General features: G+C 34.4%; 8 protein-coding genes across 10 annotated transcripts in view; 5 read left to right on the top strand and 3 right to left on the bottom strand.

The window, feature by feature from the left end:
- LOC119641467 (neurofibromin) overlaps nucleotides 1-16,864 on the top strand; it is a 17,850-nt gene extending 986 nt beyond the window's left edge. Inside the window, exons 3-26 of one of the 3 annotated variants that reach the window (XM_038040171.1) lie at nucleotides 1-339; nucleotides 401-506; nucleotides 2,826-3,292; nucleotides 3,356-3,677; nucleotides 3,743-4,295; nucleotides 4,361-4,508; nucleotides 4,573-5,082; nucleotides 5,144-5,457; nucleotides 5,729-5,966; nucleotides 6,023-6,157; nucleotides 6,215-6,883; nucleotides 6,946-7,172; nucleotides 7,232-7,646; nucleotides 7,710-7,901; nucleotides 7,974-8,235; nucleotides 8,301-9,527; nucleotides 9,598-10,194; nucleotides 10,258-10,524; nucleotides 10,586-10,843; nucleotides 10,904-11,005; nucleotides 13,116-13,211; nucleotides 13,584-13,786; nucleotides 13,846-14,198; nucleotides 16,129-16,864. The exon at nucleotides 1-339 is cut by the window's left edge and continues 200 nt beyond it. In XM_038040171.1, the coding sequence (XP_037896099.1) occupies nucleotides 1-339; nucleotides 401-506; nucleotides 2,826-3,292; nucleotides 3,356-3,677; nucleotides 3,743-4,295; nucleotides 4,361-4,508; nucleotides 4,573-5,082; nucleotides 5,144-5,457; nucleotides 5,729-5,966; nucleotides 6,023-6,157; nucleotides 6,215-6,883; nucleotides 6,946-7,172; nucleotides 7,232-7,646; nucleotides 7,710-7,901; nucleotides 7,974-8,235; nucleotides 8,301-9,527; nucleotides 9,598-10,194; nucleotides 10,258-10,524; nucleotides 10,586-10,843; nucleotides 10,904-11,005; nucleotides 13,116-13,211; nucleotides 13,584-13,786; nucleotides 13,846-14,198; nucleotides 16,129-16,247 (8,119 nt within the window). In that variant the 3' untranslated portion in view covers nucleotides 16,248-16,864. The remainder of the gene's footprint in view (nucleotides 340-400; nucleotides 507-2,825; nucleotides 3,293-3,355; nucleotides 3,678-3,742; nucleotides 4,296-4,360; nucleotides 4,509-4,572; nucleotides 5,083-5,143; nucleotides 5,458-5,728; nucleotides 5,967-6,022; nucleotides 6,158-6,214; nucleotides 6,884-6,945; nucleotides 7,173-7,231; nucleotides 7,647-7,709; nucleotides 7,902-7,973; nucleotides 8,236-8,300; nucleotides 9,528-9,597; nucleotides 10,195-10,257; nucleotides 10,525-10,585; nucleotides 10,844-10,903; nucleotides 11,006-13,115; nucleotides 13,212-13,583; nucleotides 13,787-13,845; nucleotides 14,199-16,128) is intronic. The other 2 variants (XM_038040172.1, XM_038040174.1) reach the window with 2 other exon arrangements.
- A 4,399-nt stretch (nucleotides 16,865-21,263) lies between these two features.
- On the top strand, nucleotides 21,264-21,933 carry LOC119641445 (enhancer of split mdelta protein). The gene has a single exon (XM_038040135.1). It carries the CDS (start codon nucleotides 21,424-21,426, stop codon nucleotides 21,931-21,933), a length of 510 nt encoding a protein of 169 aa, XP_037896063.1. The 5' UTR covers nucleotides 21,264-21,423.
- Nucleotides 21,934-26,442: 4,509 nt separating this feature from the next.
- LOC119641511 (enhancer of split mgamma protein) lies at nucleotides 26,443-27,150 on the top strand. The gene has a single exon (XM_038040232.1). It carries the CDS (start codon nucleotides 26,491-26,493, stop codon nucleotides 27,148-27,150), a length of 660 nt encoding a protein of 219 aa, XP_037896160.1. The 5' UTR covers nucleotides 26,443-26,490.
- Nucleotides 27,151-31,425: 4,275 nt separating this feature from the next.
- LOC119641494 (enhancer of split mbeta protein) lies at nucleotides 31,426-32,762 on the bottom strand. Its single transcript, XM_038040209.1, has one exon. The coding sequence runs from the start codon at nucleotides 32,392-32,394 to the stop codon at nucleotides 31,759-31,761; it is 636 nt and encodes a 211-aa protein (XP_037896137.1). The 5' UTR covers nucleotides 32,395-32,762; the 3' UTR covers nucleotides 31,426-31,758.
- A 14,109-nt stretch (nucleotides 32,763-46,871) lies between these two features.
- Nucleotides 46,872-47,598, top strand: LOC119641510 (enhancer of split malpha protein). The gene has a single exon (XM_038040231.1). It carries the CDS (start codon nucleotides 46,969-46,971, stop codon nucleotides 47,446-47,448), a length of 480 nt encoding a protein of 159 aa, XP_037896159.1. The 5' UTR covers nucleotides 46,872-46,968; the 3' UTR covers nucleotides 47,449-47,598.
- Nucleotides 47,599-53,145: 5,547 nt separating this feature from the next.
- On the bottom strand, nucleotides 53,146-54,311 carry LOC119641524 (enhancer of split M2 protein). Its single transcript, XM_038040261.1, has 2 exons — nucleotides 54,176-54,311; nucleotides 53,146-54,094 (listed from the first exon to the last, which is right to left on the bottom strand). The coding sequence occupies exon 2, from the start codon at nucleotides 53,870-53,872 to the stop codon at nucleotides 53,276-53,278; it is 597 nt and encodes a 198-aa protein (XP_037896189.1). The 5' UTR covers nucleotides 53,873-54,094; nucleotides 54,176-54,311; the 3' UTR covers nucleotides 53,146-53,275.
- An 8,795-nt stretch (nucleotides 54,312-63,106) lies between these two features.
- LOC119641444 (enhancer of split m4 protein) lies at nucleotides 63,107-63,562 on the bottom strand. Its single transcript, XM_038040134.1, has one exon. It carries the CDS (start codon nucleotides 63,560-63,562, stop codon nucleotides 63,107-63,109), a length of 456 nt encoding a protein of 151 aa, XP_037896062.1.
- A 7,092-nt stretch (nucleotides 63,563-70,654) lies between these two features.
- On the top strand, nucleotides 70,655-71,489 carry LOC119641523 (enhancer of split m7 protein-like). The gene has a single exon (XM_038040260.1). It carries the CDS (start codon nucleotides 70,739-70,741, stop codon nucleotides 71,336-71,338), a length of 600 nt encoding a protein of 199 aa, XP_037896188.1. The 5' UTR covers nucleotides 70,655-70,738; the 3' UTR covers nucleotides 71,339-71,489.
- Nucleotides 71,490-72,089: the final 600 nt, after the last annotated feature.

The following is a 72,089-nucleotide window of genomic DNA, read 5'->3' as shown; positions in this document are numbered from 1 at the left end:
TAAATCTTTAGCTTCTAAGGTTCTATTTGCTTTATCACAAAATCATTTCCCCGCAGTATTTAATCGGATATCAGCTCGTATACAAGAGCTTGCCGCTTGTTCTGATGAAAACCCCGATTGCACTGACATCGAGCTGATACAACACATTGATATGGATATGGCGAAGTTGACAAAGTTACTACAAGAAACTATCACAAAATTTCGATCGAAGAGAGCTCCACCTTTAATTCTATTAAATTCTATTGAAAAAGCTATTTGGAACTGGATCGAGTATCATCCGCAAGAATTCCAAGATTTACAACGTGGCTTAAGTCGTGATATATCGACTGGTCTATCGACGTTAGTGAACTATTCAAATCAGATTTGATCTCAATCTTTATCAAAATTGAATCAATTCTAGGTGTTGGGAACCGTTATTAGATTTTATAGAGACTTACAAAGCTGAAAACAAGAAAAGTAAGACAACTGTGTGGCCGTTACAGATGCTGCTGTTAATTTTAAATCCGGTAAGTTTTAATTTTTTTCGAAAAGATGCAATGCGATAAAGCAATGTCGAAACCGTCATGAAGAATATATATATATATATCTTATGTTCTCTGTAAAGCTCTCTTTCGGACGTTGCAAATATTATGACGACATAAATTAAAAATACAGTTGTTGTCCATTTTTAAACTATAATTAAACCCTGGATATGTCGTAGCCCTTGACGAGTACCCTCTTTAAATATCAGTACACACTCTTTTCATTCTCTAGTTGTGATGGATGTGCGGAGCTGCGGAACTGTTAGCTCTGAGTGTGGGGGAAATTTTTCACTTCGCTTATGGACCACATGCATAAGATTAAAGAAAGCGAAAATTGTAATCAATACTTTGATTTTAATCGGATGAGCGCGCTCATACTTTTTTTTTTCAATTTTTTCATTGCAACTATTAAATTGGTGCTAATATTGACATTTAAGAAATTATATACAACAAGTGAAAACACTAAAGTGGGACGAAGCTTAAAGCCCTTGCACCACTTCATTTATTACAGTTATTGATATAACGGCTTTTCAGAGTAAGGCTTTGTATGAGGAGTGGACGAAAAAGTGGTCACTTATGAACCATATTCAAGACCACGTTCGTCGTTGGACCAAATCGCGCCCGTACACCTAATTTCATCAAAATATCTTAAAGATTGCAATCTGTAGGCTGAACACAAGAAATCAGGACAGACAGACGGACAGATAAGATTAAATCCGTGCAAAAAGTGATGCTAAATTGATCGAATCGAATAATAAATAAAAGGTCTAACTCAAGTCCTTCTTGTCGTTGCTTACATCCGCACAATCTTAATGTATCCTCCTACCACAAGTGATGTACTGTATAAAAATATGGAGTAAATTCTCAACGTACCCATTTTTATGCTTAAAGCTGGGGAATTTCAGATCAGAAGCACAGCGAAAGTTTACCCCACATTCATTTCGAAGCTGAGGTGGTGCCGTCTTTTGTTTTACACCATATATTTTCGAGATGACTTGCTTCAGACGTTTGCCCGCTCAAAAATAGAATGTTCCCACTCCACCGCTTGCAGTCTTCTGACAGCCACGAAATTCTTAAGATAAAAATTATCAGATCGTCGGTTTTCAGGATAATAGACTCCAGCGGATGTGAAGTGTCCAAGAGCTACACACGTCGGTATCAAAAATCATCACATTCGCGACAATGTCAGCTCTATTTTAGCCTGCAATTCTCTACAAATCAAATGCAAAGTAGATCTAAGTCACTTGACGTCAATAGCCAATAGAAAAAATTTTTTCGCAGTTAAGTCTTCCAGCGGCATGTCGGAGAAAACTCCTATCATAGCTTCACAATTTGTGCCATTGATAGCTGAGTAAACCAAGGAATATTAGGTTTTGCGGAAATAAAGTACCACTCGGAACAACTCGGCAAATTGAAAATTTTTACATAGGTTCGAGCCATCAGACAGTGAGTTAATCTTGCCAAATAAGAAGGCATCAAAACATTCGTGGTTGCTTCTTACAGCAGATCGGCCGAGATCGTAATCAAAAAAAAAGAAAAGATCCTTGCAATATATACGTTAATATGTTAACTAATTTTGACTGGAAAGGCAAATATCGTGAAATACCAAGATCAAATGAAGATCTTCTCTTCTACAAGATCCACCGTTTCATATCCTTAAACGTGTTTCTGATGTTAACTTCAGCACATTGGAGATTAAGGTGTAAGATGCAGACTCATTTGCAGTCATACATATAAAAAAGTTGATTTAACGATAATCGCAGGGGAGTCATCTGATGACATGATGAAGAGTAGAAAGAGTCAGCTGCGTACCTCATTTTAGGTGCAAAAAATTCAACAACACCAGATATAAATTTCGGATTTTCAATATCAATAACAGCCTGCACGAAACCTCTCCTGCCTGCAACAAAACCCATCGCAACCAGCTAACTGTCTTTATTGAAATTGCTGCCTCTCTTCTAATTTTATATAATTATAAATAAGCATTACGTCTAGTTGTTTTACAAAATCTTATCAATCCCAAAATCTTATCATTCCCGAAATCAATTATTCCTATACAGCTATAGCTTGACATCATCCTTCTCAACTAAACTCCATGGTATTAAAAGCTCATTAAATATATTAGTCTAATTGTTAACAGGCCTATATGTGTACATATATACTGGTTACGTACTCGGACAGTAGAGCCTTTAAGAAGGATTCACAAAATAGCGCTTCACTTTTTAACCTTATAGATAGATAATAGCAACATTATATGTCTATTTGTACAAAACTTTCGATTTATTCGTTAACTTATTAATCCAGGCAAGTTTGGAAGTTACTGTTAACGAATTGCAGCAGGGTGAAAAAGAAAAAGAAAAGCTATCCACTAAAATTCAATCACGGGATAAGGATTTCTCCGCGAAACAATTTGTGGAAAGTGTAAAACGTGGCTTGGGACCTCATTCTCCTTCCAAGCAAGTGACAGAATCGGCAGCTATAACATGTGTTAAACTATGTAAAGCATCGACGTATGTTAACATTAGTGATTCGAATAATGCCATCTTTAAATTGGTTCAATACGTTATCAACGATTTGAAAAGCCTACTTTTTAACCCAGTAAAGCCTTTCTCTCGCGGTCAAGGCTATAATTTTGCTGATGTAGAGCTTATGATTGATTGTTGGGTTTCGTGCTTTCGTATTAATCCTCACAATATAGAGGCTTTAAAAGTTTGCTTAAATCTTAATTCACCACAAGCCTATCATTTCGTGATTGTATGCTCTTTGCTAAGGTATGATATAAAAGTCATGAACAATTTTATTTTATTAATATTTTTGTTAGTTTTTTTCTTTAGGTTGGCGCATATTTACGTTGATTTCCGTTTACAAAATAAAAATCCTTTCCGGATAGTGAATCAGCCTCATTTACCATGGTGGCCGCAAACTGAGGTGGTACACTATCGATCCTCAGAGCTGCGGGCTCTTTTCACTGATACGCTTAACAAGGCCACTCAAGGTTATATAGCGCATACGCCTTTACGTATGATAACATCGCTTACCCTTAAGACAAAAGATACCCAAAAAGGACTTACGCGTTCCGAAGAAGTGCTGGCTCATAAAATGTTGCTCTTACTATTGGTTCGCCTAATACATGCTGATCCTACTTTGCTTTTAAATGTAATTATTCCTTGAGAAAAAACGTATTTATTGTTTTGCTTGCATTTTATTTTCCATTATTTCAGACTCAGGGGAAAGTGGCTCATGAGGTACAGAGTTCTACCTTAGAACTAATTAATGGACTTGTTAGCTTAGTTCATCAACCATCCATGCCAGATGTAGCACAAGAAGCTATGGAAGCTCTATTGGCTTTACATGCAGCTGAAAAAATTGAAATCTGGAATCCGGAAGCTCCGATCAATACATTTTGGGATGTCAGCTCGCAAGTCTTGTTCTCGATTTCTCAGAAACTTATACAGCATCAAATCGCCAATTATACTGATGTACTTAAATGGTTGCGAGAGATTCTTATTTGCCGCAACACATTTCTACAACGTCACAAAGATTATGCTCATGTTGGCAGTCAAATAGCTATCTGCAAGCAAGCCCATATTAAATTAGAGGTCGTGTTTTTTATGTACCTTTGGTCCGTAGATTTAGATGCTGTCTTAACCTCGCTTTCGTGTTTCGGCCTGTTATGCGAAGAAGCTGAAATATGTTGCGGATCTGATGAGCTAACGGTAGCTATGCTTGTGCCTAATTACATGATATATCAAGAATTATCACAACTTTCAGCAGGTATCGAATTCTCGACAGTATATTCATGTATCAATCTTTGTAGATGCATTTTATCAAATTTCCAGCTGCTTCGGATTTTCGTGTTTGTTTTTACGATAGTAGTCATGGAAATGCTTTAAATCGTTTGAATCTTCAAAAGCGTATCATGCAATTACTACGAAAAATAGAACATTGTGTTCATGGCGTGCAGCCGGCTTGGGAAGAGACTTTTAGGTAAGTCCGAGAGGTTTCGATCTCTTTTATAACGCCTTACATGTCATTATTGTTTTTGACTTAGAAACTGGGAGATTATGAGTAAAATGCTACAAACTTATCCCAAATGTAAGACAGATGATGGTCAAGCGGAAATTTTTCATCGTGGTGTAGGAAAACGGAGAGCTAGCCATCAAAGCTCTGAACATGATCTGGAGGAGCAAATTAGCGAATGGGCTAACATGACATGGTTTTTGTTGACTTTAGGTGGAGTATGCTTATTAAAGCGTCGCCAACAAACTGCAACCGCCCAAATACCGCAGCATCCAAATCTATCTACGTTGGGATCTACGCAAGCGAATATAAACAATTATGCGATACAGCAAAAAATAAATTCGCTAACGTGTCAAATAATTCCACAGGCTCATATTCAAGTAGCCTGTCAAGGCTCAATAGGTTCACTAGGCCAAACATCTTTGTATTCATTTTCCAGCTCTTCGAGCTCTGGCCGTGGATCGTTACACCCAAATTCGGCATCGAGTACAACATTGGCACAAGGACCACAGCAGGAAGTACAATATTGTCCAGTTACCCAGTAAGCACAGCATAATATTTTCTTGAACAGTGTTCTAATTATGGAATTTTAATGCATACAGATTCATTGGCCAGCTGCTTCGTTTGCTGGTGTGTAATAATGAAAAAATCGGTTTGAATATTCAGAAGAATGTTAAGGAATTGGTGGGTGAAGAAATGTCCACATACCTATATCCCATACTATTTGAACAAATTAGAGCCATTGTGGAAAAGTTTTTCAATCAACAAGGCCAAGTCAATGTCACGGATATTAATACGCAATTCATTGAGCACACAATTTACATAATGAAATCAATATTGGATCCAAAACCGACTAAAGATGCTAGCATTGAACAACCGTCAACCTCCGAAAACCTGGGAGTTACCAGCATAGAAGGCATTTAAAACTAATTAATTATTATTTCTGTTTTACTTAGAATGTATTTAATTTTTTTTTATTAATTTTTTACGTACGCATATGAATCTATTGCTTTCTAACATTTATCACTACTAGACCAGTTTTTTATTTGCAAATATTTTAAACGCGGTTCAGTTAACGTAAAAAATATCTCTGCTCACAGTTGCATGGAATTATTGCTTCAATCTTAATTCCTGGCTAGTAATTTCTAAGAATTAAATATCTTTTTTCCAACTTCCTTTTCATGAAGGTATGATGTTAGGCATAGTTCGTTATGTTAGACATTTGGATATGACCGTTTATGCGATACGCATTAAAACAAAACTATGTCAACTTGTTGAAGTGATGATGAAACGCCGAGATGATTTGGCTTTTCGCCAGGAAATGAAATTTCGTAATAAATTAGTTGAATATTTAACCGATTGGGTAATGGGCACTTCTCACCAAATAGCACCACCTAGTTCGGCTGATGCTTCCTTGATAACTAAGTACTAGCTATTGAATTAAAATTTGTATCGGTTTTTAAAGAAATTTAATTCTTTAGCACGTCCTTGATATTTCGAGATTTGGATCAGGCATGTATGGAGGCAGTTGCTGCCTTACTACGTGGATTACCTTTGCAACCTGAGGAATCGGATCGTGGTGACTTAATGGATGCCAAAAGTGCTCTGTTTCTAAAGTAAACTCTACAGCTCTTTTTTTCAAAATTTTTATAAATAATTATTTAAATCTGTAGATATTTTATCTTATTCATGAATCTGTTAAACGACTGTATCGACAGTTCAGAAGCTGAAAAAGAGCTTAGCAACGCGCCTTTATTACCACCTCGTCCACGGATGGCAGCTGGGAAATTAACAGCTTTACGAAATGCAACGATACAAGCTATGTCCAACCTCTTGGGAGCTAACATTGACTCAGGCTTTTTGCACTCTATCGATTTAGGCTACAATCCTGATTTACAAACGCGGGCAGCCTTTATGGAAGTGCTGACCCAAATTCTACAACAAGGCACCGAATTTGATACTCTGGCTGAAACTGTTTTAGCCGATCGTTTTGAACAATTGGTGCAATTGGTCACAATGATCAGCGACAAAGGCGAACTACCTATCGCCATGGCTTTGGCAAATGTTGTAACAACCGCACAAATGGATGAATTGGCTCGAGTTCTGGTGACCTTATTCGATGCTAAACATTTACTGTCGCCACTCTTATGGAATATGTTCTATCGTGAGGTGGAGGTTTCGGATTGTATGCAAACATTGTTTCGTGGAAACTCGTTGGGAAGCAAAATTATGGCTTTTTGCTTCAAAATATATGGTTCCAGTTATCTACAAATACTGTTAGAGCCTCTAATCAAATCGTTATTGGATAGTCCTAACACTTGTTTTGAAGTTGATCCTGCCCGGTAAGAATTTTAACGACTTTACTTTGGGTATATTATAGGGAAAAACTTGTGAACATTTCTAGCTTGGAACCGGGAAATGATTTACATGCAAATCGCCAAAACCTTATTGCTCTTACCCAAAAAGTATTTGATGCTATTATTAATTCAGCAGATCGTTTTCCTCCACAACTACGATCCATGTGTCACTGCTTGTATCAGGTGCTGAGTAAACGTTTTCCGAATCTTTTGCAAAATAATATTGGAGCGGTAGGGACAGTAATTTTTCTTAGGTTTATAAATCCCGCCATAGGTAATGGAAATTTAAATATCACTCATTTTGCAATTAATAAAATATGCCCAAATTTACAGTCTCTCCACAAGAACTGGGTGTTGTAGGTAAGCAGGTACCTAATTCCGTGAAACGAGGACTCATGTTGATGTCAAAAATTCTGCAAAACATTGCAAATCACGTGGAATTTTCCAAGGAACAGCACATGCTTTGCTTTAATGATTTTTTAAGAGAACATTTTGAAGCTGGTCGGCGTTTCTTTATACAGATTGCTTCAGATTGTGAAACTGTAGACCAAGCATCGCACAGCATGAGTTTTATATCAGATGCCAACGTTTTAGCACTACACCGCCTTTTGTGGACACATCAGGAAAAAATTGGTGATTATTTATCAAGCAGTCGCGATCACAAAGCTGTAGGTAGACGACCATTCGACAAAATGGCCACATTGCTAGCATATCTTGGACCACCCGAACATAAGCCTGTTGATTCTCAGTGAGTTTATGACTTAATTAAATGGCTTGCCAGTTTCTAAACAAAAAAAATATGATCACCTAGCATGATGTTTTCTTCATATCCCCGCTGGAGTTCCATAGATATGTCTTCGACGAATTTCGAAGAAATAATGGTCAAACATCAAATGCATGAGAAAGAAGAATTCAAGACTTTAAAATCGATGAACATATTCTATCAAGCGGGCACTAGTAAATCAGGTTATCCCGTTTTCTATTACATTGCACGCCGATACAAGTATATTCGAAAAGAAATCAAACAAAACTAAAATTTACCTTCTTGATTACAATTTTATAAATTTGATTTCAGGATTGGTGAAACTAATGGTGATCTACTCATATATCACGTTATATTGACGCTTAAACCATTCTGTCACTCACCATTCGAAGTCGTCATTGATTTTACGCATGTGAACTCTGATAACCGTTTTCGCACCGAGTTCTTGCAAAAATGGTTCTACGTTCTACCATCAGTAGCTTACGAAAACGTTCATGCCGTTTATATATACAATTGCAATTCTTGGGTCCGCGAATACACTAAGTTTCACGATCGTATACTGGCTCCCCTTAAGGTTTGTTCGAATATCTTTTCAATTAGATGAGGTTTGTTTGATAAACAATGTTATTTAATCCATAGGGCAATCGAAAATTAATGTTTCTTGATTTCCCAAACAAATTGAATGAGTTCATTGAACCTGATCAGCAAAAACTTCCGGGGGCTACGTTGTCGTTAGATGAAGACTTGAAAGTGTTCATTAATGCTTTGAAGCTTAGCCACAAGGATACCAAAGTTGCCATTAAGGTTGGTCCAACCGCCTTGCAAATATCTTCAGCGGAAAAGACTAAAGTGTTATCACACTCTGTCTTGTTGAACGATGTTTACTACGCTTCAGAAATTGAAGAAGTCTGTTTAGTTGATGATAATCAGTTCACCTTGTCTATAGCGAACGAAAGCGTCCAATTAAGTTTTATACACAATGATTGTGATAACATTGTGCAGGCCATTATTCATATTCGGAATCGTTGGGAATTGAGTCAACCAGATTCGGTAACAGTTCACCAAAAGATTAGGCCTATAGATGTGCCAGGAACTTTATTAAATATGGCATTGCTTAATTTGGGATCAGCTGATCCAAACTTACGTACGGCTGCTTACAATTTATTGTGCGCTCTAACAGGCACTTTTGACTTGAAAATTGAAGGCCAACTGCTTGAGACCCAGGGCTTATGTATACCATCAAATAATACTATCTTCATAAAATCCGTTAGCGAAAAATTGGCTACAAATGAACCACATTTAACTTTGCAATTTCTAGACGAATGCATACGAGGCTTTCAACGCAGCACAATTGAACTTAAACACTTGTGCTTGGAATATATGACACCATGGTTAAAAAATTTAGTAAAATTCTGCAAATCGAACGATGATGCCAAAAAGAAAAAAGTATCAGAAATTCTAGATAAACTTATCTGTTTAACCATCGAACAAAAAGAAATGTATCCGTCTATACAGGCGAAAATCTGGGGTTCGGTGGGACAAATTCCGGAATTAATTGACATGGTTTTGGATAACTTCTTACATAAATCCATCACTTATGGCCTAGGGTCACAGCAAGTTGAAATAATGGCCGATACTGCGGTGGCCTTAGCCTCAGCAAACGTGCAACTAGTTTCCAAAAAAGTGATAACGCGTATGTGCCGTGTTATGGATAAAACTTGCACAAATCCTACTCAATATTTGGAACAGCATATGATGTGGGACGATATAGCCATATTAGGGCGGTATCTGCTAATGCTTTCGTTTAACAATTGCTTAGATGTAGCAACGCATCTACCGTACCTTTTCCATACAATAACCTTTCTGGTGAGCTTTAAGCGACTGCTGATTATGTCTTCTTCATTATTTCATTTTCATTAATAATATTATCGCCTAGGTTTGTTCGGGCTCGTTATCTATGCGAGCATCTACGCATGGCTTAGTTATTAATATCATTCATTCTTTATGTACTTGCACAAAACCGACCTTCTCCGAAGAAGCTCAGCGGGTCTTGCGTTTGTCGTTAGATGAATTTTCTTTACCAAAATTTTATTTACTGTTCGGGATTAGCAAAGTGAAGTCGGCCGCAGTTACAGCCTTTCGTTCAAGTTGTCGTCATCCACCTGATAAATGGCTGGGCAACGAACGGGTCGCACAACCTTTGCCCTCCGACCGTGAACGCCTGTCATTGCCTTCTTTAGAAGTTATCACTGATGCTTTGCTTGAAATTATGGAGGCTTGCATGCGCGATGTACCTGATTGCCAATGGTTGCCTACATGGAATTCTTTGGCACGTAGTTTTGCTTTCTGTTATAATCCGGCGTTGCAACCACGAGCCTTAATTGTCTTTGGTTGTATTAGTAAAAGTGTTACGGATCAAGAAGTTAAGCAATTGCTGCGTATTTTGGTTAAAGCTTTAGAGTCTTTTAATGACATTATACTAATCGAGGCATTGGTAATGTGTTTGACCCGCATACAACCTCTGTTGCGTCTGGTACGTTTTATACACATTTTTTAAAGTTATAAATTGCCAATGAAATGTATTCAACAATTTCAGGAATCTCCCATACATCGAGCTCTATTTTGGGTAGCAATATCCGTTCTGCAATTAGACGAAGTGACTTTGTACGGAGCTGGTTTAGCGTTATTGGAGCAAAATTTACATACATTGAAATCTCAAGGTTGTTTCGATAATGCCAACATTGCTGATGTCATGATGAACACACGAGAGAAGTTGGAATGGCACTTTAAACAATTGGATCATGCTGTCGGTCTGTCATTTCGCAGTAATTTTCACTTTGCTCTTGTTGGTCATTTAATAAAGGTTTCGTTTACATTTATATATATTTATTTTCTTAAAAACATAGACATATTTTTTGTTCTAGGGATTTCGTCATCCAACGCCAACCACCGTTTCAAGAACGGCGCGAGTTTTAATTATGCTGTTGGGTATTATAGCTAAGCCTTTACGCCGGGATAAATTTGAAGTAACCCCAGACAGCGTGGCCTATTTGACAGCATTGGTTGCTGTCTCCGAGGAGGTTCGATCACGTTGTCATGTAAAGCATGCTCTACCCCGTTGGCCCGCTGAGTTGGTGAATACTACGGAAAATGGAGAAATATCCAGTAATGGTTTCCAAAATGTAAGCTAAGCTTCAACGATTTTTTAACGAAACCTTTGAGAACTTTTGTAATTTATTTAGCAACTGGGTAGTATGCCTCTTTCGCGACGACAAAAATCTTGGGACATACTGGATCAGACAGCTATGATTTTCGCCCGACAACATAAAATACCTGTTCCTCAGGTATATACTTTAGCAATAGCAATTATATATATAAATATACGCTTTTACAAAGTATTTCAACCTATATATGAGTGCTATGCCGCTTCACATGCATTTTCATATCTTCTCATCCTAGTTCATATCGTACCGTACTTTTACGTTTGGCAAATTCTTTCTTTGGACTCTAAAGGTTATATTACTATGTGTTTCAACCTTTGTTTTGTGTTTTTTTTTTCTTGTGGAATGCGTAATATATCAATTAGGGCGAATAGAGTAGAGTAGGTTTACATTAGGCATATATTTGAAGCTCTTCGGTATAATTGATTTGGCCATGTCATTACTTGCACCAGAAAAGTTTTATACTCCTATCCTTTACAGGTTTATCGCTTTTTTTTTCAAACCTGTTCCTGCAGAAAACATTTGCTAAATTGAAACAGAAAACCATTGTTAGGCTCGATACATTTTGCGAGCTGCCAAGTAAAGCGATCTGCGGATCGAGAAATTCAAACATCATAATACTCCATCTCTTACCAAAAACCTATGACGTATTTTGTTCGGCTTTTACACAATTTCATTCAGATTATAGGAATGATATCAATCTATCCACAAGAAAATTTAAATTTCCACTTAATTTTCTAATTTACTCGTTAATAAATAGGAGCGTCCAGGAAAAATGTCGAAAATACTTACATATCATGGGGATTGTCTCTACAAATAACCACGTGTTATTCGGTAAAATGTGCCCCTTTGTGAAATTTTTGCCTACGAAACTATGTCCTTAATAATGGTCTTATAAATTCTTTGGCTTGTCAAACAACAGACAAACGGGTGGCTTTTATATTATTTGAATGTTAGCAAACAAAATATTTGATTGTATTTGTTTAAAAGAATTTTTTTTAAATGTTGCAACATTTTGACACAATTTTCCAAATTTTTAATTGGTTTTGAAAAAGTTCGCATGTAATTTATGTTCTTCTGCAAGAAAAAATGAAAGTTTGACAACCATAAAAAAATTCATTTAGCAAGGCTTTAATGTTAGCCAAACATTGTCTAAGAGGATTTGAAAGTCTATATGTAAGGTAAAAGCATTGCAAAGAAGTGCTAAAATGGGCGAAACTCCTAGATAGATGCTATGTTATAGTAGCGTGTAAATGGTGGCGAATTGGCGAAGACTCCAATAAGGAATCTGTCATAATCATTAAATACTTAGTTTGAAATACTTTTTTTTTTGGGTGACCACCATTTAGAAACGCTTGCTATCAATTTTTTTGCGTGAACGTTTGCTGGGTTTAAATCTCAAATGCGGTAGGATTTATTTTCGTAGTCATGGCTATAGTGAGTGCTCCGTCGGTAAAGGCATAAGAATTACTGATTGGGCATATACTCGCTTGCACAAACCGCCTACCTATTCCTTTCTCTATATTCACTTCTTTCTGGCCGTCACCGCGTTGCCCGACCAGGGAACATTCCTGAGTTATTGCTCATCTTCAAAAAAAAAAGACGGGCAAATTTATAAAAAAAAATGGTTGTCTATAAATTTTTGGCATTAAATGACAAGCAAGCCTTTGAAAACAGTGTGAAATGACCCGACTAGGCAACGGTTGAAGTTTTAATTCTTTTTTTAGTTCTTTTTTAGGTATATTGAAGAATACAATTTAGCAAAAGTAGGTGTAGAAAAAAATTTGGTTTATAATGAAGAATTTTCAGTTAGTTTGAAAAATCAAGGGATCGTTATATGTACATTTAACAATTTACTGTAATTTGGTGTATAAAAGTTGTTGAATAAACATTTCTACATTGTTTTTTCCTCTTCTCTTAATATTGCTCTGTATTAACATATTCTCATCTTATCCACTTGTATGTACCTCCACATATGTCATATAAATATATACGTACATGCCTGTTAATTAATTTTTGTATTGTTGTTTAACATTCATACACATCATATATATATATGATTTGTGTTAATTTTCAAAATTTAATAAATTCTCTATTCACTTGTAATTTACTTTTAAAATGCTACTGCCCTACACAAACCTCTCTTTTTTTAATTGACTTTAATTTTGATTTTAACATAATATCTCGAAATTTCCGTAATAAAACTTTATAAAATTAAACCTTTCAATTAAAGAACGTTCGAGTTTTATTTAAAACTCAACGCTCCTTCTCAGTACCGACAACTAAAGAACCGAAAAGCTCAAGCTCAAGCGCCATCGAAGAACGCCAGGTACAAAAATCTACTTTTTTAATTTCTTTAGAACTGTTTCAATTTTGCTTAGTTTTTATTTTTATGCTTACTATATACTTTTGCCGGACTTTAGATCTTTTTTATACACTCTGTATTTAAATAGGACTCAATGAATTGCATCAGCACTAACTGGCACTTAAAAAATATAATGCACGCTAGTCGGCTTGAAATCGTTGACAATTTTATTAATATTCCACAAGATTTAAAGTCTTTTTGTGCAATTTTGTAGTCACAGTTGATCTGCCGTTTAAAGTGTAAAATTAATTTAATTGAAAGATCAGCATTAATCATAGGCCGAAAATCCCCCTTAAGGAATTTACATTAATATCAAATTATGTTTATTTTTCGCAGGAACGTGGATCACGTACTTCAGTTTCCAATGAATCAAACGTCTTATTAGATCCGGAAGTGTTGCCGGATCTATCCATACAAGCTTTAGTCTTGACTGTTTTGGCCACTTTAGTTAAATACTCATCGGATGAAAATGAAACACGTGTTCTCTATCAGTATTTGGCCGAAGGTTCAGTAGTGTTTCCTAAAGTTTTTCCAGTAATGTAAGTTGTGCGTTAATAAAATTGTCGCCTATTCCTGAATTTGAACTTTTTTTTAATAGCCATTCACTACTCGATCAAAAGATTAATAATATTCTATCTGTGTCACATGATCAAGTCGTTCTTAATTCTGTTCAAAGCATTATACAGAACATGTTGGCCAGCGAAGATCCGTCACAACAACAACTGCATTTTTTACAAAGTTGCGGTTTTGGCGGTTTATGGCGTTTTGCCGGTCCTTTTACGAGATATAATATAATGGGAGAATCATCGGAGTTGTTTGTAAATTGTTTAGAAGCCATGGTTGAAACATGCTTGCCAAGTGATGATGCTATGGCGGTGCCGCCTTCGCCACGACCCTACAATCTTAGTTCCAGCTTGAGTAGTCTAACTTTAGGATCGCCTACAGATAAAGGTTAAAGCTCGTTAAACGTATTTATATGTATAAATTTGTGCACAACCACACCACATTTTTTAATTTGCTTGTGTGTAATATGTATATAAAATAATGTAAATACGCTTTCAAACGGCTCGCAATTGCTGGTAGCTCTAAGGTAAATTCAGCTTTAATTAGATACGTACAAAATGAGGGCCTTTTTTGTCTAATTAAAAAAAAAAGTTGTATGTCAGTTAAGTCTTTAGATTTAGATCAGAGTACATTTGTATTTACGAAAAAATCAGATGATATGCTTGCAGCTATATATAGTGAAATTAATTTGTCTTAAAACAATATCTCAAACACTGGATATTTACGGATCAGTCTTACGCAATTACACATAATACAAATATTTATGCTTAAGTAATAGTTTGCATAAGAGAGCAAAAACAACTTAATAATTGGCGTATTTTAAAACGAAAAATGGCTGTTATATAGGATAGAGTATTCAATATTGGAAGGAGAAAGAATTTGGATGTACTTACGCGTGCCGCTTAGTTCCATTTTTTTGTTTGACTTCATGTTTTTGGTCAGTTTTTAGCCTTCTAATCGGTTCGAGAAAATTCTGGTGTTCTTTTATGCTGAACGCTGCCCAAGACTAGAATTCAAAAGTGGTAAAACCAGATAATCTGAGAACTATGTGAATCATAACACAATTTGTTTATAAATTAGAAAATTATGTGACATATTGCTCTAACGAGTAAACAAGCGGTTAAGAAAATCGGTAACATCTGAATTGTGACGTCGTCTTGTAAAAAACGTTGGACATTGGCATCAGTTTGTTAAATACCCCAAGTTACAGGCCAATTACCAGTAGCCCAGCGAACGAATGAACGCCGGGATAGAGATAGTAATGATGAAGCACTTATTGGATTGTGATATATCTTGCAAAAATTAAGAAACTGCATCATAGCTACTCTGAAAATCAAAAGCAACAGCTAAATATGTATTCGAATTTAGGCGCCTCAGACTATAACAACTTAGGCGAAAATTATCTCCATTCCAATGATGTTTTGATCAAAACGGTTTGGCTTGGGCTTGGGAATGGGGGACGCAGTTACATCGATATTCTTAAGTTGTCATAGGAAAAGTATGTTCCTTTTTTTTATTAATATAAGCGTTTTCTCAGACAAAAGCGACTTGGAACTGACCCATACATGGCATATTTTTAGAAAATAGTGTTATACTTGGAAATTTTTTTGTTTCTTCACCCTGCTTAAAGCTAGTGTTATCCCTAACAAAATAAATGCCGACATCAGAAAAGCTTCAATGACGAAATACAAAATCGCACTGCTTCCACATTGACCAAATTCTGAGATCCTTGGTACGTGTTATAAATCTTTAAATGGCTGCTATGATAATTCACGTTTTTCGGTAACACCATCGCGTACATAATCGATATTATTAATTGTAGAACAAAACTAGGCATCGTGTAACGCTTAAATGTAGAAACAAAAAATGTAAGCAAAATCAAAAAGGGACAAAGCTATCTGAGATCCTTCCACCGAAAACAGAGTCATCATAAAAAATGAAATTTTTTGCATTAAATTTGTTATCAACCATATCGTGTTTTCCTAGTGTAAGTGTGGTGTAAAGCGTGGCTGACAGAACTTCTTAAAACTTCTACATACATATATATATATATATATGTGTACATATATGCGTGTGTATATAATATAAAAGCGTATTTTCATTAGAATCAAATCTACAAAAAAAAAAAAAAAAAAAAAAACTTAGCAGCATTACCCCACTGCTTTGTGAAAATCATTTAAGTATTCAGTTACTCAATGTATATAAAAGCAAAAGTTGTAAAATACGTATACTACGATGATTTGAATGTGATTATACATTTATAAAAGAGAATATGCATATATACATATGAATTTTTATTTGTTTTTGTATCCCATAGCTTTCTCATCGGAATCATTAGATCATGACAATTTCGGCGGCAGTGTTAATTCACTACGTCGAGCATCATACAGTAAGGCACGTGCTAAACATCGAATTAATGACAGTCCATCCCATTAAAAATATAAACTATAAAAACTTCTAACGTTCAACCACCTTGAAATTTCGATAAATTCATAAAAGAAAAATCGAATAAAAGATCCCGTACCTAAGTAACGTACCACCGTTGTTAATGTTAAGCGCGTTTTTTGGAAATCCCCCATGCATTAAAGCACACGCCGACACACGTCAAGTGAAATTCATTTAAATATTCCAAAGCATTATAATTACAACAGCACTTATATAATAATAATAATAATAATATAGTAACAACGTAGAAGTAATGCAAACCGACTATTTAAATACCCTGCACTAAATATAATAGAAGTGAAACTAAGTAACATTTATTGTATAAGGCGTTTATTTAAGTATTGTAGTTACGTTTTGACAAATTTATATACACCCACCACCAATTGACGTGATTTTAGTGCATATTCGCTTTGCCATTCAATCTTTAAATTTTCGAATTATCCCATTTTAGTTTGGTACATAGAGAATTTTTAAATTAATTGCCATATTTTTTTATTTCAAGGTTGCACCGAGTTCAACACGAAATTGCATGCACTATTTAATAATCTATCTACCGCTTGTTACAACTTTTCTTGATTTCTTGGGCAATAGACATGTATTCCTGTGTACATATATACATATACATAAATATATACATACTTACATATATATACATACATACATATACACAACGTATATATATATATATATATATATATATACATACATATACACAACGTATATATATATATACATATGTTTGTATATATGCATATTACTATATGTATATATGTATATTAATATATGTATATATATGTATATTTCTATATCTATATATATATTACTGTGTATATATATTCCTAGGCCCAAAAAAGACTCATTTTTTGAGACAATTTACGAGTCATGTACCAACTGGCCAGAATATTCTGCCGTGATCAAAATTTATGCCAACTACAGGCAGTAATATATGCAGCAGGTGGTCGGATGTTATCCGCTTTTCCATCTAAACGATTTTTACGTTTCTTTGGTTGATTTAGTATTCTTTTCCAAGAAAACTTCTATTTTATGAATATTACATTAATTTTCGCACCAAATATCTCGTAATCTTCATCAAATATTTGACGTATGGATTAGTTATCTCTGCTTGGCCGTCCCGATTGCAAAATTTTTTCTTCGAGGTCTTGATGTATAGCCTCTTTTTTACGAAGACTTCTTAAACGTATTTTTTCTAAAATAATTTAGATAGATCCGTTATTAATTTCAATCGCTAGAATCATACCGAGATGTTTCTGTAATCAATCAACCCTTCTATTATTAGGCCAGATAACTTCTTTACCATGCATTTTCGTGGTCCGCCTTAGAGTGAATAAGAATTTATTCAATACTGAACGTTAGTAAGATCGAATTGAACCTCCTAAATGTGTTTCTTGTAATGTTTCTCTTTCTGTTGACCATTTTTTTTTTCCGAATGTCGTTTACCAAAAATTAACGAACCTCTTGAAAGGCTTCTTGACTTTTCTATAACAGACATGATTCCCATAAATCTTACACAACACTCTTGATATCTAAATTATATTTTGTTCATTATCTCAATTTCTTTAGTTACACTCGTTTCTTCTTTACTCTTGTAATTATTTACTTATCATTGTGACTTTGCATCACTTTCGCTAGTTAACACCTACAGGCGCATATGGCCTAGTTATCCGGCTCTTAAAGCATATTTTGTAAATTTGTTCATAGACTATACGCAAAATAAGTAAATTAGACTGGTATAGACTAAGACAGAATAATATCTCGGGTGTATTTTCTCTTCTTCCACCGTGAAAGAGATTATGGATAGAAAAAAAACTCGTTTTATCTTTTTAACGAAGGGTTTTAATTTCCTCTGCCTTGTGGTCTGTGTCCTTCAGCTCTTTTTCTGAATGAAAACAGAAAACGAACTCCACTGAGGTGTCGTATTGAGGAGTGGGATGTGGTGAGGGATCAGTTATTTTTCCTTCTTTTCATAACTTAATTGTAATCGGATCATGATGTGTCTTTGAATCACATTTGAACTTAAACTTATGTATATGTATAGCTTGTTTAAATATGTAAACGAATTTAAGATATAACATTTTAATTAACTCCAGTATTCTGACAAGTGGTTGATTCTCCCAGATTTAATTCATCGTAAAAGCACATGGTGCGATTAGGGTTAACCCTGTGTGTGGCAAAATTTGTAAAATTTTGTAGATAGCGTTCGACTCGACTACAAGCGATGGCAGAATATTTTTTCTTGAAAAATTGTTAGCCGTTAAATATAACATTATTTTCTTAATTCTTTTTGGTATTCCTTTTCCTTTATAGAATTTGGACTTATTCGCAATTAAAAAAACCAAAGAACTTTAAGAGAAAGCAAAGTATAATCATTTATATGGGCGACTTCAAATAAACTTTAATACGAAATTTAGTTCAATCAAATATTCAGGATGAAAAGCAGGCTGGCACGTGTATAATTAGTAAGAGCATGAGGTGGTGGGTAACTAAGGTCAACCACAAGCACATATAGCGTTCTTTCTTTGCACTTTTTTTATTATTTCATACTCGTTTTGCGCTACACTTTCTTTTTTTACTCTTAGTTATATTGATTCACAACTAATTTTATCTGTATTTCCGGATCTAGCCAATCGCTGATCTCTATTCTTAATGTAATCACCTATTAACGGGTAGCTTTGTATGTTTGTGCTTTATTAATAACTCAATTGCTAGATAATTAAAACATGGTCAAGGAAATGAGAAAATGACTAAAACGACTTAAATGAATTTCTCGAGCTGTAAACACTCAACTTTATTCAACCCCTTGATCAGACTTTTAACTTCACTTAAATTGTATAAAGCACAACTTTCATAACATACATGTACTACACTATAAATAATCAAATAAGTAAGAATATAATAACTTGTATTTAAACGAATATCGCTGTTATATATAAAATATTCCATAATAGTTTAATACTTTTAAAAATACTTTTGTTCCTATGATGCGGTTTCTATTCTATATAGTAGTAGAGTGCTTTTAATATGAGAAAAGGTTGCGCATTCAAGGTTTTGGAGAAAGGAACCGCTTTAACAATTGACAGACGAAGTAAAATGGAAATGTAACATTTTAACGCACGTATGTATAGATGAATAGAACATTCATCAATTAAGCTGATTATAACCATCAAAAACGCCCTACTTTTAAATAAATTTTAAGTAGAATGCATGCACCATCTTTTACAAAATCACTCTCTTAAACTAGATTAATTGAAGAGTAAAATTTTATTATTAACATGTTATACTTGGTGTAGATTTTATTGGACGTTGATTAAATAAAAATTTAAAATTTTACTTAAACTAACCGAAAAGAAGGATTTCCCTAAAGCTTTTAATTAAGAGTTTGCAATAAATCAGCTTCTTAACAAAGTCGTTGAACAGTACTCATAAATACGCATCAGCACCTGATTATTATTTTATTCGCCTATAAATAAATATAAATATAAAATGAACGGAAGAATTTATTCACCCCTTTAATGGATAATATCTTAAAGAGAAAAAAAAAATAAAATAATAACAAAAACAAAATGAAAATAAAAATCAACCCTAAAAACAATTGTTTATCGAAAAAATTCCTTGACAAAGAATATATTTTTCGATCAAATTAGAAATACTTAGGGAGCAAACGACACTCAAAAGTAAAAACGGTTTGTATAATAATAAAAAAAAAAAAAAAAAATAATAATAATAATGTGTGTACATTTTGATGTCAGTCGTAGAGTAAGAGTAGCAGGTGACTCTTCTTAGGCAGTGGAATTGACTGTGGGAATTTGAACGTGGGAAGAACGTTTTCTCACGATATTCTCTTCCAATATAATCTTCTATAAAACACAACTGCTGAGATTCATCATTTTACGATCGACCCTCTGCAACAAATATATTTAGTTACTACTTATGGCAAAACTTCTTTCTGTACAAATAATTCAATACCGTAGAGGAAGTAAAGCCTAACAAATACAACAAAAATATACGAAATACGAAAAATAAAGACACGCAGCTAGTTACACGCAAAACACACGATTGAATTTCGGCTGCAAATCACCAATCATTCAGAAAACATGCAGCCGAACACGAGACTCTATTCAATATAATAAGTCCTTTCATTCAAAAGTTTAAAGGTACACGAGTACAACGAAGAAAAACGTGTGTTTAACACGAGAGTAACTATTACACGCAAAAAAAAACTCAGATCGTTTAGTATTTTTATTGCAAAATGGTCAAAGTAAAAATGTTCTACGAAAAGAGCAGCGCTTACGAGTACTACAAAATATCTAGGGAGAAAGGTTTAGTAGTTGACGGCTTGAACTTGGAACTCATTGTTACTTGCCTTTTTCCGATAGAGGTCGGATTTCCTTCAAAATTAATCGCCAAAAAAATCCCCACTATTACCGTCTGAAGATTAGCTGAAGACTAAATTGAACATATTGGCACCTTACAACGAAGCTTGAAATGCAAAGATTAACGGATGGATCGTATTTTAATCGTTTTATCCTTGAGATGAATAGCTACTAAGGATCAGTAGATATAGAAGTTAGTGAAAAAACGCATTAACATTTTCGTTTCTTTGAGTTTCCATTTTTATGTCCTATATCCAACGTTTATTCTAGCGATCTATTTCGAATCACTTTTTGAATCGATCCAAGTTTGTCTGTTTTATTTTCTTGTGCTCAACCTGCAGGCCAGAATTTTTCGGATCTTTTGACGATATTAGATTTTTTGATTGAATTGGAAACAAATGTCTTCTGACCCAAAAACGATCGCTTTCCGACCGAGTTCGATCACTTTCTCGGCCACTTCTAATAAAACGCCTTATGTTTTCGCTTGATTAAAAGTGCCTTTTTTTAAAAAATTTTTTTTTCTCTAACAAATTTCATTAATTTTCTAAGTGTAACCAACCACTGATCTACGTATTAAGTTGAAGAGAGCTCTTTTGAGAATTAGTTGCACAGGTTACAATATAGACTACGCTTTAAGGGGTGTTTTTTCCGATAAAGTGTACTCTCTACAAAAGGGATCGTTTACCTCACGGCAACATCACTTTTAAACTGGCTACCGTACGGTTAACATTTGTTTAAGTCTCTGCATTTACTTATTGGTACGTAATTATCGCGCAATGGCCGTTGATGGACAGAAATTAATGACAAGAACACAACACTATCGTAAAGTAACGAAACCGCTACTGGAAAGAAAGCGGCGTGCTCGCATGAATTTTTATTTGGATGAATTAAAAGAATTAATCATCGATACTCTGGAGGCGGAAGGTGAACATATCAATAAATTAGAAAAAGCCGATATATTGGAAATGACTGTGAATTATTTGAAAGCCCAAAGAAATAATAAAACGGATTTTAAGCACACAATCACAGACGGAACTTGCTTAGTGGTCGACAGAGAAAAGTTTCGTGAGGGTTATACTCAAGCTGCGTATGAAGTTTCAAAAGTTTTCAATACAGTACCGGATTTAGATGTTAAATTCGGGACGCGCCTCATGAAACATTTGGGCTATCAACTAAAGGATCTAAAAAATTGCCATAATAGTAAACAAATCGATAATAATAAGCCACAAGCTTTGGAAAAAGAAGCAAATCCATTCAAGGAATCATACGTCTGGCGTCCATGGTAGACGGCTGATTTAGCATCAAGTAACTATTGACAACGCACTTAGCTGGAATCAACTCATAATAAGCTTTATTAGAATTTAGGATCATCATCGTACACTCCATAGGCGCATGCATCGAGATATTATACCATTTTGCATAAGTTAAATAGCGTTCGTTAAATTGATATTAAAATGAAATGAAGTTATCATAACATTTATGATTAAAATCTGTGATAGTTTTAAGTTATTCCATCTACTATAAGGATCTCACTTCAATAGCTTTTGCTTATATTGCATATCTAAACAATACATTGTGTCTTCCCTAAGATATTCGAACCTTTTAATTCATAAATAAATTTTGCTATAAACTGTACATATAAACATTTGGGATTTTTCTCTTTTTGCCGTTTCATGGACACCTACAAAACAGGTTTATTACCGCCGATTACTGAAATCTAAGCATTACATTACAGTTCGATTAGTGAAAAAACTCTGCTGCACATGATACGTTTTTTGCCATATTTTTCAGCTAACAGGCTTTATTAACGATTGCAGCTCGACAAGCGGAACGCATAAAGTTTAATTATGAAAAATGGAAATGCACTAATCCAATAATGGACTTCTTTCAAGTTATAAACATCAACAATTTTTAGTAACTGCAGCGTGGCTTTTGTTCGCGAACTCCGTTAAATAGTATAGTCCGGCAGAGTTTGTTTCGGAAACTTCTTGGATATAATGTGAAAAACTCATTTTACAAAACACTATATAATTTATGTGTGCAGACAAGGGTTTTCCTAACAATGACTAATAAATCGTAGACCGCGACCAACGGACTGTAATAAATAATGTAATTTTGGTAAAAAAACCATTAAATAATGCAGTGTCGAATATTAATATACGGTGTAGTTGACCTAATAAGATCGACTACAAAAAGTTAGTCCTTAAATGGATACTGTTGCCAATTGTCTACATACCAATTTCACTTAGTTTTCATATATAAACAAAAAAAAATACGCACGATTGCTTCGTAAAGATAGATAAAGTTATAAATATACGACCGCAATTACATCAACATACGTTTAAGGGTTAAGGAATTAACTGCGAAGGACTGCTTGAATAAAATGTTATTATTTTTGTTATAATTCGACAAAAGAATAAATTCTAGCATTAAAAGTGGGGTGAGTATTAGCTAGCTAGGGCATTTAGCTTCGCTGAAGACTGCGAATTTTATGCAAATGGCAAATGCGATACTTTATCTGTTTAAATGTTGGTTACGAAGTTGTCTGCAAATGATTATTTGCGCCCAGTTTTGTCATTAAAGAAAAGAAGGAAGCTATTGTCGGAGAGAAGAGAAAAATTTCACATTCCAATGAGTAGCTTAACTTGTTAGGCTCTAATATTGAAAGCCTTGAAATAAAGAGGGGCAGCAAATTATATGAAAAAAGTAGGCGTATTTCATAGCGAAAAGTACAGCTCACCTAATAAATTCAATTTTAAAGGATTGTTCTTTCTATAGAGACTTTAAGATTAATTCTTTTCCGTTGCGTTTTTATGAAGTCAGTCTAATATTACGCACATTCAGGCAATGTTTGCATTTAGAAATATGTCAAAAGCCTTGCAAAAAATTTGATCTGACTTAGTTTAACATGTGCCTAGTATGTCAACAAGAAATGCGAAGGAGTTTTCCTCCTGTGCATTAAACGATGGCCCAAATTGAGCGCCTTTCTTAGACGAATTGTTCGGGAATTCTTAGACAAATTGAATCTATTAAGTATCTTCAGAAAGAAAGCAGTTTCATGACGACGTTTTATGGAGGGTGCATTTAATGAAAAAGTTTATTATCCCTACTAAGCTCTGATAGTAATTCAAACCTCTTCAGGCAATATCGGCAAGGAATATTACAAGTGCAGAGCAATACTCGAAACCTGGTAAGATATGGAACAGAATATCGCGTTTCGCCAATATTATGCCAATAGTCTATGTTAGTGAGGTAACAGTCGGAGTCAATCATTTGATACAAATAAAAAATAATGCGTATAGGACATCTTGAAGATAAAAGTAACCACACTGAAATTTGGTAAATTGGTTTACTAATTTCTTACTTAATATGCTTCATACTTCCTTGTCCACATGAATAGCGCAAACCTTACACAAGTGGACGTACCTTGTTCAAAATTCTTACAAAATTCTTACATTCAACTTGCGTTACAGGGTACATTGTGCGGTTGATTGTGACATCCCGAAGGACTTGAGTTGGACCTGCCTTCTATTACATCGACCTATTCAAATTCACTTTCTGAATCGATTTCAATTTGTTTCTCCGTCTAATGTATTCTTGTGTTGAATCGACAGGTCGTGATTTTTAAAATATTTTGGTGAAATATGGCGTAGTGACGTGTCTTGGCCGCTATTGAAAATGGTTCGCATCGGACCACTTTTTCGACCACTACCCATACAACTTTTTATTTTAATAAATCGTTATTCGAAATAATTGTGATTTTCGAAATTTCGAATGGAGAAATTTTTAAAAAGCGTTGCCACGTAGCTGGGTGTACGGAAACTTAATCATTGTATAGTAAAAAGGCTTAATTTTCAATATTTCCTATTGAAATTTCGTTCATAATAACAATTGGACCTGAAAATTGACTTAAGCGAATTTGACCCACGTAGGGCACGTATTATTAATTCAACGATATAGTTTTAACCCAACACGCTACCTTTCTGTGAATCAAAAGAAACAGGTACGCGACGTAGAAAATTATAATAATTCAAAAAAAATTCAAATTCTTTTAATGAGGAAGTGCCATATATAATGTTATAGATTTTTTTCAAACACATGATTTGATTTTATTTATAGCTGATCTTTATAGAATGCCACCGTTTATAGATCAATCAAAGAGTTCTGACTTGTGATATGATACCATTAAAAAATTGTACCAAAGGATATTATCTCACATCTCTCTTAAAATATGTATGCCGCACCAAAGGATATCTGGTCCTTCGCTATTATCCCCAAAAAGACCCGTTGTTTTGATAACCTAGAGCTGATGGGAACGACAATAAGCTGCCAGACGATGCAGCTATTTATGTAGAGTCTGAGTGCCGTTAAAGCTTCCTGGCAGGTTTTTGCATCATCAATGCCTATGTCATTTTGCTGGAAAAGCAAGCCACAATACCTCGTATGCCGCAGTCTTTTTTCTTGTTTGGGTCGTAGTGTTTCGTAAAGTGTAAGGATTCTGTTCTTAGATCGAGAAGTCACGCTTTAAAAAAATCAACAAGAACAAACATTGATAATTGATGTAGAGTCACGACCAATCTCTACTACATAGTAAAGGGAAGCGAATAGAGCGCTTTCCAATCTTAAAGCTCAACTGGCGTAGTCTAAAAAGTATCTGAATAAGGTAATAATAGTACATCTTGAGTATAATGAGTCCTTGGAAATTTTATCTAATAATTATTGTAACCAATATATAGTTCGGGTAACGAATTTATTTTTATATATTATCGTATCGATGAGTGATGAGGAAAGAACAGACTGGCGAACATTAGAACAGCCCAGAATTAATTTTAGTAAGCTACGGAATACTGTCACCGCGTTCTTCGAGTACGATCAGCGTGCTATAACGTGCGTTTAATACGCGCAAGTCACGAACCCTGAGAAGATAAACCATTAGAACAGTACTTGCGTCTTTACAGAGTCGCTATTGGTATTGGTATTGATAAATGAAAATCAGAAATTTTCTTCACGTTATGATTAACAACACCAGGATTATTTAAGCTTAATGCTTTCAGTCGCCTTTATACGAATGCCTCTCACACGCATGGCGTGCATCGTTTGCAATTAAAAAATTCACAATTCAGCCCATAAGCCTACATCATGTCAACGCGTGTAAGCCAAAGAGCAAAAGGCCTAAAAAAAAAAAGGCAAGAGATCTTCCTCAACCCAAACGTTCATCTATCGTAAGCGACAAACGTAATTGTAAAAACAACAGCTGTCCTATCTACTGAGAAAAAAAATCGGTGTGACTTTCTTAAAGTAATTTTAAAAATTCACATGATCATAATAAAAGGACTGCTTCCGTACATTAAACGATTTTACTAGATTTTAAGGCCAGGTGAGCTCTGCATGCGTGAGAAAAATTATTTCCCACGGTAAAAGAACTGGGGTCCTTATTGCATGCCAATACACAAAATTTGGTTTACGTTTGTTGGAATCCTGAACAAAATAAACGTAAAACGATAAGGGTTCTTAAAAATGAGCGAACACAATAAAATGCCAAAACATACAGCATAACGATAGTCTTATTTGGAATCTCACACATACACACATTTCTCAAATAGGGGTTACACCAGCATGTCTTGAGATTTTCTCTGCTTTTCTTTTTCTCTTCAATTTTTCTCTCTTTCTTAACGACTATACTCAGAGCATTATTTATTTCTTTGACTGTAATTAGGGGTTGCTTACGGCTGAGCGAATTTGTTATAAAAAGTCTCTTATCAATGGTACAACAATCAGTATTTTATCCTCTGCTCAGCTAGTGAAGACATAACAGGACAGAATTTTTATACCTTTTATACAAGATGTCAACTGAAATTTCTGAGATGTCGAAAACATATCAGTATCGTAAAGTAATGAAACCCATGCTGGAACGTAAAAGACGTGCTCGTATTAATAAATGTCTGGATGAATTGAAAGATCTAATGGTAGCCACTTTGGAGTCGGAAGGCGAACATGTTACCCGTTTAGAGAAAGCCGATATTCTTGAACTTACAGTTTCCCACCTTCAGAGAATGAAACAGAATCGTAAACTTAATGGTAACAATAGCTCATCCATGACGCAAGCTGAAGGTTTTCGTTCCGGTTATATACACGCCGTTAACGAAGTATCCCGTTCCCTTTCCGAATTGCCTGGAGTTAATGTAAATATTGGTACGAAATTAATGACACATCTTGGACAGCGGCTAAATCAACTGCAACCGCCTGTTAAACCATCACTGCCGGTTACTTCACCGCTTTCCGTGCATATAGCAACAACTTGCCAGCGTAAGCAATACTCAGCACCAATTTCGCCTTTATCAGGATATGCCAGCAGCCCAGACTCGAGCTTATGCAGTACAAAACGTTTTACCCCATTGCTAACTACCTGCCCGAGTACGCCAATAGATGTCACAAGCGTCGATGCAAACGACGCAGAAGAAGAAGAAGAAGAAGAAGAAGAAAATGTTTGGCGACCATGGTAGCACCGTAAAATTCATTAATGTCAGTCGTCGGGCAAACTACTAAGTCATTGTCTTCCAATGGAATTTACTAAGAAGTTTAAATCCGCCAGTACAATAAATTGAAAAGCTTTATTAGCCATATTACCATTATAATAATGCGTTCTTCGAATTGAAGAATAACGCCGCATATCATGTGATAGTTTTAGTTTTAAATGATCGTTTCATAAATTTAAGTCTAGAAAAAATCTTTTGTATTAAAAAGAATATTACGTAATCAAAAAATCAATTTTTCGTTTTTGGCTTTTGGTAGCTATGCAGATTTTGATTAGATTCATGTGAGTTCATCTATTCGTCGGAATACTTTCTCTTGTTGCAATTCTCTTAACTGAAATATTTGAAAATGCGAAAAACCTGCCTACATTAAACGGATTGAATGGAACTTAGAAAACACAATTAAAAAAATTATATTTTTTTTACCCATCATCGTTATCGTAAAAAGAACAAGAAAGAAAAGTAAAAGAACTAAATTTCCATGCTTTATAATATGTGGTGGGTAGGTCAATTTTTTTATTTATTTACAAAATAAAAGTTTTTGTGGAACAGGCGTGTGGGCGTCGTGGCCATACCCTTTGAAAAGTTTAAGTCACTTCCAAATTCTTTTATAAATTTGTAGGCAGTGTCTTCATTTTCGCTAATGTTTATCACAGATAGTACACAGTTGCGCAGATAGACAGACGAATAGACGGGCGTACCCAAATTTGAAACTGGCCAAGAATTTATGTACTCTATAGGGTTTTTGAAATTTTGATACACAATCTATTTTGTGTAGCTTTCTTCTAGGTATTGCAAACGTTTTCACAAAATGAATACACTCCTCATTCTTCAGTGATGAGTGTAAAAACAGCAAGGAACAAAATATTTCCTTATACTTTTGTTAATTACTATATATTTTGGTAATTACTACACATCATTTGTGGTACAAGGGATGCATGCAACATCCAGAAGAAGTTAGGGTTATCCGTCCATCTGTCCATCTTGTTTTCTTGTGTTCAAACTACACGACGTAATTTTTGAAATATTTTGAAGAAATTTGATAAACTGTTTTATCCCACGGACGGTACGTATTGAAAAGGGTTCGGATCGGACCCTTCCGGACACTTCCCATTATTTTGAAAAGTCATCATGTGAAGAACTATATGATGATGTAGGATATTTATGATGGGCAGTAGTTTGAAATTTGGAATTCATCGACTAATCGAGTAGAGACAGATCGGAGCCAACTTTTAATGCAAGTTACTTTGATGAAGCAATCGGGTTCGTTTTGTTTTAAAACTAAACTATATTCGAATATTGTGATCTAGGCTTATCAATTGCTAAGAATTCAAGACTGTTGGTTAAGGATTTTTTCCATAGGATTTCGTTACATTACATTCTTCGTTTATTCTTGCATGGTTCTGCGTTACCTCGGTCGTTCCATTAAGTTTACATCGTGGATAGTTTAAACTGTTTTATATCGTTCCGAAAAAAAAGAAAAAGAAAGAAAATTATTAATAGGTTACAATATGATAAGCGCAACGGTCGAAAGATTTTTCCGTTACCTTCGTTGCAGAAATCTCCGTAACACACAGGCCGCAGTGGCCGATCAATAAAAAAAAAAAAAATGGATAGTATTTCTGGGAAATTCTAAAAATCCTCACAGCTCCAAATGCTTTGATATTGTGAGGAGAAGCAACCGATAAATTTGCTGAACATCATGCTACAATCGCCAGATATTATATGAAGGACTTGATCAACCTTGGGTGCAAATATTGCATTACTAATGTGAAACAATATTTGTTTACTTATAACTTTATTTTAGCAATTCCGTACAGTATTTCGCAGACGTGCATGCATACTGTCTTTTTGCAAATAAGTGATAGTCATAAGCTTTTATTTAGCATGAGTAGGCGAATAGGCAAAAAAGATCGCGGCTAATAACTCTACGGTCGTGAATTCGCAATTGCGGTAGAATTTTCAATATAGGCGAGCTTACGATGTAAGTTATCCGGCAATCTGTTTAAATCTATACTTTGTAAATTTATAAACAAAATAGAACATAAATGAATGAATAAACAATATCAGGTTTTTATGCGCGATGTCGAATAGCACATCAGAGCGAATTCTTCCCTATATGTTACATATCATATTACATGGTAGATAGCGTATATAGCATATATTTCAAGTTTGATTTATTACAATTGTCCAGCATCTCACAAGTAATTAGGTAAAGTAAAGATCGTATTTATATTTGTTGCTTTACTTATAGAGATTTTTTCGATATTTGTGCGCGAAATCTTAATCCACTTTGGAAACTTTACGTTTTAAATTGAAGATTCCAAAGGCTTGAAAATTGCATTTTGGAAAAAGTGAAAGAGTTGGAACCAGACAATATTTTGAGGTTGTCGTGATTTCGACAGATTGATAAATAATACTTTGATAGAGCATGATCAAAAATATTAAGTGTCATATTTTTATGGGGGAACCGATATTGAAAAAATGCGACGAACTCACTTTGGCGGATATGAAAAAGATATATTGAAAATTTAAAATGCAAGACCATCAATCTGCCGCCAGACTGTCTATGTATAATTAAGGTAAAGGATTTAATTTATAAAATACCCAAATGTATTGTTAACGTTGATAGACTGATATTTAAGGGATCGTATCATTTAAGAAAAATTGTCTATTAAATAATACATCTATACTTAAGTTAACAATAATTACAACACATTCTATGACTAGCCGTTGCGCTGACACTGCAAGGGGGAAACGCTCATATAACCAACCATAAACATATACACACACCCAATCAAGCATAGTCAAACAGAAATCCAAAAGATATACATTAAATATCTCAAGATACAAAGACGAAATGAAATAACAAAGCAAACGAGAAAAAAGTAAACTAAACCTACCGTCTATAATCTGTAGATATTTGTATATGTACATATATATATATATATATATATATATATATATACAGTACAAACTGTATATCATTCATGCTTATCTTTGTATGCCGTTGTATATATGAAACTAACCCTCACTGAATGATTTCACAGGCAACTATAGAGCTATAGCTTTTTTTTCGCTGTTACTGTTGTTGTTGTTGGTGCTATTGCAGAAGTGTAGCAAGAAAGCATTGTATCAAAGTGACGATCGTGAGAAAATGGTTTGGAACGTGGTTCTCACACGATCGACACACCTGCCCTTTTTAATTTCAAGATACGAGACAAGTTGCGGCAAGCTTAGCAATACGGTTACATACACTTTTGTTCATACATATATGTACACATACGCACACACACACACACACACACACACACACACACACACGCACGCACACACGCGCGTATGTATGCAAGTAGGCATTGGATAGACATAAAATACACATAAAATGTTTGTAAAGAAAAAAAAACCCTAATATGAAATTCAGTACACACAAGAGCTGCCAGAGAGTTATTGCTTGAAAGAAAGAAAAATAAAGTTCGATCCCTCTGCTGCCATAGTCGCTGGTATACAAGCACAGGTACAGGAAAAAAAAGAAGTGATTTTCGACTTGCGACGAACGTTAAACGGATGCGTTAGTTGGACAAACGAAACAACGTAACGACAAAAACGACGACGACGGACGTTCCAAACTGTTATCAAGAATTAAATTTAGTTGAATCCGGTTTATGTTTAGTTCACAGACAGCCGCTCTTATGCAGTAATGAATGGCACACGCTCATTGTGCCACCAAGTTTTTATGGCTTTACATGCATCCAAATATGTATGTACATATATATATATATATATACATTAGGTATTTATTTATGCGACTTTAACCATAAATTCATAATTTTTTCTAGATGACAAAGAGATTATAGGCAAAACGAAATTATTGATTTGAAGCGATATTAATAAACAAGCGCGATTTGATGAAAACGGATGAAAATGAGGTACAATAAGAATAACACAAGTGATAGCAACTTATATTAGTTTGTTGGGTTTAGGTTAGGCTACAAGGAAATTATTACAAGAGTAGTAGAATGCGAATCAAATTGTTTGCAAAGTAAGAAGGGTTAAATCTTTCTTTAAGACAAGAAAACCGTGAGAGTCCAGACTAAAACGACCTGAAATTTCTCCTATTCTGATCTTGATTGAACATTTTTTCTGTAATGCGAGAGCATCTTCTTTGAAATAAGAAAGTTAAGCCTAATAAACTCACAACGTACTTTAATTTTCATTGTGTTCTAAAACAAGCACGTGCTTGAGAAATCATATACGAGTAAATAGAAAGCAACAAAATAAAAAAATTTATATTCAATTTAATTATCGTGGTTTTTTTATTAAAATAAGTTTTCTTTTTCATTAAACTTTACTTCTCGTACGTCTTCTAACATTTATAATACTGCAGCGGTCAGTAAAAATTCCTTTAGAAAGGGATATAATTTACCGGCTTTACCAAGGAGTCGTTGAAGTCGCTTTGACAAAAACTTCACATATTCGCGTAGAGCTTTAGGTAAAGTTTGCTCTTTAAAATCCTCCAGTGCCAACTGGATATAAAGGACATAGGCGCCTTAAGTGCACCCTTCTTTGACGTTTTATTTACCAAGGACGCCACATAGAACCAGAATCACTAGGCGCCGGACTGCAACCACCGTGTTCACTGCTACCGCATTCGGAAGGAGGCGGTGTAATAAGGACAGCATCATTGCCACTATTGACAGCAAAATAAGTTGAAGCCAATTGAGTTTGATTAACTATAACACCAAGTTGCGTAGGCGTTGTCTGCTGACTAACTGTTATACCCAATGGTGGTACAGTTGTTGGTACAATCACTTGCAAATAATTCAAACGATGCCCTAAATGAGTCATTAATTGAGTGCCAAGATCCACACTAACACCCGGTACCGAAGCCAAAGTTTTAGATACCTCATTGGCGGCATGTATATAACCAGCACGAAAACTCTCAGCTATCGTCAGTTTTGTATCCTGACTGCTGGCCGTTAAACGTAATTGTTTTTGAGCGCGTAACTTTTTCATATGCTCAACGGTCAATTCCAAAATATCAGCTTTTTCTAAACGCGTAATATGTTCGCCTTCTTGCGTTAAGCATTCGACCATTATATCCTTAAGCTCGTCCAGGCACTTGTTGATACGAGCACGACGTTTACGTTCCAACATCGGTTTCATAACTTTACGGTATTGATACGTTTTAGACATTTCCATTTCGAGCACCATTCTTTTTCGTATCGTTGTTGCAGTGTTTTTTTTTTTGTTTCTAACAAAAGTAATCCACAAAACTTAAACAAACTATAAGCAAGGAGATGAGACGACGTTCTCGCTATGACGACTATATTTAGAGTGATTCGTTTATTGCGCTTACAAGACTTTATAAACACTCGAAGAGCGCGACTCTCACTTAAGCCAGAACGAGAGGCCGCCTGCATATCGTTTTCATCGAGTCAGTAGTATATTCATTCAGTCCGGTCCTATACTATGAGTATAAGCTGTTGTTTCAAATTTACGTCATACCCCTCGTGTATCCGCACGCACAGAATATTTTTTTATACTTTATACCAAACACTCTCTGCACCATAACGACGTCGTATAATTCATATGATGTTTGTATGTATATACGTACAGTATTTAAAAAAAAAAAAAGAAGAAAAAAAAGACTACAGCAACCAACACCAATAACTGCCACTAAAAAGCAGCACAACAACAGCAGCAACAACAATCAAAAACAAACGAGCATGTATATGTATGCTAACCACACAAAGGCAAACGATGAACGAGTCGACTTGTGTTGTGATTGTTATACCGTGGGAAACTATTCCGTAGTCGATTTCTCACGACAGTTTGTTGGACGGTTGGCTGACTGCCTGACTGCCTGCCTGCCTGCTTGCTTGCTTACTTGCTTGCTTGCTTGCTTGCTTGCTTGCTTGGTCGCTTAACTTGATTGTTTGTGTGCGACTTAATGTTGCTAGCATGACTGTTTGATTGGGGTCTTTTAAGTGTTCAACGACAGCGGCAGAAGCATTGCAGCGCACATGCCTTCCATCTATAACAAGATGATTGTGTTATATTGTATGTAGTCTTGTTGCTGTTATTGTTGTTATATGTACTTTTATTGCTCAGACGGTGTTGCGGTGCGTTCATGCTATTAAAATTGGCTTTGGTGACTCTAACCCGTTGCTTAGTCTTACTATACATGCATACAATATATTTATTATACATGTATACAGTACATACCGATCTGCCTATTTACCTACCTACATCCATACATACTCATATATAGTGTTGTGCAGAAATAAATTCAGGTAAGCATGCCCATCAATAGGATTCAATGCATGTCGGTATGTGCGCATAATTGTGAACTTACGTTTACACGTATGCATGCTTACATCTGAATACATATGTATATATGATGGTCCTCTTGTGAATTTTTTTGAATTGTTACTGTTGTTGCATCGGCTTCTTTTTTTTGTTTTTTTTGTTTTTATTTTTGTGTTTAAGTATATATGACGTTTGCTGCAGTAGCAAGTTTCGCGATACGCCACAATGATAATTGAGGACTCATCATAGCATTACTTTTGTGGATCATTGAATCGTGCCAAAATCATTGGCAAACGTTTGTGAAGTCGTCGGCTTTTCACGTATGGTCATCGTCGTCTTATTTGCCAATATACATGTACATATGTAAATACATATGCATTTAACTAAATGCAAATGCCTTCACATGGCTGCTTATATCCTGCTGTTGATGTGTGATTTTGTTCTTAACAGTCACGCAAAAAACTTATACAAAAACATAATTATCTGCGGAAAGAATGAACGACTTAACCGACCGAACGTGAAACCTACCGACCGTATTTAAGAGACAAATTTGTTTATTTTTCAAAAAAAAAAAAAAAAAAAAAAAAAAAAAAAAAGAGACCATAAACTCTTGGTCGATTTAATTTCAATTATTTCCTGTATATGTTCCCACAATCTCTCTATGAAATTATGAATTTGTATAGAATTGTGTTAAGTATATGTTGTATTTATAATTAATGTGCGACGTTTGTATGTATATACAGTGAACTGTACAAATCATCGAATACATAAGAGATATAACTTCTGTGCTAACCTTACTAACTAACTGACTGACTGCACTACACTATACTACGCTACACAACACGATTTTAAATGAATACCGATTTTGTCGTTACATTATGAGATCAGGATACTGTGTTTTACACATACTTTTGCAGCGATATGAGTCATGTCGGTAAACATAGCGCTGTGGGTATGAGTGTTGGGGTATAAAACTTATCAAAACTGTCCATCAATGCCGCAAGCACGCGCGAATGTCATTTCAATTCCATTTGCCTGATCCTTACCCCCCGCCCAAACATTGTATCGTCTTGCAAACGACGCAGTCCAACAACAACAACACAAACAAAAGAAAAACTTTACAAAAAATTTAAATCATTTTTAATGTCTGTACATATGTACGCGTGCACGTAAGCTCATGCATCAACATCCAGTGTACAAACGCTCAGTAATTCTCAACATCATGTAACGTGGGAATACAATTTCATTTTTTAACTAAACTTAACGCTACTTGAACATCCAAAAATGAAAAACTAATCATTGGCACTAATTACATTACTTATTCCAGTAGAGACGTCTAAAACGCAAAATGATAATATTTTTTCTTTATTCAGACTAAAATTTTCCAATTAATGATTACCACGTCGACCTTACTAGAGAAAAACATCAACAAAACTGCACGATTGCCTACTTAAGCCAGGATATAAAGTTAGAGCAAAGGCTAGGTTTTATAATTTTACCTGCAAGGAATTAATCTCTGGATTAGTAACTTATAGAAGTCAAAAGCGCCAACAACGCAATTAGCTTTATACGCTTATTAATTAACGTCAAGTGTTTCTCTCCCTAAGTTTGTCGAAGAAAGCTCTATCGGTATTCAGTCGGTGTAAGAAATTTATCAAATAAGTCTACATTACATTTTTTATCATTAGATTGTAAACATATGGACAAGCCATTTTTACTTCCCCTCCGATCTTACGCTTCTTTCATCGCTGGTGCACTCATAATGTTTTCATTAAAACGTAGAAGTGAAGTAAAGCGTAAAAAAATTACTTTCTGCCTATACTTCTTATTCTGTTGTGTGTTTGTAATGGTCTTCCTTCGCTTGTTGGTGGACATTTGAATGGTGGGAACGTTTTCAATTGCATATGCCGCCACAAAAGGCGTCGAAGGAACCTTACGAATTTATGAATTCAGAGTGTTACAAACGCCGTAAAATTACGCTGATATAGTTTTAGATCCCTATTTTGACCAACATCACAGATGGCTCTGAGGGTTTAACGTCTACACCTGGCATGATGCCTTAATCACACGGATTGCCTACAACCATAGGTACTCAATTAAGTTGAGTGATCACCCCCCAGGGGTAGAGACAATCCCCTAATAAGGCGGTCTCAATTACCCTGAGGTTCGCAGATAGTTCATTACCTATATGAATCACCACTCTGGTAGGTGGTGAGGCCTATCTTCTCCTCGAAATTATTCCAATCATTATGGAATGGTGAGAACTACAGCTATCACGATACTCCCCGAAGGGCCGTGTCCAAGCAGTCAGGGCTCACAAGGATTGACTGACGTACTTTCCAGCGCACTTTCTTACATCATATCAACCCCTCTGAGCGGGCTCCTGACCCCCGTGGTTCTTAAAATTTATCTACAAAGCCTTTAGCCTTACTTTGCTCTCCTTACGGAGCATAGTTTATCAACCCTGAGCAACGTCACAGTGAAATCACAAGTCACAAGTAATTTTTTGTCTGTGATCTCTACTAGAGTTGAGAACTTTGTTTTACAATAAAACTGACATAGCGCCATTTTCTTATGATCATTTCCTCGGAATACTAAAATTGATACAAAATCAAGACAACTTTAACTAGAACAGGTACAGTTTTGTTTTATGACGAGTGGCCGATCACAACGCCAGAACACACCCTTTAGTTTCGAATTTTAATAAAAATATTTGCATAATTTGTAAAAGTTGTTGAAACGTATACTAGATGACAATGTAACGGTCAAAAGTGCCACAATATGACTTCAAAGAACGCAAAAAAAAAAAAAAAAAATGCTACGTATTGCAATATCATTCGCGCAAATAAATAGCCGTTAAAGATGCACGGACAAACTCATTTCTACTCTGAACGGCATGAATTTGACGTTATTTTTTTTTTACAGCGTTTAAATCGTTGCCTTTGATCGACATCTTAACGCTTTAAGACGAAACGATGAAATGAAATATAATGAAAGTTGATATGATAACAATTTGGAAGTCCATCACATTTGAACTTTAATTATTATATAATAAAACTGCTTACTTATCCCAGTATAATCGTAAATCATATCCAATAAGAATAATGCGTGATTCATGCACTATTTAAAGGGAACTGTAAAGCTCCTTCGCTGGATGCACTTTTTCAAAGCTATGTTCATTTTCAAGCTTAAAAGTTGAAAGAACTAAAATCCTTTAATGTAAAGTTTATTAGAGGCATGAGAGAATGATCAATGTTCAGCGCTGTAGACACGAAGCTTTGTCGAAGAAAAGTAAAAGTACCAGGAAGCCAAAATGTTACAAGTCTTTTTTTATAGCAATTTGAGCGAAAGCCTTGCTTCAAAGGAATCGAAGACATATAAAATATGTATTTTTGTACAGTGCAAACTTTAGGAACCTCTGATCATTTATACGTATTTACAGTATGGCCGTACACTCCCATTGTAAGTCTTCTGCCATTGTAAGCTCTATAACAAATCGCCAAGATCTTTGTAGATTTGTTTGTGTATAGTGTTTCTTTTTCTTTTTTTTTTTTTTTGTTGCTGTTTGCGATCGTCATTATGGCTGTTTTGTATAGAAGTGGTTGTTTTGTAGTCGTCGCTGCTCAATTCCAAGTACATACACGGAACCCAGGGTTTATATGAAACCGTGGGAAACAAACTCGTGCCAGTCGCTTTAAAGCTGTCAAATATTATCTTGATTTTATGCAATGAAGCACAAAACAATCTCAAGTGGGGGGTACGCGGTAGCCAGTTTGGAACGCGCGCGCTCGCTCTGTTGTGTTGATTGAATGAGTGCCAGCAGAAACCTGTATAAATATATATATATATATGTATACATACATGTATATGTGTATCGTATATAAGCATTGCCTTATACACATGCCAAACTATAGCCAGTATTGGCCAAACATATCGGCATTTTTTATAAAAAATATCTTTTGCTATATACTTTTTAAAAAGAAACTCGAAACTCTTTTCCCTTTCGTCTAGCTAGCGGGCTAAATTTTATCCACTACAGTTAAAGAAGGCAAACCAAAAGAAAAGAAAAGAGAGAAAAAAAAAAAAAACGGAAACCGCATCTGATAAATATTGCTGGTGAGTCAGTTAGTCAATCAGCCATACAATCAAGTAGTGCAACAATCGTTACGTTAGTTAAATTAACAATTTAAAGTCCGTCTCTTGAATAGTTTGTTGCAGTGAAGTTGTGATGTTTTACTTATATATACCCATCCATATGTATTACATACATACATAATGTACGCGTTTAAGAATACCAGACATTCATGCAAATGTGCGTTTACGCATATATTTAAAGACTACATTATTAGTTATGATGCAAATAGAAATTTGTAGAATCTTTGAAGAAGCAGTCAAGAAACTATGTACGCATATAAAGCAGGATGATTCGAAATACAAGTACATTATTTTCTACGCAGTGAGAATATTAAGCACATTATTATTGAACTCAAGAATTTTTAAGGAAACTTGCCTCTATTTATAACCGCATATAGGCCTTATGAAAACTTTGTCGAGCTTCACTATAGAACTCCAGTAATTTCGGATAAAAATCTATGGCTTAAGCGGTCAATTAATGTTAATAACCCCGATTGAGTTTTTTAATTAACACATTACTCAATAAGACCGTAGGATCTCTATTAAAACACCAAGTTTTAACCAAAATTCAGATTTATTCAATAACATAACCTCAAAACCTTCAAAATACAATTTAGTTTCAGCGTCAGAAGTAGCACGCGCTGGTGGATAAATCTGGAGAATACTGTAGATGTGCAAGCGATTAGAAGTGCAAGTTGGGCAATTTTGTTATTGTTGCTGGAGACAGTGCATTGTCTCGGTGAAGGAGCAATTTTTTTTTCTTGATTTGGGGATGCTTTTTCTTCAATGCCGTCATTCAAAGGCACTAATAATGCAATTATATCTTTGCCTCTTTTCATTATTGTCGATGAATAGTACAACACAATTCTCCCAGTCACAATTTTCTTAGCTGATTTTTAAGTCTTTGGCCGCTTTAAATTCCATTCGACGGCTGCCATCCACTCTTTCGACTACTCGTTTGAGTCTACAATGTGGTGATGAATCCATGCTTCATCCAATGATAAAACCGTTTTTATTTCACCTAAACAGCTCCAACCATTGTGACCAACCTCCCTACTCACTTCGAGCACAGGTTCCTCTTGGACGAAGTGTTCATCTAAAACAGCCAACCGAGATCATTAATATTTTAGCTAACTCACACGACCTCGGGACCTCTTAAGATTTTGAAATATTTTGTTTGAAAATTGATATGAAAATATGAAATATTTTATATGAACTACTACTACTACTACTACCGTTATATGAAAACCACGTGGCTTGGCCAACAGTGCCGACATATATGTGTCACCCAACGGACTTATAGGATCCTATGTTGTGTAATACAACTTAAGGAATATTTGGTAAAGACAAAATTTTGTGGCATTTCCCGTAATAAATGGCTTTATAGTTGTGCGACTTTGGTAATCATGTCCATAACCATGTCGAACCATAAAATAACAAAGGTCCATAGATAATTAAAAAAAGAATTTTTTTTAGATTTCTTAGGGGTCAGTCGAAAGTAGTTGCTTTTTTAAAGTGGAAAAAACCTTCAAAAGTGTTCCATTGCTTCGCAATATCATTGCGGCCAAGGTAATAAAACTAGTTTCCAATCTGGAAATTTTCATGTGAAAGCTGCTTTATGCTCTGCAATCGTTAGTAAGATCGAAAGAAGACGAAATATTTCAAAAATTTAAGGAAGCCTGCCTAAACATTGACAAAAGAGACAGTGTAGCTCACGAATTGAAGATCTGCAAATTGCTGCTAAAAGTAAACTAAATCCAATCATTTTTAAAGAAGTTGAAAAGGTTGAAAAGCTACTCACAGGCGAAATTAACGGATCAAAAAGATCGCAATTCCCAATGGACGAGACCGAACAAACCGCAGCAAAGGCATAAATGTCGGCACGTAGAGTAATGATTTCTGTATGGCTCTCTGCGTTGTTAATAGTTCCAATTTGGCCACACGGTAGATGGCACTTTCTAATGTCAAAACAGCACAGTTGGGGTGAAGTGTCCATAATTGAGCAATAGAAATTTGTTCTTCTGCATCTGTACAAAGGATTAACAATAGCAACTTGTTCATTTTTATGGCAATGAAAAATCGAACGGTAACGACAGATACACTTGACAGAAAGATTTTATTCAAAAAAATTGAAGACCTAACGTAAAGTCTCAAGGGGATTGACGATTGTAAATTTTTAAAAAAAATCAATCTCTTTTTTGCTTGATAGATGCTTTGAACCTTCTAAAATATGAAGGGAAAGTGGGAAAAAATTCAACAGACGCATGAAGTTTTTACACTGCATTTTTGTGTTCCTTCCGGGAGAGCCCATCTGCGTACTATGAACAGCTGGTGGAAGTTACAGTCTAATGTTCTAACTGTTGATTTCTGGTTCACTTATAGATTAACAGATATTTAAAACCGTTTCCTACCAAAAATACGTGAGCGTAGCTTCGATAAAACAATTGATGAGTGGACGTGACCCTGAAAACGATTTCGAAGCTTTAAAATGTTTATGCCATGAAATTAAAGGTTTTGAATGTAGTTTTTGATGTTGGTTATGAATTTGGCTATTAAATTGTACATTTGCTTGCCTGGAATTGGGTACTAATAGAAAAAAAATAAATAAAATTTATTATGAATTGAAATGAATGTGTTTAACACATGTCTAAACTTTAAAAGCGCGTTTTTGAAATCGGCGAGCAGCATTACTCTAATAATTTTTATTATTTTGTCAATCAGATTTTTTACTGCATCTTTAAAGCAACATACTTCAGTGAAATATGTAAGGTGCTTTCGATAAGTTAATTTAAACAGGTTTTATTAATAAAAGAATGCCTTCTTTGGGGGAAAAATTGCAATTTTCACTCGCCAATTACCCATACGTCAACATTTTCAGAACCTCGTACATATTTCGCTAGATATATGTAGATTGTGTGTAGATTGTAGATTGCAGTTTTCTTTCTTCTTTTTTTACACGGTAGATGCGATTCTGTGCTATCCGTGCAAAAAAAACGTGTAAAAGATACATGTGATATATGGTGAATTTGGAGATATGTCCTATAACTTTAAAAATACGAGTAAAACAAATGTATTTGCTCTCACTGGTGGACCGTTTTCTATCAAAGTGGGTCGTTTTCTTTTAAATTATAATTTCACTAACTAGGTAAATTTACAATGACAAAATGATGGAAATTTTGAAGTAATTTTTTTTTTGAAACTGGTTTTAGATAAAAAGCTCATAGCAGATTATACTCATTATTCCCCTGTACTAACTTTTTGTCAAAATGAGCTAACGACACTTTCAATGGCAATGCCTCAATTTTTCTGCCGCAATAATCTAGCAAATATGCCCTTTTATGTATATTTATAAATATTTTTATATTATTATTATATAAAAGTTTTACAGAATAACTAATATAATGTTAAAGTTTGGACAAATTATAACGAGTCAAAAATCAAATAATAACAATAATAGCTCGAGAATAAAATAAAGCATAAAAATGCGAATTAAAATAATTCTTAAAAAAAATTATTGTTGAAAGAAAAAGATCATCATCAAAGCGCAATCTGCCACTAAGCGGCGCTTAGAATTCTTTATTAATAATCACAATATAAAACCGATGACTTCTTCGAATAAGCTTCAGTGGGAATAAAAGTCATATAAACGCAAGATACTCAGGTGGTCTACAAACAACTGCGTTTAGGTATTGTTACTGGCCGAATTTAAGATGGCTTTCTTGCATAGAACTTTTATTGCCGATTTTAAATTTACTAAGACTCTACATCTTTTTATTAGTAATAATAAGTGAAAATCATGGCATTCTTGACCCATATTAATTACATTTCGCTTAACGTCATTGCTTAGAGATATTGACCTTTCCTTTTTATTAGAATCATTAGATTCAAGTATTACTACACCGGTTGAATTTTTATAAAATATTTAATTAGATCTTTGCGATTCCTTTTTTGAGCATACAAATAGCAACAAGAGATATGTTGGAGTATTCGAAAAAGAAAAAATAAAAAAGCTACGTAGTCTACGAAAAATATGGGCCATAATAGACAAGAATATTCTTTCATATATATTGTAAGGAATATGTTGATGGTTTAATATGAAGTGCCAATGACCGCGTGAGTAAGCCCAGTACGTAAGAGTTGCGTAGACCAAGACTGTGTTGACGGATTCAAACCTCAGTGCGGCAGGATTTACTTTATTCGTAGCTATAGTGAGTGTTCAGTCGGTAAAGACGTAACACTTAACGATTGGGCACACATCCACTAGGCTGCGGCCACCACTTCCTCCTTTTTCCTTACTTTCTTTCTCTCCTTTCTCACTTATTTTTGATTTTCACTGCTTTACGCGATTAGTGGACATCCCCAGATTGATAAGTGATGCAAAAAAATTATATCTTGTGTGCTAACGTGATTACTGAAAGTGGACTGTTCTGACCTTTTATAGAAACGCAATGGTTTGAATTCCTTTTTCGCTTTTTTTACGCATGTATCAATTCCACGTAAACACTTGACAAATATAATTTGTCTTTTTTGCGTTTATTTAGATAATTTGAGAAATTTTTCAAGATTAAAGGATTGATCAAAGGGACAGACAATTAAATAGCTAAGTCGTTCTCGCTATTCTCAACTTACTCAACGCTCTAAGATTTGTTATAACAACTTTTACACTACTATTCGTTAAATTATTAGCAATAATATCCAGTAATTGTTGATTTTCTTTTCACCTTTTCCCTGTAGTTTATGATTATTATCACTAAAAAGAGAGCTTAAAAGTTAAAAGAAAAACAAATTTTTTTTTTTCTAATTGCTGTTTAATTGATAAATATGTGAGGAGGGATATAGTCAGTTTGCTTTTAAAGAGAAAGAAAACAGATACAATACATGCGCGATAAGAATCCGAACAAATTCTCGGTATCAGCCAAATAAATACTTCTGCGAAGACTGTCGCTTTTTTCGCGACCTTGTATTAACTTCCCTATAGGCATGCTTATCTTTTTGATAGATCGAAGGTTCTATCAAAGAAGGCAGAGTCTTTTCTTTTTTTTGAAAAGAGCCAGCAACTACGTTTCAAAAGATGAAGAGAAGCTTGTGGCTTTAGAAGTCACCTTTTCCATCGTCTTCTATATCAACTTTACATATTTATGTGTGGGAGATTCGATTTAATCTAAGTTTTTTCGGCAAACAATTTGAAAAGTTTATTCATCAATTTAGTGAAAACTTTTTCAATGAAAATTCTTGAGATATTTTGATCAAATGTTCATAAGTTTAATAAAAATATAATTATTTGACGATTTTTAAACATAGCAAGCTACTCAACTCAATCAATTTAAGCTTTATAAAATTTTTTCTTATTTGCTTTTCAAAGAAATGGCTTAAGGTTGTTCTTCATTTTACATCTTGAGTGTTTTGCTCAACGCAAATTTTGTAGTTTCACGAAATTTTGTGAAGTTTTTTTCCATTTGTCTGACGAGACATTCGGAAACGAACATTTTCAATGCGTAACACTGAAGAGATGATATTTTTTTAATATCAAAAAGGAAATCAAAGAAAAGGAAGGTACCTTCATTTTTGGAAATATTTTATTTTTCTCGAACGTTATTAGTAACTCTTGCGATTTGTTAAATGGACTTTAAAATTTTTAATAATAAAAATTTTATTTAAGTTTTTTTTTTGTTTGTTTTAGAAATCAATTTACTGTTTTCTGGTTTTCACGAAGGTGAACGGGTTAGATAATCTTAATTCAACAGTATTTTTAGCAGTTAATAAAAGCGTAAATGCCACGAAGTTATATGACGCCGTTATTGTTTATTTTAATGTTGCTAAAGACATTACCAGTAGAGTTCTCCCAATCGCTTTAATTAAAGTTATCGTCTTGAAGATATTCTGGTGTTAATTTTATTTCTTCCGGTGATTAATTTTCCGAGATTTTGATGGTTTGAAGAATTTCGCTACATTCGCTTAACAAATGTTCAAAGTCTTGAATTACTCAAGTTGTTTGTCTGTCTTAGATCGTCATCTTTGCTGCATCACTGCAGTATTCGTCTCAGTGGCGTTTTCTTTCGTACTTTGAAAAGTCTAAGGAGAATGGTAATCTGTCTCTTTACTCTTAAACTTGAATAACTTTGATTAGCTACAACAGCTATTAGCTTTGATAAGAAAATTTATAAGGTACAGCGTCTGTAAATCAATAGAAGAGCTACGTTGATCATGTTAAAGTCGATAAAATAACAGCAGAGAAACGCAGAGATTAATCAAATGAAGGAACAAAAGAAAGAGATAATCTGTCATCAACGTTTCGCAGAGGAGTGTTCGTAACGACATAGCAGTAGGAATTAACTTGCAAACAATTGAGGCATTATATGTGATATCTGACCTCTTCTCTAACTGAAATGGATGTTATCGTGGCATTTATGCTTATTAAAACGGTGAAGTTGCGACTGGTGTGAATGAAAACCTCGAGTAGTTACTTAAGACACACTTTGAAAAATCGGAAACGCGCTAGAAAACTTGGTCTTAAACAAGAATTGATTAAAAAATTAAACGAGACCTCAATTAGAATTTTTATGCAAATCATCGAAATTCATTGATTTTGTCGAAAAGAAAGCACCATCCAGAAAGAATCGTCAGCGATCCTATTGAGTACATACATTCTGGGTTAGCATCAAATTCTTACTCGATTTAAGTATGTCTCTCTGTCCGTTCCTGTAATGTCTCTCGTAAATATTCTTTTGATCTTGAAATTTTAAAAACCCTTGCTTGGAAGTTAGTATATTGGTATGCGCCAAAGCAGTCGGTGCACACGTTTACAGAACAACATAAACTGAGAGTATCGCCGCAATTCGACTTCTTTGTTCCAGCATCGTAAACAACAAAAAACATAACGATGAATATTTCAATAAGTGAGTCTGCAACAATTGCATAAAAGTGGAAAATATCAGGTACATTTCCCTGGTATTATGGAGTATCGAAATTCCGTTTTTTTTCTCCTTTTTTTTGATTGTATATAATACCTCCACAGCCATTTATTTCTTTTAATTAGGTATAGACTGACACTTTTGAGGTGTTAATAAAGCTAATGTTACCAAAGTCCTTTCAAGGAGATGGGTACAAAAGAGCTCCGTGACCTTTTCCCTGATGCAATATACTCTTGATCAATACAAAATTCTGATTCAGTTTAAGCCTCTCTCTCTGTCTCGTCTCGTCCATTGAGACTTGGTCGCTGATAATAGCAGACAAAGTTTTAAAAAAGGCGAGTTCGGCCCAAAATCTACAATAGAGTACAACTTACTGTCAATAGAAGATATAGGATTAAAATTTGTATAAATACTGAAATAAAATATCAATTAACGAGTGAACCTTTTAAAGAACATATTTTTGACGGAGTTTTACTCTGAGCCGGCCCAGGAAGTTCTTCTCACAAGAAAATTGTTTTTTGAGATTTGCACGTTTCCGCTAGGTATCCTTCCAGATAGTCTTACACCTATCGTCTTTGTTTTTCTTATCATATTAATCTGTCAAATTCTTCGTTCTCTCACGTGCACAAACTTATTAAACTATTCTCGGATTACGGTACTTCATCGGTACATGTATTTTAATGCAATTCTTTGCCTTTCGTTATGTTCACTAACACAATATCTACACTAGGGCTCATAATATATCGCATATATTCTTATTTTCTGGATTACCGACCAATATTCCTTGCAACAATTAGCGCTTTTAGCACATGTAGTAAAAAAGGTTTTCCTTGTTGTCTTACCAACAGACCTATCATTACCCTGTACAACTTTCAATCAGAGGCATTCGAAGCCTAACCGTATACTAAATCTTAAACCTTCATAGAAATAACATAACTAAGCTTAAAACTTTCACCCTATGAGGGGTGTTCACCTAATAAACAATTTCTGGAAATTAGGTAAACGTCCAGTACACAAATGGTCCCGACAAAATATATATTTTTGTACATGATCATGGAAGTGAACGCCTCTGTCAAACTGACAAGTGCTCAATTTGTTTGCTTAGCAAAAGAAGAAAAGATTTACTTACACTTAATCGATTTTAGAGCGAATGGGCTAATTTTTTGGATCATCTGCTTGCTATAAAAAGAAAAACGAGTGGATATTTTATACCTCAGCACTATGAGTTCTCCTTAAGTTGAGAAGTGTTAACAGAGCTTGTTCTAGTTGATATGCATTCAATTAAATTTGCATTTGTTGAAACACCCTAATATCAATAGTCTTCTTAAATCTCGTTTCATTTCCTATTATACTTAGTGCTTACACTGGTGACAAGATCTATACTTATATACACTATAAAAAAATGAAGAACTTTTATTTCCACCATATGTTAATATAAATGTGATTATCAATGAAACTCGAGCAATTAAGAAACCAAACACAGTGTCGAATTGGCATAATATTTGTTTAATCTTTGTGTCACTTTATATCCATTCACAGCAATGTAGTCCTTCGCTTGAATTTACATTTATTTGTCACATATAGAATACAAAAATAAATATATGATCAGATGGTGGTAGTTGTAACAATCATGGGAAAATTTCGCGTACTGCACCTGCCAATTTTGTGCAAATAGTTTGGACAAAAGATATTAATCATTACATTCAACGGCAGATACCGGAATTTATGGATCCCAAATAATTTCGAAAAATTTTCCCACACATTTGACAACTCGTTGTTCGGTTTTTTTAGGGGTTCAAATTGAGGCTTATCACTTATGTATACAATCCTAAAACTCAACCACACTTATTACTACCACCACCACTTCTACTACCACTACCATGCTATCAAGTGTCTTACTCCTTGCTGTAGTTCTTCACAAGTTTGCCCTTAGCACTCAGACCATGTTTTGTTTTTTTTGTGCTCTCTCTCACAAACAGGTTTCTCTGCGGGGCATGAGATTTTCGTTGGTTTCGTAGCGAAACATTAAGGAAACTAAAGGGCAAAGCACTTGTGCGTGTTAAATTACTTGCTTTTAGTTTTTATTTCAATTTGCTTTTTTGTTGTTTATATTCTCTCGGCGCATATTTATTTCCACAAAAATATATCCGTGGTTGAGTGTGCATATGGTATGTTTACGTATTTGGGTTATTTTTTTCTCCCTTTGTGAAATTTGTGAGTGAAAAACAAGGAAATGCAGTTTAAATACATTCTCTTTTGCATTAATTCTCCCTTGCGTTCTAGTCTGGCTTCAGAGTATAAAAGACGAGCACGCACCACTCGAATATCATTCTGTTAAAGTGCTTGAACAAGAGAGTAGCAACGTTTCTCAGTATTTTCTAGATATTCTAAAAATCTTAAAAAAAGGAACAAGATAACTACATAAGCAAAAATGTGTCAACAACAGATAACAATGTCAGCCAATAATTGTCATAACGGTACCGATAGCCAACGAGCTAAGCCAACCTATAGCATTAAGAAAGTTCTAAAGACGTTGTTTAAAAAATACCAAAAACAACAAAATGAATTAAACAATTATTTAGTGTCACCAGAGTCGCAAGACAATTATTGTAACATGCAAACCGAGCAGGAAATTTTCATTGAAATCGATGAGAATTCGGCCAACGAAAAAATTGCGAAAATAGTTCAAGAAGAGGAAGATGAAGAGCGAGAGGACTTAAACGAAGATATTTATGTGCCTGTACGTTTTGCTCGCACTGAAGCCGGCACATTCTTTTGGACCACAAACTTGCAACCTGTTGCCTCTACTATTGTTCCCAGCGCCGATAAAGATTTACTGCAACCAGCCTATTGTTATAGCAATTATCAGTATCCGTTAATGCAGTTTCAAGATCGATGGGCTCAAGCGTAATAATAGCAATAATTCGCTTTAAAACGCCAATTTATATACTAAGCTTTACAACATTATTATTGTGATACATAACAAGCCAGGAAGCTGAATCAAACAGCAAGCGTTTATTGGCGTCACTTTTTTTTTTATTCTTCCTTTAATTAGTCAACTAATAATAACATTAATTTTATGTTCTTTAAGTAATTTTAAGTAAACCATGTGATAAAAATTGGAAGCTTTAAAATACAAAATATTCATCTAAAAGCAAAGTCAAGCATTTTATTTCGCAAAGATGCAATAGGTAGATGCAATCGACGAGAGTTTAAAACTTTTTACAGATGTCATCAATAATTTATGAGGCATTGGATCAATTCGCCTTTAGACAGTAAAAACGTGATTAGCGATTTTACGTACAGCAGCGCTTTCTTTGCCTTCCTCAACAAAAGCGACTTATCGTTGTGTATACGACTTCAATTCGTCTTTTCATTTGACACTCGATTTCATTTGATCCGTCAACTCCCTTCGCCGCTTCCTTTTTATTGCCTCTTCCATCATTGTCGCTAATTAAAATTCACATGCATTCTCTCACTCCATACAAATCGTTTTCATTATCTAACAAAGCTTTACGGTTGTCTATGTTTATCATTTTCTCATTTGTTTAATGTCCCTTAAGCTTAATTTACTTTTACTTAGCGTTTTTGCAGTAATCTTCAATGAAAAAGTAGGTTAAATCGTATCAAAAAAAAAAAAACACTTTACAAGAATTGAAAAAAAAAAAAACGAACGATATATTTATATGTAGTATTAGGTGCTTGCATGTATTTCGATTATATTTTCACTTGAACAAGGCATTTATTGAGAAAAATTGGTCTAATATATATGAACCAAACTATTTTCCATCATTCTCTATAACTTTTTCCCATCTTTCTAGTAACCGTGTCGAAGAAACGATATTGGATTGGCAGCGATCCAATCATCGACCCGTTTTCGGACTTTTTCAGCATTACGAAACCGCGTGCCAACCAAGCCATGATACGTCGATTTGAACAAGCGGTAATTATAAGGCGCTTTGTCTGCTGAGTAAGCTGGGTGCGACAGAACTTCCCGTTCGAGCTGCATCCTTAACAACTCTGGGCAGCGGTGACTGTGTGGTTCTCTTGCAAGAGGACGACCTTGCATCTTTTTGGCCGCTTTGCAGCAATACATCGTACAACTTGTTCAGTTGACGACTGCAGACATATGCAGTGACAATTTGATACGGTTTTAGCAGCCGATAATGCAGCACTTGTTGATCGCAGCACACGCATAGCAAGACTTCATGGTCATGAATATTCCGCTTCGATAGATGGTTTCGTGGGCTAAACTATGGATTTTTGCGCTTTAGATTGAGCGGGCAGTTTGAGCAGGGTTTCGCCCAATAAGTCTTTTAGCCTTCCAGGAGGTTCCTTGTTATTGATATCAAAATCACCGTCATTGTAGAGTAACCTCACCACAGGCTTCTGAAATTGTTTGATAGGCTTCGGCAGCATGTTTCTTCAAATCAAACAACAAAAGCAATAAATGTTAAAAATGCAGTTTAAATGGTCGGTATGCACTGAATAACTTAATACTACTAAAGGGAAAACCGTTATTTTACGTAGAGAAAGATCAAAAATCATCGAATTTAATCATTGTACACGTTGATATTTTGCATTACTTTACCGCTTTAATCAATAGATGTCGCTCATCAAAATACATACAAGCACCTATTATGTAATATTTATTCCAAATACATATTTCTCCTAATCAAACACAGAGCTTCGCTCGCAACCCTACGTCACTTCTGGTACAGGATATTTAAAAGTTGCAGACATTTATCCAATATCCAGAACGACTTCAAACAGACACAATATTATCTTTTGAATCGATTTAAGCCCGTTTGCCGACTTAACTTCGGTACGACCGGACCCCATATAATTTCGCATAGTTTTAAAGAGTCATTGCGAAACGGTGTAGGCTAATCAACGGTCGATCATACACGAACATAATTTACTTAATGATTTTTGAAATAGTCATTAAAAACTTTATAAGGTCTTCTCAACGAAGAAAGCCCCACAGTTGATAATTAATTGGAAATAAGTAAGCAAAACCAAGATTTAAACTGCTAAACAATCACTAAAATAGTCACTAATCTAACAACAGAGTTAACTAAAATTTTTTAATTACTCTTTTATAGTAAAGAGATGTAAGCCCATATCCGTTGCTGATTTGCTGACTTGCAGAAGAAGAAGAAGATGTAAAACCGTCAGTTTAATGCTTAAAGTTTCTAACTACAAAGCTAAAAACTTCATTGTTGTGTTTCGAAAGACACCAGATTGGTAGGATATCTTGCTTAAATATGATCTTGAAGATTACGGAAAAAATGATTATATGAACCAAGGTTCTATGAAAACAATTGCTAGGACATTCCCTATCATGCAAAGCGATCTTCTTCGCTTGGTTCGACTTTGCACTTCAATTCAATTTACGTATTGAACAACCTTCGGATAAAGCTAGGTCAGTGCTAAATTTTATTAAACGCTGATTGAGGGAAGGAATAAGTAAGTAAGTATTTAGTGTTCGGAAATAATTTTTTATTAACTTTCAAGGTGCCTTAAATCATAAAAAAAAGCAATTCATTATTACAAAAAAGCTTTCCGTTGAATATTACGAGACATTTATAAAAGAAAAAATATTTTCCTGTTGAGACTCTGTTACCTATCGTTTTCCGATACATCTAATCCCCTAGCCCATGACTTTAAAATGGGTCGATCTTCATTTAAAAACATTTTGAAACAAAATTACAATAGAACAGTTTCCTCAAGACAATCATTGAGTGGGTATGCGGCTGAACGCGATTCGAAAGAACTCAACATCTCCGCTAAAAAGTTCAAAGTTTAGGATGCAGAAAATTTGGCAAACTCTAGTATAAAATGTTTTAGGAAAGACAGTGAAAAAGAATATTTGCTTATGGAAGAGCAGTTTTATGCTCCTGGAATAGTAAATTAATTCATTTAAACGTCCCTTTTCTAAAACCGAACCCAGGAATAATTGTAATTTTTTTTATTTAAGTTTTTTGCAAGACTTTTATTATTACGCACATATGTGGCTTTGTCCTGACCGGATATGAAATTGTCTGCTTCAAATATATGTAGCCACGCAAAAATCTCTGCTTTTGAAATCGTCTACGTATGTCACTATCGGTTCTCGATTATCAATGGTTTTTGAGTTTGTGCACCTTGATTGCTATCGAATCGAGAAAAGTGTTTCAGTCAAAATTCTTGCGATATCATTAGCAAAAGTTGGGATCCAAGTTACTCGATATCGAGAATTGTAAACTGACATCAGATTAAGTGAGGTTTTTTTTTTCTTAGATTCAAATTTGCGTCAGTTGCGCCCTGCTTGCCATGTTTGTAACATAGTCAGTCTCTATTTATAAAAGTCTCCTATTTAGGCATGATCACAATGATTATGTTAACAGCAGCTGCAGTCACCTATAAATACCGATTAATTTAGTAACAAGTGCAACGAACGTACAAAAAGGCGCCCATCGGAGATGTCTCGTATACGTGGTAAGTTTCTGAAAGGAATATTTTGTCCGTGCTAATGGATTTATCAAATCTGCAAACAATGAATAAAGAAACAAATCTTTTGCGATAAATTTACGATTTCAATGCTTCGTTGTTATAAGAATGCGTTCACACATTTATTTAAAACTTCTGAAAACTGAAATGCAGCGCAATTATCCATCGCTTAACACGGTTAATTCGTAGAATAGTGTATGGAAACTGGGTTATACACAATTTTTTTATTTATTAATATAAACCTAAACATCAGTCAAAGGAAATCTGCATCGTATTGTATCAAGTCCGCGTCATAAAATGCCTTGAAATGAAATCAAATCTTAAAGTATAATATTTTATGGAAAAAAAGCTATTAGGAGATTTCGTTCCAATTGTACATGGAAAGGAAAAAGTAAGTTAACTTGACGTTTTCAAAAAAAAACAAGCAAGAAATTTTTATTTTACGATCAAGTCTTCTATACCCATCACCGTTATCCTATAAAAGATTGAACAGGTAAGAAAGTTGTATTCGGTCAGGAGCGGATCTTTTATACCCATCACCGGCTAAAAAAAGGAAAAAGAGCTATATTCTCGTATTCTATGAGATTGGATGGGTGCGGCTGATTTTCCTGCTTTCAGAATAAAAGCACAAATTTGTATAATGTATGTGTCGTACTTTACGACTAACAACTGGAAAAGTTGCGTAACAAATGCGTTTACTGCTTTCGTTGCATACGCTTGTAGGCATTGTAGGATCATTTTAAAATTTGTTTGCGAACGGGATAAAGTTTGCCACAGATACTGCTCGGTTGGGCAGACGAACATGCATTCCAAATTTGATACTGGCCAAGAATTCATATACTTAATAGGTTTTCTCAAGCTTCTTTGTACGCGTTACAAAGATATTGAAAAAAAATTGAATGTTTCCCCTTCTTGTACAGCTTGTACTGCTGTAGTTTATGAGCTCCAAAACAATTTTCTATTCCTTTTGAAACACAGAAGTGTCCGCACGTTACGTAGTACTGCAGGCGTGCCTTTCGACTAATCTGGCCCATATTTAATATCAACCTGGGTACAGGAGCCTCCACTGTTTTCGCTAAATTTGAAGTCGATAGCTTAATTTAGGCGGCCAAGAGAATATTTACAACAGACTTTGCGCAAATGGGCAAGCAGACTGACAGACGGACGTGTTTAAATCGATTAAAAATGTGTGCGATCTCTGAAACTTCCTTCTGGGCGTTGAAAATGTTTTGACAAAATTAATATACCCATCGCCGAAGGACGATGTGTTCGATTTGTTTGAATTGATTTCGTATCAAATTTTGCAACTTAGTGTATCGAAATTGTTCTTTACAAGTACCGGGTTAAGCGGAGAACACCTGTAAACAGTATAAAGGTTTTTTCTTCATCCTCATGCGCTTATTGTTTACTCACATTCTTCTATAAAAAAGTATTAAATAGTCAAAGACATTTTCTGCAGCTATGAAAATATTTTTTATTCAAACGGCAAATTAAAGCGTACGGCCTTCGTGGACGCGCTGGGCGTAGCATATTGAAATTTCATTGACCTCCACACGGACATGTACATATGTAATAAATTCTTTGAGAAATCTTAAGGTCGTTTAAAAATGGGCAATAAAAACACGTGAACACTTTTATTTGTAAACAGTTGCAATTAAATACACTTGGCACGCAATAAAGTATTTATTGTGAATTGGCACGTTCTTACTTTCCCATACGTATTCTCGTGAAGACTTTCTGCTTACACACCCAGTAATGGATTTTAAGACATTTTAGTATGCTAAGCATGCAAGAAGTTTACTAAAAATTAACGGATTTCGTTTTGTGAAAACAAAAAGAAAACCAAAAGCAATAAAGTAACAGTTACGAAGCAATAGCTCTAAGATCCGGTAAATATTGCTGTTATACGTCTGAGAAGAAAGCAATTTCAGTTAAGTTTAGCGTATATTCTTTTATTCCATTTCTAGTTAATTTTAACAGCAAAGTGTTTTTTGTTTTATCTTTTACTTGCAGGCTAAGAGTAAGTGAGCAACATATCACAAATATATATAAATATTGCAAACATAAACTTATAAAAAAAATATAATAATAATAATAATAATAATTACATTAAATAAATTAAGCTATAATTACATCTAATAAAATTCTAGAAAGAGCATAACAAAATATATATTTAGTTGAGATCTTTGTAATAAAGCTACCACAAAAAAAAAAAAAAAGAATAAATAAAATGAAATTAAACTATGTTATAAATCGAAGCATTTTTGCATTTTTGCTACGGGCCACGTATCAGACCAAAGCCAATCTTTGAATGGACTATTTTCAATAGCTTCTGTTGATACAGGTAAAGCGAGACAATTGTTCTCATCACAAATGTTACTGCTATTGCTAACAACGTGCTGACAATTACGGCCATACACGCAATGTATGCATGCATTGAGCGAGGATGGCTTTTCGATGTTAACGCTTCTAATGAACACTTCGGGTTGCAGGCGCAAAATTATTTCTTTATGCTTACTGGGATCATCACCATCGACTGCCATCCAATGTTCATCTGCAAGTAGCTTATGATTTGTGCTAATTTCTTTAGCTTGTTTTACGGGTTTATCATAAGTACTTTCTTTATTTACATTTGCTAAAGCATTATTTAGATTGACATTATTTGGAACTGAACTTGTTACTGGAGCTTTTTTATTTCTTGTTTTCAGGGAAATTAAACGTTCAAGCGGTTTCAAGATTTTCTTCAATGTGCACTTTTCGTTTTTCTCTACCATCATCATCGTATGCATTGTAACATCATTATAATGGCAAGCATTCATTGCATTCTTAGTATCTGTGAACATTTTGCCTTCAAATGGTTATAATAACAAAAACATAACCAAACAAATCTTCAATGTTTTCTTTCGTTTCTCTCCCTTTTTGGGTTTCTTTTTTCTTTTGTTTTGCTATTCTCAAAGTTCTTTCTTGTCTTTAATAATCAAACGTGTTAACGGGCTGCGAGTCGCTTGTATACTGATGCTGGGCCGTTAAACAGCACTGAGTTTTATACAAACGACCAACGAATGCTGCAGAAGACCAAAACAAATGTTTATAAGATATAATGTGTGTGTATGTATGTATGTAGAAGTATATATACTCGTTCGTACCTAGTATGCCATAACGTTCGGTGTGAGAAACAAACTGCACTTCCCATGCACATTCCAACAGGAATCACTTATGTCTTATTATTTTCGGTGTGTATTTCCCATGCCATGCTAACATAATCATCATCTTCTTCTTCTTCTTCTTTAACATACAGTCAGTCGCCTAAAATAACCTGAAAGGGCAGCGTACAAAAACAAAATAACTAAAAAACGCAGGTAGCTCATCGATTGTACTGTCATCGTTTGTGTGTAAAGAGATTAACCAAACAGACCCTACTGCGTTCACATTAAAGTATAGCCTAAAAGAAGAATCGAGCAACAGTCCCAAAAAGTGTGGGAAACTTTTTTTTTTTTTTTACTTTTTTTACTTAATTTATATCCCTCTTTCATACACTCACACACTTTACCTCCGTTCTAGCAAGATCAGGGTGATCAAATTTACAACATAAACAATCAATGGCGTAGCAATCATAAAATATCTTCAAAAGGGAAAAGAGATAGAAGACTTTTTATTAGTTGGCATTAGCAACAAGTTGATCTAATCGCTATATATCGCTGTAGATCAGCCAATCCTCACTAGCACATCCAGCAATGCCTTATTATGAGTACAAGATAGCAGAAAGCTTGTATATAGGCAATAGGATATTATACTAAATTCTATAAAACTCCGTACATATCCACTATTTGTGCCCTATGACGACCTCTTTATCTATGAAATTTTGTCCTCCTGATCGCAAATTTTTTTCAGCTTCTCGTTAAAGAGGGGAACTACATTGCTTTTCACGAAACTAAGAAACTGGGGAATGTGTACACTTGCTTTTTCATAAGTCCATTCGATGGAAGAAGCCTTTGTGAAACTTTGTAAAATTTTCTTAATAATGTGTTGAAGTCTGAGAGCATTAACAGCTTTGTCATGCTTATCAAAAATTTAGAAACTATAGACAATATAAGTGTAAATAGTACGCTTTCCAGAGCCAATAGACTTATGAACACTGTAAGTTAAGGTGAAACTAAAAGGGCAGCCTTCAAAAAGTTAAAACTCTAAACTAATTACTGCCTTAGTGATTTGCTTCCTCTATTATCACCCAACTGTACACGCTGTTGTCCATGCGTTAAAATACTCTAACATATGTTTTCAAGTACCACGAACATTCAATGATTTGAACTACATTCTGATTTCTGCTAAAAATGGAATGAAAATTGTTATTGTCAGATCTTCTGATATTTCAATGCGTTTTTGACTCTGTATACATGATTCTAGATACGAGGTGCGTTTCTGCTACGTTACTTTTTCATTATTTAGAATTCTAAATATTTCATCCCTGCTGATATATTGGTCTTCGTGTTTTTATAAGAATATAACGACATAAATGAGTAACGTGAAAGCTAAACGATAAAGTACGGCTACATTCAGAAAAAACTTCAGTATCCTCTTGGTATGGTGCTTTTAGTCTTTCATTCTACTTTTCCGCAGCTTTGAGTAAAGAGTAGAATAACCATTTTTAGGCAAAGTCTGGCTTTATAATACCTACAAATACACCTTAATGGGAGATAGATTGTTGATTAGCCCAACATTCTTAGTAAGGACGCGTGACATCATTTGCGAGTACATTTATGTATTGCAAAAATTGACTCAATGTCGAAAGCTTTTATGCGTCAACTTAATGTTATGTGCAAACATTCTTTATGGCTAAATAAAAACGTGACCTGGGTGCCTAAAGTGAATGAAAACCCCTCGAAGTCTAAATGTTGAATTGAATTATTTCTCAGAAGCCTATTAAAAACATTACCATAATGGTCATAAAGAAATGAGAAATTGACAGACATAGTCAGATCCGCTGGTCTTTTCGCGTTTGTTGAGACACTTCAACTTGTTTTCCTTCCCGCCGTTTCTTCAACGAGCAGACAGGTTTACTTCAGCCAATTATGTATTGAACACGCAATTTCCTCTCGAAAGTAACGAGACGCATCTGCTCCTATGATTACCTTACTACACAAAAAGGAAGGAATTAAAATCAAGAACAAAAGCAGGTCACAAGAAAAAAAGAAAACGCAACCATGGGAAAAAGGATTTTGAAAATGTTCCCACGCAAGGATAAGTACAATGTTAAAGAAAACAAATTATTACAGCTCATCAAATCACATCTTTCCGTTATATACAATTGTTACGTGATCTTTTAATCATAAAAAAAATATACATATAAATTGAAATAAGATAAATAAATGAAAGGTGAAATAATTCACAATATTATAGCATTTAATTATTGTTTTTAATAGAAACTGTATTCTAATCCAGAAGAAATAATTACCGATTTTTTTTCGTTTACTTTTAAATTGAGATAACTTTATCATTATATGTCCTTATGTACATGGCATGATTATGCCAAGTTATGCATTGGATTTGATTGGACTATTGCTCACGTCTGTATACTCTTAATTGCCCCAATTATCGGCCTAATTAGTCGAGTAGGTAAGTACCTTAACTACCAAGTAAGTAGTCGCGTATTCAAATCTCAAAGTTCGGTAGGGCTTACTTTGGTCGTCGCTATAGCACGTGCGCAGTCGGTAAACCATAACAATCATCGATAATGCACACATTCACTAGGCCGCGGCGCGACCACATCCCTATTTATTTCTCTTACCTCTCTTCTTGCTGACAGTCATCATATTACACGTAAAGGGGACATGCCCTGAGTGATTCGTCAAACTAAAAAAAAAAAACAAAGAAAAAAAGACTAGTTAGCCATGTCCATCCATCCGCATGTTGAAATTAGACAGAAGATTAAAAAAGATTCATTATGAAGAGCGGATTTTCTTTTATCATTTGGCTTCGAAAATTAGCGATCACTTCGTTTAACTACAAAAGACGCACACAAACACAGACGTGCATAAGAAAAAAATGGGGCATTCGATAATGTTTTCTGTTAGTTCAACTCTTCTCCTCTTGTTTATCATCTTTCATTACCCCACCCTTTACTGGATTTAAGTGATCACATTTTCCTTTTTTCCACTTCATGATATTATTGAATACTAAAATATATTATTAACTAAAGCCAAAACGACTTTGTTCAATTCTCAGCAGTATATTTCAAAATCGCAATAGAACCCAACCTTTGATGCGATCAAGATATCAAAACGTATCTTCGCTGTATCGTGAAATGCAATTTCGGGGAGTGCTCAAGAATTCGATGCAAACTCAGGAACCATTCCTTTCTTCATTTTTTTTCTTAATTGTTTTTTGGCTACCGTAGCATTTTAAACATAACCGACAATTAAAATTTGGAGCGGAAGTAATCCATTCAGGTTTCTAAATGTTTTATTATCGGCAATTATTTTTTATGAAAAATAAAAACCGAGTTTGTTTAAAAAAGTAAACGTGACAAAAAATTAATGTACATTGAAAGGTTTTTCTTCGAAATAAACGGAAGAATAATGAATCGTTTTAAACTAAATCTCTGCCTTGTGATCCATTCACGGGCGATTAAGGTTTGATTGAACTGCAAAAATAGACAGGCATTTTTTGCTCTTACATTATTATGATATCCAATATATAAAATCAGTCAGCTCAAATATCTAAGCAATTATTACCATTATTACGTTAAGGTTATATAAAATTAAATTAATGACAATAATTGGCTTTAAATTTCGAATGCATCTTTGCGTCACAATAAGAAAGCATTGACATCGGCATACGACTTAAATTCTAAGTGAAGCGTTGAATATTAGGTTGGCAAAAGATTGTTGACGCATGCATATTAGATCGAGTCTTTTTCGTACGTAATAAGCGCGAATGTATTCGAGAACTTTTTTTTGAAAAAACAAAGGAATGAATCGACATATTTTTCATATGTTATATCTTTGGTAAAGGAGAAAAATTCACTGGCACTTACAAAAGTTATGAGTAGCCGGACAGTCGAAAATTCTTTCGATTGTTGTAAAACTGTTAAGAAGTTCGATACTAAGTTTCCACATCATTACATAATTTTCGGTTGTCACAAACACATAACGCTCAGAAGGTCGGGATTCGAAAACGCGGGATACTTTGTTGAGTTGTGGTGAAAAACGATTTCGTGAGGCTGCAGTAAGATCGCATACCTATTTAAATTGTTTTCAAACAAGGAAACGACCAAAAAGTTGCATTTTTAGAAAGGAAAGGAACAATGCGTTATTTGCTAATAACTACTAATACAAGTGCTTCTTCAAGCAACCCGTCAGATCACAATTAGCTAATTACACTTATTAAAAGAATATCTTGGCTATCTCCATATACTTGGAGTGTAGTAACTTGACGCGGTGGCCACGCAACACAGGGCAAAGTAACTTTCGTGTTCGTAACATATCAATAATTTACCACAAGCAGACCAAACAAGACGACGAAAACTAGCTAAGAAAACTATATACAACTTAGGGAGAATTTTTAATCTCTTTGTTCTTGGGGAAAATCTTTAACGCTTACTTCTTTTTCTTTGCTTTGTATTGTTTTGTTTGCAAATATAACTTTACTTTTAAGAAAACCATCTCTGTTCTATCCCAAAGAGATCATATGATAGTGGACGTGATAAATATTGCAACTAATTCCTCACGTAACAAAGGGAAAAAACGTATCGTTAATTGCTCACCACTTGGCATTGAACATAAATTGAAGTAAATTGAAGATTCAATGCCTTTGCTTTGTTCATTCTTTTGTTTGAAAAATATCGAACACCCTACTTGTGGACTGCTGTGAAGTAAGTGCCGCTTTCACCATAACTTTTTTTTCGAACAATTATTACAATAGTAGTAAAATGTTTGCTGGGTATAATATTTTGCAAATCTGTTTATGTTCTGCTAGCAGCAGTCATGCGCCGGTATTGTCCTCTGCTGCTAACTTTTCATAAAATGTTAACTCTGCATACAACAAAAGCCTCTGTGTAGGCACGTATAAATGCACACACAATCAACGATCACACGAGCAATGAGTAGTTAACATATAGTAGCTCGTGCCAATTGTGCGCGTGTGCAAAGCAAGCTCACAACACTAACTCTTTTTCTTTAACGATCATTTATTTTGTTTTTTTCGTATAAGTTGTTTTTTTTTTTTTTTCATTGAATTTTATAGTTCAACTGACAACTTCATTTATTTATAATGAAGCTTAATTATAAAATGAATACCTACTTTGTCTTTCATTAAGATCTTTAAAGGTTCAACTCAAACTGTCCTTTGAGTAGATAATCATCCAATCTTGCGTGATAAAGATAAATCAAAAAAGCTATTGTTTAAAAAATAAAAAGGAGATTTTTGTTACGCTTTGATAAACATTTCTTTCATTATTAAAGGAATGTCTCGGGTTTTTCCGTTTTGGCGATTTGGTTCAAATAAGTTATTTTTCGTTTACTATTAACTCTTTCATAACATTTTCGATAATACACTATATCTCCGACGTCAAACACTATCACCCTAACTACCTTATATTGTTAAATATTTATCTAACAACCCCTGCCGCCATTCCTTACATGCTAGAAATTATCTAAATTCCCATTCAATCCTATCAACTTAATCACCTGTTGAAACTAAGATCGTTGCAATCGTTTCGATAAATGGACCATTAAATATATGATGAGGTAGATCTTAACGGCCTAAGCATAAATTCTTTTCATTGTCTGCATGAGAGTGTTCCCGAATTGATAACACAAGGTAGTGCACGAAATGAATAGAATTTTGGGTGTGAAATTGTAGGCGAAAGCATTGGTTATACTATTAATTTTGTTTGACTTAACACTATCTTCAATAGACGAACCATTTTGTGCTGCATCGCAATGGGCACAGGAAAAATGGGATTGTCACTGGAAGCAATGTGCAAGACAATGGCAAGCAAAAATATTCAATACATTTTCCAGCACGGCACACAAACTATCGGAGCTAAGAAGAAGCGATCTACGCTTCGTCACAAGTGCGGATCACCTGAAAAACATGAGTGTCTCCGATACCCTTCCCGAGACTCTTCGCTTGTAAATTGCATAATTCAAATGCGATATGAATAGAGTAAATTTGCTCAGATGAGAAATGTTAATTCATTTTATTTCTTAATATTAAGATTTAATATAAGATTTTGGATAGGGGAAATGTTGCTTTTGCAAACAAACATATTAATTCACTGTTGATGATTAATTATATTCCTTCCGCTCAATCTTATCGATTGTCTCTCTCTCTTTCCAGCTTGATATATTCGATAAGCAATTTCGATTTAGCTTGGCTGAAGCCCATCCGACATTAACAACGCTATTTCCTTGCATATAGATAGATTGCACGTTGGGCAACGGCGATCATTAAATATTGTAGATTACTTTATTTACTTTCGTGATAAAATACCAAAAAGTAAAGGCATTATTTTCGCACGAGGTTATCAAACTGTGAACTGATATGGGCGAAATTTAGCAAAATTAAATTTCTTGTTATTTTTCATCTATTTCTGTTATAAAAAATTGAAAATTGGATTGCTTTCCTATATAAAGGCGTACTATTTATAGAAAACCTTATACTTGATGGGATCGAGAAGATAAGTCTAAGTGGTCTAAATTCAAAACAGTTAATACACGTCTAAGAGCATTTTAGCCTACTTTTCGAGTAAACGGCTACATTTGGAGGGGTTCAAAAAGTTGATTCAACCGATTCAAATTTTCCACATCAATTGCCATAATATTATCACTCCAAGATTTTTGGTAAGAAATTGAAAAATGCTAATTTTTTTGTGTAACGAAGTTTGACAGATAAGCCGCTGTACGGGGAATATTCGCAAGTATTCTGACCTAAATAATTATTAATAATATCAATGTAATAAATTTCGTCAAAAATAAGTAATATATATTATGACTTGTAAGTCGAACAGGAAAATGTGGTGGACAGGCAGACCGACTGACAAGCAAGCAAACTTAAAACGAATCAGAAACTGATTCTCAATCGATAGATATTATAAAAGTTGGATAACTAACTGTTTTTATACGGTAGGTACGTCCCTTAGAAAACCGTGCAAAAAGAAATATGCAAAAAATACATTATACGAGATACAATTTGTGTAAAATAAAGAAACTCCAAATATTTTCTCAGAAAACCATGCAAAAAAAGTAAGAAGAAAATTATATTCAGTCATGACCGAATATTTTATACCCATCACCGTTGCCCTAAAAAAGACAAAAAAAATAAATGATCTAAATTTTGATGTTCTATAAAATAAAGTGGGCGGGGTTGATTTTTTCTATTTTTAGAATAGAAGTGGAAATTGTATACGTTGTAATTTTTAAAAAACAATCAAAAAACAGAAAGCAAAGGTATTCAAAATTTTTGTTGCATAGGCATGTGGGCCTTATAGCCGTGTCGTTTGACCAGCTTGGATCACTTTCAAATTCGTTGCAAATTTGTAAGCCTTAGCTTAATTTTCACTAACGGGAGAATGCTGCACCGTAGCGTATAGAGGCAGAAGACCGAAAGACATGTTTAGGTGCATTCCAAATTTGGAAATGGCCAGGAATTTGTATACTTTATTCGGGTTTTGAAGCTTGTTCTTGCCCCCTAAAAAAGTGAGGTCAATTTTTCCTCTTTTCATACAGGCAGTGCAGAATCGTTCATACGTTATATGGTCAAATATTTGTAGATTTATCCGCTGTAGTTTATGAACAATGAGCAAAAAACAATTTTTTATCCCTTTTGAAAAACAGAGTTGTCCCCACGTTATGTAATACGGTAGGCGTGTACTTCTACTGTTTTGGCCCGTTTTCAATGCCAAATTGCGTGCATAAACTTGCATTTTTTCTGCCAAATTTAAAACCGATAGCTTCCTTTTTGCGGTTAGAAGAATATTTACAATAAACAGATACCCAGACGGGCAAGAGTACATCGATTCAGAATTTGATGCTGATCGAGAATATATATAACCTTCGTAGGGTCTTTGATGATTCCTTCTGGATGCTACAAACAGATTAAAATTAATGTACAGTGAAAATTCATTAAACATATATAAATTGAAGTTGAAAGTAGGAACAAAAATCAGTTTCGCAACTATTCATCTTTACTTGATAACAAGCGCGCACGTTCATGGCGTACTGGATCAAACATGCTTTCATCAGTAGATATGTCGGCTATGTCTAGCACAACTGCCGGGTTTGATTCAAAAGAAGAATTGCATTCGTTATTAACCGCAAAGTAGCAGAAGAGAAAGTCACTAACAACTGTGTAGGCATGCATTGATGGACTTTTGATCAGAGTATTCTCTCAAGCATATTTTGTTGCTGCATGCATCAATTTCTTTGAGACAACACTATCAAAATTAGAATCAAAAAAACCTTTTTCTTTTTTTTAAATTCATATTTGCCCTCATTAACAACCCGTCTTATTTCAAAATCGTGTTAAAAAAGACGATGTAAGAAAATAATTGGGTGGGCGTAATGAAAAAAGTCACTTTTCTCTTTAAAAACTAAATTTAAACAGTTTGGAAGAAGCCAAGACCATAGCCACACAAACGCTTTCTGCTTTCTCGTTTCCCAGCGAGTTTATTTTAAATTTCTATAAATGATTTCTGTTCGTAAATTTCCAGTAAGGGCTAGGTTAAAAAAAAGAAAAACAGCTTTTCAAGTTATTCGCAAATAGAACATATTCATCAAAATTTCGTCCAAAGATTGTTTTTGCTACTAATGTTTTATTTAGAAAAACACGATTTTCTTTCGACAAATGTATTTGTTTACTTTCGACTTGTAAGTATAGATTTTCTTTTTGCTTAATGGTTGTAAATATATTTGTAAATGTAGCTAAAGGAAATATACATAGATATCACAATATTTAAAGCTATTAATTTACCAAAATTAATTATAATGGCATTAAAAAAAAAAAAAAAAAAAAAACAATTAACTAATTTATGGAAGACACTGTGAAGTGAACGACATTTAAAACACTAACACACTAAGTTACGCTTGAGCCCAACGATCTCGCATTTGATTGACTGCTACTTGATTTGTTGTACAACAATATAAAGGTTCAGCCAAGTCATTGTCAGCAGCAATATCGGTGGCAGCCGTCCAGAAAAATGTACCTTGATCGGTGCGCATAAAATGAACAGGTATCGGTACAACATCACTTAATTCGTAATCTTCGAGATGGTGGATGGAGAAAATCTCAGAACGGCACTCGTTTACCATATTCTCACTTTCAGATTCGATGTCAGCATTTTGATTATTCTCCAATGATTCAATTGAGTTTAATGACTCTAACGTTTCGCCAGCATTTTCAAAATGTTGCAATTTCTCCGACTTACGCTGTTTGAAATATTGCTTTATGAGTTTCTTAAGGCTATACGTGAGTTTCTTTTCGTCATTCTTCAAGCCCATAGCGTAGGCAGTATTGCTTGAAATCTCTTTGCACATATTGTAGAAAATTTAAACAATTTATTTCTTTTGCTGTTGTGTTCACTAAATGAATGCTTATCGTGGAATGATGTGTTATCCTGCAGCTCGACCCAGTTTTTATACCATGCTCGGTACACAGAGTCAGGTCGATGATAAACAACCATAATAATAACAACAACAACAACAACAATAATAATAATAACAATACGCACAGGCAGTTGCTTTGCCTGACGATCGGTTTTTTGTATAATGTGTGGGAACGTGCAGGGATATACACAAATTGAACATTGAATCATGAAAAAGTATATAAAAACGCCAGGTGCATTTTAAAAATTTTGAGGCTCTTCTCGTTAACCTGCATGAGTAAGTGAAGCGGCAACATATAGTTAATCGTTTTTACTTACATAAATGTATGGTACGTACATGGGAGTGTCATAATAAAGAAATGCTGTTTGAGAAGTGAAACGAAGCAAAGCAAAACCTTATCCTTTTAAAAGAATCGTGGGAAACGAAAGTATCGTTATGTCCCACACTTTTAAGTGAAGAAACGAAAACGTAAAGGATCCTTTTTTGTGTCCTTAAGAAAATATACACAACAGCTTTAAAGATCACTATTGTTGTTTTTGCTTTATTAATATATACGATCTCTTATTACTTGCACTATAATGTTAAGGCATCTTTTTATTATTGAAAAAGTCCTTTATATGAACACGTGTACGTATTTAGAGTTCACATTACATACAAGAATAAAACGCAAGTCATACAGCCAACCACATGCAGACATCAAATACTGGAACAATATATTTTCAAAATATTTAGTAAAGAATTTCATTCTTAGGCACAATAACATAATAATTATATTATACTGTGAGGCTTAACTCAATCTTAATGAAAATTTCATGTCGTTTTTGTTAATTTGTTTTGCATTCTCATTAAAGCCTACAAGAGTAAAAACTAATAATAGGTAGCGGTAGCATATATTGAGAATAGGATGTATGAGATAAGAAAAGTAACAGAGAGAAAGAGAGAAAGATTCCTCTCTTGAAATAGAGAAATCTGTACATGCCATTAGGAGATTGTTACAGAGCTGATGACACCTAAGTATCTGGTCATTTTTGCAAATGCCCATCAAAAATATCAGCTTTTAGCGTCAATCTAATATTTAAAAAAAAAAAAAAGTTCAAAATTTTTGGTTTCTTACTTTTACTGTGGTATCCATGGTATCTCTGCGGTATCTTACTTTTACTGTGATATATCTCAGCATATAAAATTATTGACGATTATTCCAGAAAATTCCAGAAATAAGTAAACGGATAGAAAAATGCAAGCAAATTGTGTACTGCATAGGTTCTACGGTATTGTCTCTAAATGTTACAAAAAAAAAAGTTAACTGAAAGAAAGGGAAAGGAGGACCTATCCGGTAATGGATAACAAAAGATGTTCGGGTCTCTTCAGGCAAACTATGTACTAATATGCCCCATTAGAGATGTGGAAAAAATATGAACTCATAAAATCGTGACTTACGCGTTTTATACCCTTCAACACTTGTGATAGAGACAATGTTGAGTTTGTGCGAACATATATGAAACGAAGATAGACTTTTCTCTTATTGGGCCCGTCTGCCCGTCTGAGATAGGTCCATGCCGACTTGCGTTCGCAATTTTAGAGATGTTTCGATGAAGTTTGGTACGCTGGCGTGCTTTGGCCCAAGAACGCTATTGAAAATGGTTTGGATCTGTCCATACAACGCCCAATTTAAAAAAAAAATCGCAATTTTAAAAATGTCTTAAGCAAAGTGACTAAGTAATAGTATTTCGGCATTCTGAATTTGTCTGAAAATTTTGGACAATTTGGTGAACCCTCTCTCTAATAGCTTCATGATACAAATCAAATCGTAATAGTAATGTAAGATAGAAATCATTAACTGTATTAAATTTGGACGATCTCTATCTTTTAGAGGGATTTTCCCGAAAATTGATCCCTTTTATAGGGCAGAAAGGTCTAAGTTTTAACATAGTATGATAAAAATTGATCCGTAATAGTAGATATAAAAAGTAACTCTATAACCACCACATAGGTATTCTACGCCTATTTTCGAATTTTGGTTTTTTAGGGTAGAAAATTCTAAGCTTTAATATATACAAACAGGATATAATTTTTGTGTTCTATAGCAAAAACAAAAATTGAGGTTAGACAATGTGATGTAGGTTATTTAGTGGTCGTCCCAGTCCCATACCAAATGTAAAAAATTCGGTAAATAGAGCTGCGAAAACCCGAATTTAAACTAGTTAAGTTTGCTTGAACGGTATTTTTATATATTTTCATAACGTGTCCACTAAAAAGTTCAAGTATACCTTAATCCTAATTAAGGAGCGAATGTCATCGTACTGAAAAATAAAGATGTTATAGCTTCCAGTATATTGTGTCGGTTCGTCGACCCGATTTCATCAATTGTGATTAGTAACTTTGGCGAGTAAAGGCAAGAAATTCGATGCGTGCAATAAAGTCATAAAACCATGTTGCGTGCGATAAAGTCACTTGTACCGTTTCGTGAAGCTGAAGAATATTTATTTTCAATACCAATGTATAGTTGCATTCAGTAACTCATAGCACTAGTTATATCCTCTTTTGGAAAACAAAGGGGACCCGACATACATTCGTGTATATAAATGCAATTTTAAATTCAAGTAAAATATTTCTAACTCCAAGTCTTTATTACCTAAATACATAATTGAAAGTATTTCCATAGAAATGTTCTATGCTCTCTGTTGACATAAACATTTCATCCTACATTCAGGAGGAAAATTATATGTAGCTATGTAAATTAATACTGATTTAAGGGTCTCAGCTTTCTCTGTAAAATTTCATCTTCTTCACGAAACTCTGCAATCATTTCCCTAAGTTTAGCTAAGGACTTGTTAAATGGACACCATGTTCGAGTTTCAGTAAAGGTTTTTTTACTTTTTAAGACGTTCCGTTTTAGAAAAGCTATTTCAATTGTGGCGCCATTAGACTAAAACGTATTTCTCTTTTCAAAGAATATCTTCAAACTGATGTTATTCATCGACTATGATTTTTCTTTCCAACTAAAATTTGTGAAGTTATTGTTAATAACAACAGGCGAAATAGGAAGGAATCGGAACGCAATACCACAATAAAAAGAGTCGTTTGTAGTTTGTTATTTTTTTTTTAAGATCATAACAGATAAATCTTCGCTTTTTTGTTAAAGTATTTGAGGATAATAAAGAATAAAGGAAAACAAGTAAGAAACCTATATTCGACAGCTACCGAATCTTTTATCCGCAACACCGTTTTTCCAAAAAGGAACTCAAGGAAAAACTAAATTTCCATACTCCATAATATTGGATGGGCGTGGTTGATTGTTTCTATTTTTGTGGAATAAAAGTGACGTTTATGTATTACGCCTAAAGCAGACTATCGGTACCTTTATCACAGCAATTAACAGACAGATGGATAGACGTACTGAAAAAAATAACGTAAACCAGTTCACATTTGACACTGATTAATAATATGTAGACGTTATAAAGTCTCTGAAGCTTCTTCAAATTTTTCTTTTGTTTTCCTAAAGAGAGTCGCACTCAGGATACGTCGTACCACATTCAATATAAAATCGGTTTGGAGTCAAGAACTCTGAAGTGTTCTTCTCGGTGTTGCAAACGTTTTCACGAAATGAATATATCTCTTATCTTTCGGTAGGTATAAAAAAGTAACGAAGTGCACACAACGTAAAAACATTTCAACGATATCACCCATATTGTCAACACAACCTTTAGTATTACTATAAGAAACGATGAGAAGCAATTTTGTCGTGTGTTTCCCACGAGATGAATGCACCTGTGCTTATACGTCTAGCAACTGTGTTGTTTTTTTTTTTTAATTTTGATGCTAAGTTTTTTTGAAGCTTTAATGTCGTGAACGACGCAAACACGTACGCATCGTTCGCTTATGATGGCTATGATGGGATAGGGGTCATAAGTTTAAATTTCACCGTGTTCCTTAATATCCATAAGTTATGTAAAGCATTTGTAAAACTCTGTCCGCGTGTCAAAGGTTGTATCGGAAAAAAATGTTCTTTTCCAACTGAGATGGTTTGAGAGCATGAATTTAAGCTGTATTTCTCGGTGGGCATTGAAAATTGTGGTGGAAAATAACAAAGAAGAAAGTTCCTGCGCTGTGTTCAAATCCAACCTGTATGCGACCGCAACTTTTACTTACAAAATAATTAACGGTATAGCGGTATAATATATGTACGACTTTTTTCTCTGAAGAAATAGGTCTTCGAGGAGATTCTTAGTGGCTGTGGTTACTTGAGAAGCCTAATGGCATTAAATATTGAGATATTAGATAGATTTCACATGACACAGCGGGTAACTGCTCTTTACCCATTTGGCCATTTTAGCATTTCATGAGTAGTGGGGATTGCCTCTCACCTCGGAGTATTAAGGATTTGAGTTATCCCTTTATATTCGTATACCGTGGAATTAAGTCTAAAAATATTTTCGCGCTCACGAAGTTTGCAAATTTATTAAGTTAAACTAAGTACGGAAAAGGTGTTATTATACCTGGACTGCAACACTACTTTATGTATAATATTATGTGAATGCAAGATGGCGCATGGATTGATTCCCTCAATATAAGTTTAATGATTATTCAAATCATTTTTTCACACCATTTGGCAGTAATTTCTAAGTAATAATATAAATTCAATTATTTGATTCGCTATTTGTACTTATATTTGGTCTTTGGTACTTTCGAATTAACCTTTGATGTAATCTAGTTTCAAAGGCAAATAACGAGATGTTTTAGAAAATGCCTAAGTTCCTAGAAAATGCTCTCGCCTTTTATTTTACTAAAACAAGGAAAATTAAAAACCGAATTGATAGTCTTTTAAGCACTTTCTGAGTAACGCTTGCAGAGTTTATTGAAAAAGATGGATTGAGATTTCAAACATATAACGAAAGAATTCATTGTTTTGTCTTTATCGAGAACTGGTCAGACTAGTCACTGAACTCGTTTCGTCAAAGAATCTTGTCAAAAAGTATTCCTCTCTTTTGTATGGTATTTCTTTAGATATTATAAAGATATCAGATCTATTTTAAGAATTAAGTTGAACGAGTAATATACATTCCAAATTGGAAGGTAGCTAACAGTGTGGAGATGAGCAATGAGTGTGATTAATGCAGTTCAGTTCAAGCAACGTAAGGATTTCTGGAAATGGTAGGGTTTTTCAAAAACTACAAGGCTAGTATGGGTATGCTTCTACATTTAAGTATTAACACCCAGGCCACGCTTAGCATCGTAGATTCGTTCTGAAAAAACATACCGCAAAGTGAATTGCAGTTTTTTATAGAAAATCGTATGAAAATCAAAGATAGGGTCCAAACATATTTTTTATCGATTATAGCATAAAGTAAAATAAAGGCAACATTTTTCTAATTAAAACAAGACAACTAAACAAAAATCAATAAAATAAATAAACAATATTACGCAATAGAAAACAAAATGGTGAAGAGAATTTAATTCTATAGAGGACTCAACTGGTGCTTCTTTGTTAAAAAATTTCTCCAAGGTCTGCTGAACAGATTGTTTTTTTTTTTTTTGCTTCTTAATATATTTCTTTGTAGCAGTTAATATCGGATGTTAATGTCAGAGCAAGTTTGGATCTTCGTTCGTTATCAGGATCATTTCTTGAAAAAATTTCCAGAGCTTCATCAATTAAACTCGTGGCTTTAGAAAGATTTTGTAATATAAAACTTCTTCGCTTTTAGGCTGCTTTTACCATCAGCACATTCGATAGCAAGATTCATTAATTCCTCGCCAGATAATTCATAGCTATCGCCAGTTAACAATTCGTCTATGTCCGATTCATTCATTTCTCCAAAATTCTTCTCTTTAGCCAAATCAGCGATTTCTTCACGAACAGTAAGAGTATCATCAAATTCTAAAGTTGAAAAATGGAAAAAAAACAGCAACGGACAATCAAAATCAGCCGTTATTCAAGAAAGATGAAACATCGGGAAAACGCAAAGTGGACCAACGCAAACCTGGGTCTGAGTGTATAAAAAAATCGAATATGCTAGAATTATATAACAAAGTCATATTACTCAAACGAAAACTGATATTGTTGTGGACGATTATAGGCTAATGCCGAAGTTTTTACTACCCCATGATTACTGATTGAGTCAAATTTTATATAGATCTTAACTTATAAGTTTTACGTTATGGATAACAATATTTAATTCCCCCAATTAATCACAAACATGCATATTTTACGAGATGTTTGTGTGTATTTCTAAAATTTATGTCACCTCTGAAGAAAACAGTTTTTGAAGCCCAATCATACTTAACTATTACAAATTTTGTCAAGGAACATTTTCTGGTAATGAAAGTTAAACAAATCGTTTAACACATTCTGCTCAAGTTCAATATATATTTTATTTTATCTAATTTCGTATAAATTAAAAATAAAATTCAATTAGTTTTGCATGTTTATCTTATGTCGTCTTTAAAAGCACCCTATGCGTTGTTTACCATACGTATTAATACAAAATTCCAATTTTGTATGCGTGTGCAGCTGAAATCCTTAACAACGTATTAAAGAAAACAATACAAACAATCATATAAAGGTGATGATCGTTGTGTGGAAACGCAATCGCAAAGTGTTTCCCACGATTAAAAATTGCACCGTTGACTGTCTACCTGCTTCCCTTACAAAATACAACACCACGCAACAACCCCTAAGTAACTCGTGTGTGAAACGAGCAAAGTTCAAAAAAACAAAAAAGACCAAAAAAATTAAAACTACATCACAACCACAACATCAAAAGTAATTTTAAGGAATCGATTGAGTCCTGTGTGCACACACAGCACCCCAATACTTTTACATGCATTTTTATTTTTAGAGTAAACGTCTCTCGTGCATGAGCACACTCTTGCATGCGTCTCTCTCAATTTTATTTTTCTCAAAGCAAAAAAAAAAATGCCTTTCTTTTTGGGTATTTTTGTTTGCATTCATTGCGTGTGTTGAGCACGAGTTCTCCAAATACTGTGGTGGACACGTGTGAGTATAAATACTTGGCACACTCTTTTTCTGGTATCATTCTTAGCCTAGTATTTGGATAGTAAACTACTAAAAATTCTTAAAAACAGACTTTCAATAAAAAGATCGCTAATATGATAACCGTAAATGAAATGTCAAAGACTTATCAATACCGTAAAGTGATCAAACCTCAACTGGAACGAAAACGTCGCGCTCGCATCAACAAATGTCTGGATGATTTAAAAGAATTGCTGGTTGAATGTATGCAGCAAAACGGCCAGTCAAATGTTAAACTTGAAAAGGCCGACATTTTAGAAGTAACGGTGCAGCACTTACGTAAATTGAAATCTCATCCTAAACAACAAATCTCTTGCAACAATCACATCGTTAATAAGCAAAGTTTTCGTAATGGTTACATACAGGCGGCTAATGAGGTTTCACACTGCTTAGCATCGCTGCCCAAGATTGATGTCGCATTCGGCACAAAACTCATGACTCACTTAGGATTACGCTTAAATCAGCTAGAGTCGGTCGAAGAAATAACACCCACTTCTATTAATACTCCTTTGACACTGGATTGCTCGACAACGCAGTTTTCAAGGCCGATATTATACAGTCCCGTTTCGAGTGGTTATGCTAGTGATAATGATAGTCTACGCTCTTCACCATCATTCTGCCCTTCAGCGCAAGGCCTATTAAAGGTGTCATCTACTTCCTTGTGGAGACCATGGTAACTCTCCCTCATTAAAGTACATTTTACCTTAACTAATAAGATCTGTTAAATAATTCATAAGTTTACCATACGAGTAGAAGCTTTATTTAACTAAACTGTGATAGGCTACCATTTTAATTAAGTAAAATTTTTGTTTTCGCTCATAAGAAATTGACGCAAGTTATTAAAAAATAAAATATTATAAGACAGAATGTTTTATATTGATTCAGTAATAGATGGTGGATTATTTATATTCATCACATAGCGCTGAAAATGGCCTTATTTTTTCATCGCTCTATGGCGGGAAGATAGGTGCACCAAAAACAGCCCCTACAATTAAAGAACGCAATTTCTTATTAGACACCTTACCTTAGACTTGCGATTTTCAAATTTTAAGAAACTACCTTGCAAAAAGGAAATGCTTATCTTTAAACAACATAACGATGAATGATGATGTAAATAAGGAAAATTTTGTTCATAGATTGCATACCGCTATCTCAAGGCAAGTAAAAAAAAAATTGAACAACAGTGACAAAATAGAGTTGCTATTATTAATGTTCATTTTATTGTAATAAACAGTGTTAAGTAAAAAAATAGTCAATTGAAAATAGAATATTTGCCGCCGAATCTTTTGTTCCCACCACATTTGTATTAAGAAAACTCATAAATAAACGAGAAAAATGAAATTACTATACATCATAATATTAGATCAATGTTTTCAATTCTTGTCCGTCTACTATGGGATCACCCATAAGGTATACAAGGAAATTTTT

The sequence above is a fragment of the Glossina fuscipes genome, unplaced genomic scaffold (assembly GCF_014805625.2).
Source record: "Glossina fuscipes isolate IAEA_lab_2018 unplaced genomic scaffold, Yale_Gfus_2 150, whole genome shotgun sequence".
NCBI lineage: Eukaryota > Metazoa > Arthropoda > Insecta > Diptera > Glossinidae > Glossina > Glossina fuscipes.
This window is presented reverse-complemented; position numbering and strand designations above follow the sequence as displayed.

Excerpts from the sequence above, each read along its gene's own strand:
- LOC119641445 (XM_038040135.1), top strand. The coding sequence starts at position 21,424 with ATGGCCGTTGATGGACAGAAATTAATGACAAGAACACAACACTATCGT.
- LOC119641511 (XM_038040232.1), top strand. The coding sequence starts at position 26,491 with ATGTCAACTGAAATTTCTGAGATGTCGAAAACATATCAGTATCGTAAA.
- LOC119641494 (XM_038040209.1), bottom strand. The coding sequence starts at position 32,394 with ATGGTGCTCGAAATGGAAATGTCTAAAACGTATCAATACCGTAAAGTT.
- LOC119641510 (XM_038040231.1), top strand. The coding sequence starts at position 46,969 with ATGTGTCAACAACAGATAACAATGTCAGCCAATAATTGTCATAACGGT.
- LOC119641524 (XM_038040261.1), bottom strand. The coding sequence starts at position 53,872 with ATGTTCACAGATACTAAGAATGCAATGAATGCTTGCCATTATAATGAT.
- LOC119641444 (XM_038040134.1), bottom strand. The coding sequence starts at position 63,562 with ATGTGCAAAGAGATTTCAAGCAATACTGCCTACGCTATGGGCTTGAAG.
- LOC119641523 (XM_038040260.1), top strand. The coding sequence starts at position 70,739 with ATGATAACCGTAAATGAAATGTCAAAGACTTATCAATACCGTAAAGTG.